Source organism: Phalaenopsis equestris, unplaced genomic scaffold, assembly GCF_001263595.1.
Source record: "Phalaenopsis equestris unplaced genomic scaffold, ASM126359v1 Scaffold000761, whole genome shotgun sequence".
NCBI lineage: Eukaryota > Viridiplantae > Streptophyta > Magnoliopsida > Asparagales > Orchidaceae > Phalaenopsis > Phalaenopsis equestris.
This window is the reverse complement of record NW_018165201.1, coordinates 5,369,182-5,434,593: the sequence shown is the minus strand read 5'-3', so window position 1 is coordinate 5,434,593 and position 65,412 is coordinate 5,369,182. Positions and strand designations below refer to the sequence as shown.

The 65,412-nt window shown below is 34.1% G+C and overlaps 2 protein-coding genes and 1 long non-coding RNA gene across 4 annotated transcripts; 2 read left to right on the top strand and 1 right to left on the bottom strand.

Annotated features, from left to right (window-relative positions):
- The first annotated feature begins 14,321 nt into the window (after window positions 1-14,321).
- Window positions 14,322-40,185, top strand: LOC110030920 (lysine--tRNA ligase). The gene is made up of 18 exons (XM_020733909.1): window positions 14,322-14,473; window positions 14,656-14,851; window positions 14,938-15,013; window positions 15,096-15,164; window positions 15,252-15,417; window positions 15,525-15,618; window positions 17,760-17,845; window positions 21,682-21,800; window positions 21,911-21,988; window positions 23,849-23,974; window positions 24,056-24,338; window positions 32,092-32,188; window positions 32,303-32,459; window positions 35,894-36,037; window positions 36,119-36,187; window positions 36,311-36,454; window positions 36,549-36,600; window positions 39,956-40,185. The coding sequence occupies exons 2-18, from the start codon at window positions 14,769-14,771 to the stop codon at window positions 39,958-39,960; spliced, it is 1,848 nt and encodes a 615-aa protein (XP_020589568.1). The 5' UTR covers window positions 14,322-14,473; window positions 14,656-14,768; the 3' UTR covers window positions 39,961-40,185.
- A 976-nt stretch (window positions 40,186-41,161) lies between these two features.
- Window positions 41,162-41,506, top strand: LOC110030837 (glycine-rich protein 23-like). The gene has a single exon (XM_020733767.1). The coding sequence runs from the start codon at window positions 41,162-41,164 to the stop codon at window positions 41,504-41,506; it is 345 nt and encodes a 114-aa protein (XP_020589426.1).
- A 5,118-nt stretch (window positions 41,507-46,624) lies between these two features.
- On the bottom strand, window positions 46,625-48,871 carry LOC110030970. 2 transcript variants are annotated; one of them, XR_002294699.1, is made up of 4 exons: window positions 48,763-48,871; window positions 48,166-48,645; window positions 47,249-47,800; window positions 46,625-46,874 (listed from the first exon to the last, which is right to left on the bottom strand). It is a non-coding gene; the product is annotated as an uncharacterized LOC110030970 (long non-coding RNA). The 2 variants fall into 2 exon arrangements; XR_002294698.1 differs by lacking the exon at window positions 48,763-48,871 and having other exon boundaries at window positions 48,166-48,751.
- Between the last annotated feature and the right edge of the window lie 16,541 nt (window positions 48,872-65,412).

The following is a 65,412-nucleotide window of genomic DNA, read 5'->3' as shown; positions in this document are numbered from 1 at the left end:
TTGGACTTCAATACATTGCATCATCATTCATAACCTTCATAAAAATTGTACTTTTATATCACAATGTTACAATCATTACACCCACGGGGCTGACCAAAATTATTTGAACTCAGTTTCCCCTAAAATACCACACTTGAATATTCTAATTTTTCAAGATTCCTCAAAACTGCAATTGAATCACAAAGTCTACTTCAAACCATTTGATATTATCATTTAGAACATTCAAAACCTAAAAATTGCAAAAATACCAAATTTTCCCAAAAAATTACCAAAATGCCATTGGACCGCAAAATATCAAATTTTTCGAAACCTCACAGAGTCACCGATAAGTTTTAAAAATTACACCAAATCATTCCTTGTGTCTTCCTGAGAATTTTGACTGTAATATTGTCATACTTTCAGACAACTTTTTGACGCATCGACACCAAAATAACGAATACTTAAAAATGCTTTGGGGATTATAAAACCTTCCACATTGATCGAAATTTACCCCAGACACTGTCGTTTGACTCCAAATTTCTTCTCGAACCACCTCAAGCCTTTAAATCAATATTTTGAACACTTTGACCAAAGTCGACCGAAATTACCAAAATGTCACTCGCGGACCAAAAATTCTCAAATCCTTCAAAATTATTTCAAACACCCCTAAAACTAATTCTTGACCATTCATTGGATCCAATTTGACCAAATTCGCTCATTTTGACCAAAATCACCAAATTGAGCTTAATGATCAATCAAATACCTCAATTTCAAATTCACATCAAATTCAACATGTCTAGATCCAATTTTAAATGAATCTAAATCCATTTAATTGTCCCATGATCAATTTCAAAAATGATTGATCGCGAACAAAAAATTTGACGAAAATTAAATTTGACGCATTTTTGACTCGATCGCAGAAAAAGTGGTCTGAACGACCCCGGATGACGAAATGAATCACGTGAGCGTGTCTAGAACGTTGATTTCATTTAGGGAGGAAGTTCATTTTACCACGATGACGCGTTCGACGAAAAATGCACGAAATAAATTTTCTTCTCCTATCCAATTTCAACTCACGAATGCTTTGGCCGGCTTATTCATCCTCTCTCCCCCACATCATAACTCACGCATGAGATATATATATATATATATAATTTCATCATAACAGCTGCCCCTCCCTCTCTCTCTCTCTCCCCCTCCCTCTCTCTTCCTATATAAACAACCAACAACACCTCAAATGAAAAAAAAAACGGTAAACTCCTCTCCTAAAACAAGATCTAAACCTCCCCCCACGCTTTTCTCCTTCACGTTACACAACAGCAGCCCCCCACCTCCTCCCTCGCTGGAAACCGCCAACGTCGCCAAATAATCTGAAGCCGAGCCAACTTTCCATAGAGCCTCCCAAACCTTCTGCATTCTTAACAAAATTTGTAGCACTTGATCTGAACAACCCAACCCACACCACCACCACCGCCGGAAAAGCCCTTTAAAGCTCACGACCACCTTTCAATTTTGCACAAAAAACTCTTCCAAAACTTGCCCAAATTATTATATTAGCATTCTTAGGTCCATAGGAAGCCAAATCAATTATTTTCCATCACTTTGGATGTTGCTAACGCCTCCTCGAAGCGAGGTCAAGTCGGGCATTTCCATCACTTTGTCGTTTTTCAATTTTGCAAGAACGGGCATTTGCAAACTCGGGAGGCGAGGTTGAGAGACTGATTCACGCCAGAAATTGGTAGTGATTCTGCTACTTCACTGCTGTAGCGATTGTCCATATGGTCCGGGAGTTTTATTCAAAGTTAAGATTCACCGCGGGAGATCACATTCTGGTGAGAGGTACGCAAGTTGAGTTTACCTCCGAAAGGATTAATGCATTTTATGGCTTAGAAATGTCTTCCATGATGAATATGTCGCTTTTGCTCTCACTGATTTTTGCTATCACTGATTCATCACTGGAAGAAGTTATTGCCTTTATGACTGATGGAAGAGGGGAATGGAAAATAAAGAATAACAAGATAGTTAACTTCCGTGCTTCCATGTTAACTATTCAGTAAAAAATATGACATCACTTCATCTCTGCCAGACTTTTACCTACAAATCATCTTGTTGATGTTACAAAGGATAAAGTTGTGTTGAACTATTACATGCAGAACATGAAGGCAATAGACGTTGGAGCACTTATAGTTCATCAAGCTCGGAGTATTGTTGGTAGTGCTACTGCTGGAGACTTTGGATATCCTGCCCTGCTTTTCACTCTATGTGAACAATTAGGAGTTGAATCCCATAGAAATAAAGAGAGATTAAAGACTCAGAATATGATTAGGAAGCACATGATTCAGAGAGTAGAATCATCTGTCGAGTCTATAAGTGGAAGAAGGGATAGACCCTCTACATCTGCTGCATGGGCATCTACTTCTAGTTCTGCTTCATTGGAAGGTATTATGGATCGGCTCATGATTCAACATTATGATATCATTAATATACAAACTCAGTTGGGAGATACAGAAGCAAGGAATGCATATAATGATGAATATCAGCAGAGGAGAGTTCAACATGATATAGATTTTCAAAATGCTATGGTTATACACTTCATCGGTGAACCTAACGTGAACTTTCCTGCTTGCCCCAACTTTTTTCCCTATGCTCCCATTCGTGATGAAGATGAGGAAGCAAGAGAAGAAGAAGAAGATGGTGATGATGATGGTGAGGAAGGAGATGAGGACTGATAGTTTGCATTTAATTTGATTTGATGTTATGTGTTATTTGTATTTTTTGTGATGTCTTGCACTTTTTGTTTGAGATTGTTATATTCAGACTTTTATATTATGTTGTGGACCAGTAATTTGTAAAAGTAATTGTAGACTGTTTACTTTTCAGCTTCAATTTTAGTATTTTCAGTTTGAGCTTATTGAATGTATAGTATTTTCAGTTTTAGTATTTTTGTTTTAATTCCAAGTAAGTTCTTTAGAATATATTATGTTTTATTTAATGCTTTAAAGCCTGTATGTAGTTTTACAGTTAGTACCTGCAATATACCAGAACCAATTTCATGTTCAAAAATCCTCTACATGTTAGTTTTTATTTTCATGCATTTACTGTTTTCTTTCACCAACTAAATTTTGTACTAATATATTTTTAAAATCATTTAAAAATTTAAGTTTGGGGAAAAGAAAAAATTATTTTGAAATGGAGAAAACTAAATTTTATTTGTCATTAAGCAACTATATTTTTCAAAATTTATTTAACATGACTTGGGATATTAAGATTTAACTTTGAGTGACTATACTTATGTTTATAAATATTATAGTAAATTTAGGGGGAAAAATTCTAATAATGAAGGTCAATTATAAAGTTAAAGATATTTGGAATGATACGATAAGACTATGTTTTTCTATTTTCTATTTTAAGTAAGGAAAAATTGTTTTTTTAAAGTGTTAAGAATTTTAGAGTTTCATATAAGAAGAAATGAATGAGGTTGTATGAAAAATCAAAAACTAGTATGACTTTATTTAGTAAGGAGAGGTGTGTAGTTTTGACTTTAAGAAAAGAATAGTGAAATTTAAAACTATTAAAGGCTATCCAGATATAGTAATCTTCACCTGAAAAAGGGAAAAAGAAAAAGAAAGAAATGATTTAAAAGTTTTTAAAAGAAAAAAAGAAAAAAAAAGAAAAGAAAGAAAAGAAAAGAAAAAAAATGGGTAAGGAGAAGCTTGAGGAGATGTCTAATCAAAAATTGGTTTCACTTGAATCAACTTAAGGAAGGAGCTTTATTACACTTTATAAACTTTTATTGAAGTATTAGTAGCATTTCTAGTAAAATTTTATGAAGTTCTTTTTCATATGAATGTTCTAAATGTCCTTAGCAAGACAAATTGCAATTCTTCTTGAAAAGAATAGAGATTTAGAAATCTTAAATTTGATTATTAGATATTCCTAGACTTGGAGTTTGAACCTAAGTTATTAATTTTTTTCTTAAATTTTGCTATTCTATTTATTGAACTAAAGTATAGAAGTGATAAGTTAATCTCTATTCTAAAGCATATGCTTTTATGTAATAAAAGTGTCACTTGAGGACAAACAACATTTAAATTTGGGGGATTTTGATACACAAAAATAATATATTGTTTTAAGTACCCTTTTTATGTCTATTTTTTGTGATAATGCACTTTAAAGAAGGGTATTTTTGTATTTTTGTTGCAGGTATACCATTTTTAGACATTTGGAGCAAAAATGATAAAAAGAGTGAAATTTGGAGAAAAAACAGTCAATTTTGGGGTTTGGCGCATAATGCGCCAAAATCCAAAGCGCTGACGCAAGATACGGCAGATTGGCGCATGATGCGTCAGGCGTGACTCTTTCAAATTAAGACAATTTGAGACAAAGTTTGCTCAAATTTTCAAAGGTACACTTGTTCTAAACACCCCATTGAGTGATTCAATGCATTTAGATACTTTGGAAGGTTCCAATTTGAAAGGATTAGACTCTTGGATCAAGGAGGTACATCTTTTGAAATTCAAAGTTTTGACTTTTGAATTTTGGAGGGAAATTGAAACTCTTTTCAGAGGAAGCAACCCAAAAGGCCCAAAAGGAAGGGATACTTCTAGAGTGTGACGAGAGGGAGAGAGAGAGAAAAAAATTTTTGGCATGAGAGAGAAGTTTTGTAGAAGAGAGCATTTTATTCTAGGGTTGTAAGAGGAGAGGAAATGTGAGAGATTTCTTATTCATTACACTTCCGAGAGAGAATTGAGAGTGCTTGTAAAGAAGGAAATTGCTTAAGGAGAACTTCCAGGGATTTACTTAGGAAGGATTGTGAGATAAGTTGTGTTTTTTTTATTTCTTTATTTTATAAACTTGTTTTTATATATGAAATCCATGTTTTGTTGTATCCTTCTCATGAATTCTTAGTAGTCTTCTTTATCCTTCTCCCTACTCTGTGATAGTGAAGATTGATTTTGTTTTCTACGGTTTTAAATGTCAATAATTTGTGATGATTTGACTCCAATCTTCATTTACTTTTTGATCTGACTAATTGAATTGTTAAAATGTGTTGAGAAATATATGTTCTGGAAAGGGAGTATGATTTCTACAACAAAAGGAGAATAACATTTATTGAGAGTAAATAAATAGGGAAATATACTTCGTTGGATGTAGAATTGAAATATTTTAAGGTGACAAATTAGAATCCCCAAATTGGTTCAGTTGATTGGAAACTAATGAGAGCATGTTAGCCCTTAAGTGAGGGAGTAGTGAGAGATTTGGAGTGACAGTCGATATCCTCCCAACCTAACCACGGAATTAGGGACCAAACTTTTGATTAGTCAATGTTTTTTATAGCACTCGGAAGAGGATAAAGAATAAGATTGCTCCTATTTGACACAAAACAGTTTTTAAATATATTTTTCAAATGATTTCAATTTCTTTACAAGCCATATTTTTATTGTAAAAGGGAATGATGTTTTCTCATATTTGAACTTTTCGTCAACAAAAACCTTTATTTTATTTCAGCAATTTACTTTTGAAAGTTTAGCATCTAGTTTAACTTACTTTTTATAGTCTTGCATTTGCATATTTAGTAGCATCTCACATAAGTAGTTTAACTTCAAACTTCGTACTTTATATTTTTATTTTTATTTTATAATAGAATATAAATAGCTAGCTTATATATATTTTCAACTTCCCTGTGGACTTCCCTGTTCCCTGTGGGATCGATATCTAGGACTCCATTAGAGCCCTGTATTACTTGAACGGTACGTATACTTGCGTTATTTGTAAAAGAGAATTGAGACTTTAAAAGAGGTTTTAAAGATAAATTATTTTCATTAAAGTTACATTATTATTTGGGTTACAATGCATCATTATAATTAATTTAATAACAAGTTCTCGATTTTGCGCATCAAATAGCCAAGTAACTCCAATTTTCTTTTGAATGCCCTTCTTGAATTGCATAGCAAATAGCATTTTGAGTTCTTGCCTATTAGTCCTTGCTATTGGTACCAAGCAAGTTTGATTCTATTCCAAGATGCACATGCTATTTGCGAAGGGTATTGGGAATGCACTTGCTTTATCCATGAAGTTCATTCCTAAAACAACTTTAAAATCATCCATATAAATGATCAAGAAGTCTAAGGTATCTGACCACGCCCTAATATTGATCTTTACTCCTCTGGCTATTTCATAGATTGGTCTTTCTACTGAATTGACCACCTTGATGGAGCATCCTCCTTTTGTCACCTGCAAACCCAATATCTTGCTTGCTCGACAAAGATGAGGTTATGGGAAGCATACGTGTTCACCATTGCTCTAATGGTCTTCTCGCCTATTACTGCCTCCACAAAATGTAACCCCTTCCCTTGGGATTTTGTTGAAGCTTGCATCCCATTTAGCAGTTGTATAGCCCTTACTCGTGTCGCAATATCACCATCTTCTTCCTCCTTATGACTTGCAAGGAGAGAGTTTAGAGCCTTCTTCTGAGGACAGTCCCTTGCTCAATTTGGTTCATCACAAAGAAATCACTGGTTGTGTGGTTTAGTTTTGTCATTTTTAGGCTTCCACTTGATTTTTGCTTTGGATGGAGTCGATTCGTGGTGTGTCTCTTTCTTATATTGATCCTTGTTTTTTCCCTCTTTGACATAGGTACTCTTCTTATCCTTTGACTTTGTGGACTCTCTTGAGAAATCTACTAGGCTTTCGACAACTGTGATGACAGTGGCAAGATTTTGCACTTCGTGCCTCCTAAGCTTAAACTTTGCTCGCTGTTGGAGTCAATCCATGAAGTTGAGAAGAACAACCTTATCTGACATGTCGGGAATTTCAATAACCAAGCTTGTGAACTCCCTAATGTATTTGTGAATTGATCCATCTTACTGGAGTTTTCGCAATTAGGCTCTAGCCTCATTCTCTGCGTTCTCAGAGTAGAATTGTCTCTTTATCTCCTTCATAAAGTCATAAAAAATGGATATAGTGTGCATAGCTTTCTTTGTATCTCATCGCATTCTTCTCCATGACAACATAGTGATGTATGAGAATTAAAGAGTTGCAAAATGAATTATTGTATCTTCATTTATAATCCCTGTCGCTCCAAAATATTACTCAAGTCCCCATAAGAAGTTATAAACTTCCTTCGCATTGCGAGCTCCTCCTAAACTCTTTAGTTTTGGAACTTCAATCTGCTTTGCTTCAAAGGTGTGATAGTTGGTTAGTGTCATTGGTGCCCTCTGACATAGTGAAATGTCTCAATGCATTTCCTCTAAGCACACCGCTCATCTCTTCTTCATGGATCTTCGTAACTCTCAGTGCTCTCCAATCAAATTCTCTCCCATCATAGTCATTTGGTTCCTTAAAGAATCCTCCAATTGGAGCATTATACATGTAATCGTCGGATGGATTGTGATGCCCTCCTCCTCGAGTACAACTTTTTTTGCCAAGATCATCTATTGGGCTTCCATGTCATTCATTGGCAAGGCGAGAATTAAAGTCGTGCATGACCTCCTTAAATCTCTCGTGTGGTTTGGAGCAATTGGATCTCATTGCTCCTGACGACCTCGTGCCTTGTTGAGATTATTACACATCAGTGGCTTTGGACTCCATTACATACTCTTTGACGCTCTTTGTCATACCTTCAAATCGATGCTCTAGTACCAAAATATATAGAGAAGAAAGCCGCACTAAATAGCAGCATTTCCTGAATGGTAAATTAATTGGTGCTTTACCATATTTTGTTCATGTCATTATACATTACCAAAAGAAAGGCTATGTCAAGTATAATATTCGCTGCAAAATTTTCTTCTTAAAATGCTGCTACTTAATACTGCTTTTACATTATTTTTTTAATTACGACGTTGTTAACCTATGTTATATTAATATGAATTTTATACAAAAGAATTAGTTTTCATGTCACAAGATACATGTTGAAAAAATTATCTTATATTTTTAATAATATAAGACTAGAGTTTATTATAGACTTTTTTCTATAAAATTTGTATCTTATATTTTCAGTTATTTTATTAAAAATATAGGTTACATATTTAAAGTTTAAGTGTTTTTTATTCTTTCCTCGTGATTTTCGGGACTGGAGAGAATGGTTTGGAGTTTTTAGTAGTTTTTAGTTTGAGAGAGATAAAGAGAGTCAAAATCACATTTTTTCTGCCCCCCCACCTCTTCTACATAAGGGGACATAAAATAATTATAAAAGGACATTCCCTGCATTACTGTTCTCGTTCCTGATATTTCGATAAAAATACCATGACTTAAACCACATTTTAAATAAGGACAGATGTATGTCCTTATATATAATGATAATGTTTTTTGGCAATTGGTTCATCCTGTGCAAAATCAACCACTTGGGCTAGTGGATTCAACTTATCAATTTTGCCTGGTAGGCTCAACTTGATCACTTCGGGTGGTGGGATCAACTCGATCACTTCGACAAGTGGGCTCAACTTGATCACATTGGCCGGCAGGTTCAGCTTTAAATACAGGCCTTCGAAGCCCATAAATATGTTGATTCTTATATAATGCCTATTAAAAAAGTTCCATTTTGTAACTTTACACCTAATTTAGATGACAAGTAATTTAGTTGGCTAATCGCGCCAGATTATTTATATCTAAGAAAAAACAAACATTCTCAGCTCTTTAATTTTAGGACATTAAAAAAAATACCAAATCCCATATATCATTTCACGAATATAACAAATTAAACACATCAAATGATTAAATGTTACAAATCTATAATTGAGCCATATTGTGATGAGATGCAAAAGCAAATAATGAGGTTTTATTATGGTAAAGACTGTTTGCAAGTGTGAAGAACTAAAAAAATATTAAGCAGCAAATTAACTAACATGCTTGTTAAAATGATAATGGTATATTGATGCATGAAAATAGTCAAAATTATTAAGCATAAATTTAATCATAAAAACAATTTAAAAATTTTGCATTAATAATTATAATGACACTTGGACTTGTCCAAACTCACAAAAGGGTAACTAAAAAGGCCCACAAAGCTGTGGAAACATAACGTACATTGTCGAATAACGAAATATTTTGCAAAGCAACGACCAACCTTGCGAATTAACAAAATATCATGTGGAGAAACTCACCATAAAGATGGTTTAACAACACCCTAATGTTAGTGCAATGTACATCCCACATACAATGCATCAACACACCTTGAAGATAGTGTAATGACATGCCCCGAAGACGATGTAGTAATGCACTGTGAAATACAATGCAACGACACACCACACATATAATGCAATGACACCTCTAGAAGACTTTATTACAATACACCCACAATACTGCTAGCAACTGTCGTATTTAAAATACAACTACTTTCTCCAAACCTCTGAATCTCTCTCTTTACAGTTTACCACAACGGCCCACGTGACTAACTATAACGTATGTGATCCATAACATATATTTCTCAAGTCTGAGCTCTACGACTTACCAACGTTATCACTGTTTGTGCAACTCACAATTCTAGCTTTGTGGCTTACATACGTCATCACAACTCGCCTAACTCCTAACTTTGATCTTTGTGACATATGAACATTATCACAAATCAACACTATTGTTTACGTAGTCTATAGCTCACACAACTCCCGACTCCAACCTCAGTGGCCTACAGGCGTTCTCGTAGTTCACCACTACAACACATGTGATCGACAACAACCTATCTGACTCAAAACTTCAGTAGCTTCCTGCTATAATCTCTGCGGACGAACAAAGTCTTGAAACAATCATCTACGACCCACATGACCAACTCTTACCACGAATTTCAATTAGAAGCTCTAAAATAAGTTGATGTTATGACCATAATCTACTACATTTACTTCCGACTACTATCTTCTCATCAATTGATTATGACCTTATCGACCCATCGAAGTTATTATTGCGAAAGTATTGATGTGCATCAACTTTGTAATTTCATATTTCCCAAGTCAAAGAAATAGTGAACATGTTTACTTATGATTATATAATGAATTATTTCAGCTGGGCTAGACTATGTGTTTTTTTTCTCATGTTTTACACGTAAAAAACTTATGATGTGTATACATATCAATTTAATTATCTGAGTGTGTACTAGGTTTTCAACAATGTTAAGACGATGCTAAATAACCACTATGACGTCGCAAATCTTCTAACACACTTAAAAATAATGATTTTTTTAAATCAAATACATATTTGAATTAATAGAGTTAAAGCACCAAAGAAGTGGGCATATAAATATGAAAATAAGTGTGGATATGAAAATGCATTAACATTTTGTGTTACACGTATAAAATTTCCTTTAAATTTTAGGGACAGCTACAACTTATTAAAAAACAGTTATGAAACTGCTGAAGAATAATCTGATGTTGCAAAAAGTTGTGGCGGCTATTATAACTTTATTTTTTGACCGCGCTTAGCCAGAATTGGTGGAAAAATGATGATTTCAGCGGTAATTTTTCGAAAAAAAATATAAAATACAGTTTATCTAAACTGGCAAAACTACGGTGTTCCATCGTTTTGTAAAAAAAAAACTAAAAAAAGGCTCCCACAATAAAATCATTTTATATTTCTCAATAATCTAAACTAATAACAGGCACAAAGCAAATTTCCGAAAGGTCCTTATGTTTCAGCGTTATATTCATAATAACTAAAAAATGCATTTTCCTTCCTGAAAGGCTAAAGCCTAAACTACATGGATGGATGAATGCAAATTTAGGGGCAATTAGGATTTAATTAAATATTTTAAATCCAAATTTATAAGATTATAAAGGTATTATTAAATCCTAAAAACTATTTAACATCCAAGTAAACCGTAATATATCTCGACAAACTATTTTACAATTTGATAAGGGTTTAATAAGATTTAGATAATTAAAAGTTTTAAAAGCATATTTATGCCAAAATTTAAATCCCCGTATTTCTTAACTAACATATGATTTTCAAATATCTTTAAGAGCAATAATATTAATATTGAATAATGTGATTACTACATTTTATTAAATTTACTTTAAAATTTCTATGCATAATTTTACTATTTAATAATTAAATGTTTACTGAACTAATCAATCATTAATGGTAATTATATTGAACTAATTTGATTAAATAATAAATTCAAATCTATTAATTTTTATTGAACTAATTAATAGTTATTAAAAACAATTAAAATGATTAAATTTAATGTAATATATTTTATTAATTAACACTGTCATTGTCGATCTCAAGTCTGGATATGAAAAGTGAAGGGATGCATTAGATGTCAACAACCAGCATAAAACATGTCGAAAAAATCATGACATTAATCCTTTTGATCATTGTGTAAGAGTTGCTACACCGGATGTAGTGTCAAATAAATAATGGTCCCTAAATTACGGATTCATGGGGAAAAGAAGTTAGTCCATGAAACTAATGAAACTAAAATTAATTAAGATAAGATCTTGGAATATAGATAAGATCTTGGAATATAGGTACTCTCGATGGTAAATTAATGAAATTAGTTCATATTATGATTCATAGAAAGATTAATATCTCATGCATTCAATAAACTCAATGGGTGGGAGAAAAGGCTAAGGAGATTGATAACTTAGCTTTTAAACTTTGGTATTCTAATAAGAGTTGCACTAAAAATGATGTAGGTATAATTATAGATAATAATTTGAAAGATAATATTGTAAAAAAATAATAGATTTGGTGATAGAATTATAGCCCTTAAAATTATTATTGATACTAAGATTTTTAATATTATATGTGCTTATGCTCCTCAAGTAGGTTTGGATGTAGAGTCTAAACATAAATTTTGGAATGACTTAGGAGATTTAATACAAATGATACCCCTTGAAGAAAGAATATTTATTGTAGGGGATTTAAATGTAATGTCGGTAGAGTGATAGAAGATTTCAGAAATATTCATGGTAGCTACAGTTTTGGAGGGTCTAATGAAGAAGGTAGGGTCATTTTAGATTTTGCTTTAGTGTATGATTTTTTTTATTAGTAATACTTTATTCAAGAAAAGAGGTGAGTATCTTATTACTTATAAGAATGGATATAATAAAACACAAATTAATTGTTTTCGTATGAGAAGAAGAGATCATCGAGATTGTAAGCTCATTCTAAGTGAGGATTTAAGTACCCAACATTGATTATTAGTTCTAGATTTTGAGATGAAGAGTTATAAATTAAAAAATGTTAGGACTCATCATCGTAGAAATAGATGAAGGAACCTAAAAGACACAAATAAAATTATTTTTAAGAGTTCAAAATTTGGGATGTTCATGAAGAAACAAATGTTATGTGAGATGCAGTAACAAACACTATTAAACAAGTAGCAAAAGATGTACTCGAAGAATTCAAAAAAATATTTCCATAAACAAAAATACTTGGTGGTGGAAAAATAACGTGCAAGAAAAGATAAAATATAAGAAGTTATGTATTTGGTTTAATTATAAAAGTTTAGAGAATTGAAAAAAATATCAAACAACTCGCAGAGAGTCTAAAAGAACAATCTGTGACGCTAAAAATTCTGCTTTTAGTGATTTTTATGATAAATAAAATACTAAAGTGGGTCAAAAATATATGTATAAACTAGCAAAATAAAGAGAAAAGAAATGTAAATATTTAACCCCAGTTAAGTGTATTAAATATGAAAATCAAAATGTGTTTTTCTTATAAATAGATATTCAACATAGGTGAGTGAGTTATTTTGATAAACTTTTTAATGAAGTTTTGAAAATACGATTGACCTTAATGATCATAATATCATTAATAATAATAAAATGTTTCATTTTTACTGTCACATTAGTAAAAAAGAAGTTGATGAGGCCTTTAAAGCAAACAAAGGGAGAAAATTCTGTAGTACCTGATGATATCCCAATTGAAGTGTGAAAATATTTAGGAGATTTGGGAGTTTCTTGGCTTACTAAACTCTTTAATATTATTTTAAAAACTAAGAAGATGCCTGAGGAGTGGAGGAAAAGCATTTTACTCCCCATTTTTAGGAATTAAAGAATGCACAATAGTGCACAAATTATGGAAAAATTAAGTTGATGTGTCATACTTTAAAATTATGGGAGAGGGTAATTGAATATAGGTTAAGACGTATTACAAAGATTTCTCATAATCAATTTGTATTAATGTCGGGCAGGTCTACCATGGAAGCTATACATTTATTGAGAGGTTTGATGGAGAAGTTCAGAGATAATAAGGAGGATCTATATTTAATTTTTATTGGATTTAGAAAAAACTATTGATTTAGAAAAAACTTACGACAATATTCTAAGAGATGTCCTTTGGAGCGTTCTCGAGAAGAAAGGTGTTGATATGACTTATATTCAAGTCATTAAAGATATTTACACTAGAGTTGTTACTTGTGTTCAAACTTAATGAGAATTGACAAAATATTTTCCAATCTTTGTTGGATTACATGAGAGATTGGCTTTAAGCCTATATCTGTTTGCTTTAGTTATGGATGGTCATACTGGACGTTTACAGAGGATGCACCTTGGTCTATGCTTTTTGCTGATGATATCTTTCTAGTGGATAAGACGAGAGAATAAGCTCATGAAATACTTGAATTATGGAGGTCAACATTGGAGTCTAAAGACCTTCATTTGAGTAGAACTAAAACTGAGTACATAGAATGTAATTTTAGTAGTAGTAGCATTAGTGATAGGAGTGTAACTTTGGGTTATCAAATTATTTAAAGGTGTAAACAATTTAGATATCTCGGGTATGTTGTTAATAGTAGAATTCAAGTTGGTTGGTTGAAGTGGAGGAATGCTTCGAGCCTTGCGTGTGATAGAAAAGTACCTCTTAGACTGGAAGGAAAATTTTATAAGATGGTGTTGAGGACTGCAATGCTCAATGACACTAAATGTTGGCATTTAAAAGAAAAACATAATACTGAGTTAAGTGTTGTCGGGATGGGAATGATTGGGTGGATGAGTGGCTTTACACTTAGAGAGAAAATGTGAAATGTGATAGGGTAAGTGCAGCTCCAGTGACAGACAAAATTAGAAAGAGTCATCTTTGATGGTTTTGTCACATTAAACGTCAACCATCTGATGATTATATTAGGAGAATGAATGTTTTAGATTCGACTTATGTTAAGAAAGTCAGAGGTATACCTAAGAAGACTCGGGCTTATTGTATAAAAAAATTTTTAATTTATTAGAAATAAATGAAAATATGACACTAAATATGATGCAATTGAGAAAAAAAAGATTCATGTAATTGACCCCATTTAGTAGGATTAAGGATTTATCGTTGTTGTTCTTGTTGCAGTGTGTTCTATTAATTAATATATAAATTGCTTTACTTATATATTAATTAATTATTAGTTATTCCTTTCTCTCTCCTTCCAGAAACCCTTGTCCCCCCACCCGCCGTTCCGCGTAAAACCTTTGTCTTCGTGACTGGAAAGGCAGCGACGGGATATCCACGTCCAAGACCTCCAAAACTCCCATCTTTCTCCTCCTTCCGGTCTCCAACCATCGAGGAAGTTAGACAGGTAAACTTTGTCTTTCTCCCCCTTCCTCTCTCTCACTTCCCCTGCGCGGTTAAGCTTCTCTAAATCACGTAAATCCGTCTTCCAACGGGATTTACTAAATCCTGGATTCAAGGCAAAACAGAGGAAAAACGGAATTAATTAACCTGCAGGATTTACGAATGCCTTTTTTTGTCGTTTGTCAGGATTTAGCATAAATCCTGCTTAGAACAAGCCACGATCGGTGCTAGAGCGTGGACACCAAGATTGCGGCGAGAAGCCACTGTTGTCCTGCTTTCCTATTCATTATCTGCTTCAAATGAACGACGTCATTGATGGGGCAGCCGAGAAGGTCTCCGAGCTGTCCGTCAATCCCATCGCGGCGGATGCGCCGAGCAAAAAGTATCATTCTTTATGCATTCATATTTTAATTGCGGTCAATTATTTTAAACTCTGCTTTTTACTATCTGCTATTCCATTGTTAACAGTGCTCTGAAGAGGGAGTTGAAGAAGAAACAGAAGGAAGATGAGAAGCGCCTCAAGGAAGAAGAAAAGAAGAAGAAAGTGAGACTTTTTTTGAGACTTCCATTTTTTTTCTTAAATCCTCTTTAGGTTTAGCTTGCCGTTTAACGCTTGATTCCCTCAGGCTGCCGACACGCCAAAGTCCCAATCTCATAAGGATTCTGCAGTAGAAGATGATGATATGGATCCAACGGTTCTCCCCCTCCCTCTCCCCCTCTCTATAAACCATATGTTTCCATGGATCTAAAAATGCTTATAGAATATCCTCTGTCTTTTGCAGCAATATTATGAGAATAGGGACAAGTACCTCGCATCCCAGAAGGCCACTGGGGTAAACCCATATCCCCATAAGTTTCAAGTTTCGATCTCTATTGAAGAATACATTCAGAAGTATAGTAGTCTCAACCAAGGGGAGCATCTCAAAGATGTAGAAGTTAACTTGGCAGGTTTTAGTTTAGTTTGATATATAGAACATATTTTTTTTTTTTTTTCTGTTTCTTCAAACTTTTCCAGGCGAAGATATGGCACTGAACGGAAAAATTATGCTTTCAAGGGAGAATTATGAATAAGAGGACTTCTTCATCTAAGCTTTACTTCTACGACTTATATGGCGTCGGTGCCAAAGTGCAAGTAATGGCTGATGCTAGGTATGGCTTCTTTTTATGATTTCTTATTCACCGTGCTTCAATAGTGTTGGGTTAAAAATTTTTTTATTTAAATATGTATAACCATTCTCTATTTAATGGACTTTGTAGAAATTGTCTGATATTTGAAAGTCTTGATTACCGCTAACGGCTTAGTGCAAAGTAATGATGTAAAACACAGCAAATTCTTAATTATTGTAAATACCTAATTATCATTAATCAGACGATAGATGACACATTGCATCAGCTCCTTCGATATGTGAAGGACTCTCCACCAAGGAGTAAGTGTGATGAAATTCGAAGACCAAAGGAGCAGCAATATGGTTTTTCATAGAAATTCTATAGCTTTAGAGGAAAGATGATATATATCCTTACTTTGTAATAATGTTTATGGTATTTGTCCTCAATGCAACCACTAGAACTACTAGCGACAAAAATAGGAAGACAACATCAGTGTATTGTGAATTGCTGTTGAATTCCAGCAGTGCAATGTTCCTAGGAATAAGTTTAGCAAAATTTTCATTATGAAAATTGAACTTATGACTTAAATTAGATTTGAAAATATTTAATATATGATTGAGAATTGTGTGGAGACGGTTGAATAAGTAGGGAATCGACATTTTGTTTTTTGAAAATTTTAATGGATTAAGGTCTTAAGGGTAGTTACCATTCATGTGAACAGGATTGATTATTGTTCACTGTGGACAATTAAGGAACTGCTGAATGCTTTTTGTGGTTTGAAATGGTGGTTAGTGGTGGGTTGTTAAGGGAAGGTGGCTGGGCTGTTTTAGAAACAATTGTGGTGCAGGAAAATGGTTAAGAATACGGCATTGAACTGTTGAATAAAATTTGGTCAAACAATAGAATTGTGAACATAAATTAGGAAAATTGTGGTCAGAGCAACTGAAGTAGTGGAAAAACTGCAGCGGAAGCTATGGAAATAAGCAAAATAATAAAGAAAACAAGCATCGAAGAGAACAATGCTTTAATTTTTGCACTGTATACCAAATTGGTGTAGGATTGGCACCTTAAATGTGGTAAGCATTGAGATTTACGAGAGAGAAGGCAAGGGAAAAGAAAGATGCACAATGAACTCTTCAGCTATTGATTTTGCATTTAAAAATGATTTCTGCTGATTATGCGAAGCTTAGAAGAAAATTAGGAAGCCAAAATACATTGTGATTTTTTACTTTTGAATAGTCTTCAATACTAGGTTTACGCAAAGAATAAGGGTCTATGAAATAGAGGCATACCGCCACTGTCTTGATGCATAAGACATGCAAAAAATAAATAATCTTTGAGCAATGCAAGGTTATAAAGAAAATTATATGCATTTAGATCATCAATTTGTCAGTAGATATTTAACTGCACTAGTGGGAAATTTTAAAGAATGAAAATACTAATGCTTTTTACTCATCTAATATATTTGGAACTTTTTGTTAGTATTTAGTGGCAGGGAAGCATTTATTCTAGATATAGCTTTGTTACATCCCATAACATGTAAATTCTTTAGATTTAATCTACTGAACTGCTATATTGGACAGTCTTATTAATGTTTTCTAAACGCTGGTTGCAACCTTGTTCTCAAATCTTTATTGACTAACAAATCGACTTTGCATTTATTTTGTATTCCAGACACCGTATCTTCTCAAATTCTTAAGATTCCGTCTCTTGTTTCTCTTTTGTTTTGCATTTAAACTTCTCATACAATCTTTGTTTATTAATTTGATGACTTAAAAGCGAGTAAAAATTTCTCCCATTATTGGTTAAGTTTATTTTTGAGTGCAACTTGCGCTATTTAGTGGAGACAGGATGTTTAAGATTAATTGCTTGTTGAAAGAAGCTAATGATGTTGTTTGATGAATTTATTTGTTTGCTCTATGTCCAAACTTGTGTTCATGTTGAAAGGCTATACTAAAATGGATAGCATGCTTAAGATTTCCCTTAAACAATATTTACGATTTAAACTTCTTTTGTTCTGGCACGATTACCTTTTAACAACTTCTTATGATATTTACCACTTTTACAAGGCTTTAACCATTATGGTACATGTACTAATTATTGCTTTGACCTTGAGGCAAGTCCATCTAACAAGTATCCTGTTTTTTGTGGATCATAACTCTTTTAATTTCAAATTTGTCCAGGGACTCAGACTTGGGTGAAGTTGAATTTTCTAGACTACATGCTGGTGTGAAACGTGGTGATATTGTTGGGATTTGTGGCTACCCAGGTTGTTTTCCTTAATGCATAAATCATGGGATGAATCTTCTGATTCCATATTATTGATAGTTATATAAAGCATTTTGTTTTATATCTGCTGTATTTTTGGTAGAATTTTGTTACTTATGGACGTTGCTAGATGTATTTCTTCTGTTCTTATCCATTGATTATTTTAGTAGATCAAATTTATAAAACCTTCAGAGTCTCTTTGATGAAACTGATTTATGTTATCCTTTATGTTTCAATGATTTATGACAAATTGATAACCCGATGAAACAGTGTTTGCTTACATATCTGTTACTATGTCTAATTATGGAAACCTCATTATTACTTTTTGTAAACATGCATTGTTACAGACTTATGGCTTTGTTGTTGCTACCATGTCTCTAAATTGAAAGCTTTATCTATTGCTTCTCAGTTTGAAGTAATTTTTTTTAGAAATTTAAGTGAATGATTTTTATTAATTCTCTTGATTGGAGTTTAAGAAAAAAAGATAAGATGTCCAAGTTTATTCTTGACTATAGAGGAATCAAACTTATGTGTCTTATAGTGAAGCCATGTGAGAGGATAATGAAACATATATGTCTGTGTGTGTGTAATTGAGCACACTAGTATTAGTAGTTGTAGAGAATGTTTAGTGAGATTTCAATTATAGCATGATTATACAAGGATCAACATTTAGTTTATATTTATATATTGTATTAGCTAAAGATGCTTAAAAAGAATATTCAAAGTGGGATGCTTTGTTTTTTTTTTTTAATATAAGAATTTAGTAAGATGTGTGTTGGAATAAGTGAGATTACTTCAAAATAGAAGAAGGAAGATCAAGTATATGCTATTCAATTTTGTGAGGGTGATTATAATAATTATTAATCATTTTAATTAGAAGACAAGGTAATACATTGATTTTATAAATTTAAGTATTTAGGAGGTTGTCATTATAGAAGAATAAGGGTGTCGGTGAGGATATAACTCAAAAAGTAAAGTTTAAGTGGTAAAAATGATGAATTGCCTCAAGAGTATTATTTAATCAAATGTTATCATATTGATTTGTGTTGCTGTATGGCTCTAAGCATTTGGTGGTAAAAAAGTCATGGATAACAAAGCTTAGCTTTGTGAATTAAAAAAAATATAATGGATGTGTGATAAAATTATGAAGGAAAATTATATGAATGGTTGGATTGACATTTATAGAAGATTTTGCAATTGAAATAAATTTTTGGTATTGAGGGTAGAAATGCTCACACTAAAAGATTAGATAAAATTGACTTTAGTTGATTAGGAAGGAAAGGGAATTTTTGGGAATTTCCAGCAATTAATTTTTGAAACTAAAATTCATGCCTCTTTTAAGACCCTTCCATGCAATTTTTGTTACTTTTCCATTTGATTTTTGTGATTTCCATGTGAAATCCATGGTTGGATTTGTTTTATCTGCAGTTAGCATTACTCAATTGTGACAATCTTCCTTAGTTAGTTTCTATTGAACTTTTGTTATGTTGTTGTTGTGACTTTCAAGTTTTCTAGATCTCCTTTGCGGGTATCAGAAGTTTTTTATTTTGAAGAAGTCACATTGTAATTTTGTTAGAGCTATCATACTTTAACAGATATAGTTCTCAAAAGTAGATACCTACTTCATAAATTTTTGAACCAGAACAAAAAAGTAATAACCAACATATATATGAAATGGGTTGAAAAGCAAAGTAGCGAGAAAACTGTCCTAAGAAGTCCTTCATTTCATGTTGTGTATTACATGGTGTTTTTTGTTGCATAAATTTCCGGCTTCTATGATATCAATACTGTTATTTTGCTTTGATGCTAGGATTTCTAGTTGTATTTCAGAAAATTAATGACTTTGACAGTCTACTCATTTGATGTTTTTTGGTTTCCGTCACAATTAGGGGATGGTGAATTTTTGTTTTTTATTTTTTGAAGGAGGGCCTTCGACATTTACAAAATACTATCAAGTTGAGTAAATCTAATTGCTGATGTCATTGACTTTCTACTCCTCTTTGCTAATTATTTGACTAAGCGAGTTTTCAGGATTTTTTGGAGATGTTATTTTTTTGCTTCTGAGCATTTTTTTTCCCAATTTTAATATATTACTTTTTCTTTTCTGATTTTTAATTTTTGCTTTAACTTTTGTTATTGTTTGATTTTATTGTATTCGGATGAAATATGGTTTTCAATGAATGGTTGATTGTCAACACCTTGCATGGTTTTCAATGAATGGTTGATTGTCAACACCTTGCATGGTTTTCTTGGTAATAAATTTCTATCTGTAATTTATAGTAGAAAGCTGTTGGATTTTCATACAAATTGATTTCTTTTTCTTTCTTATTTTAGCAATAAAGCAAATAATTGCTAAAATATTAAGAGTTAATTACTCTTGTGCGTGTGACATGGTTTTCTACATCTCATTATAGATCCCCACCATAAACTATACTATAAGACGTCTTACATCATACAGACCTTTGGCAGCATGAATTTAGTTTTTCAAAGTTTAATTTTTGGGAATATGTTTAATATCTCAGAAATACACTATATGATCATATGGAAAATGTGGATTTATAAAGCCGGCTTAAGTCATCATGATAAGGCTAATGATGGCGATGATAGATAATTCTGTTGAAGATGCTAATTTTTTAGGGTTTTATAGTATATTATACCATGTTATTTTTATTTGTTTGCTCTTAGATTGAATCACTGTACCGTGTCTCACTTACAAATGAAATATTGTCTATAAATATGAAAAATAAAAAATAAATTGTGCTGATATGAAGTATATTGTGCTGCTACCAAAATTATTGTTACTTTTTAATTTTTTTTAATTCCTTTTGAAATTTGTGATTGTCCTTAAATAATCCACTATTTTCTATTGAAATGAAAATGACGTTGACAAGCATTAACTTCTTTCTTTTTTTAAATTTCACAGAAGCATTTGTTTTTTATTGAATGCCAATGGTAAGTGCGGAGGATGATTTATAGTAGAGCTTCTACCAAATTTCTTTAGTTGTTTTGATAGTTACCTGAATTCCATTTAATTGTCGTTGAGCCATCTCGAACAATATGATAATGAATCTATTGTTATTACAAAATTGAAAATGCCCGCGTAATCTTGATGTTTTGAAGAGATAATTAGGGTCTGTTTAGGGTCGCTGTTGTTTTTCTTTAGTAAAGGTAGTTTTAAAGTTGTGATTGGGAAAACAACTTATTGGAAAAGTGTAGTGGGAATCATAAATATTTTTCTCCAAGAAAGTAAGAAAATCTTTCTTACAACCACCATAATTTAACATATCTGGTTCCAAAAGGAGTTTCCTATCATATAAATTTTTAGAAAATAGCAATAATCTGCGGTACTGTTGTAGCTATAGTACCTCAATAATCTTTTTGGGGTGAGCTCCCGTGTCAGGATGCGAGATGTTTTTTTTTTCTTGATTCTAATGATCAGTTAGCATTAGAAGGGTTTTATCTCCTCTCTCACTTTATCTTTTTGTTTGCGTGCCATTTTTTGATGTTTCATTTATGATGAAATGCCAATCATGTCATAAAACAATTCACTATTCTGTTATTTTTTTTTTAAGAATTATGGCTCACACAAGTTGTGTTTTATTTAAATGATTTTGGCTTCATATTAGAATGGATATTTTGTGTGTTTTTTTTTATAAGAGATAAAAGTAGGGAAAACTTATCCAAATGTATATTTTGTTAGGTTTTACAGTATGGCCTGGATGCATAACCCTGCTAAAAGCTAGCTTTTCAAAGCTTTATTATTGTTTGAAATAGTAAACTATATGCTTAATAGTAATAGACGTTGATATTATGTCAACATACTGTTTTCTTCTACAGGGAAGAGTAAAAGAGGGGAGCTTAGTGTATTTCCAAAAACAATTGCTGTTCTTTCTCATTGTCTTCACATGATGCCAAGGCAAAAAGCTGCTCCTGGGGCTGATAATCCTTCCATAAAGGTAGATCTGCTTTATATTGTAACTATTCTTCATGGGATGCCAAAAAAATGCTTGTTTCACCTTGTTTGATTTTCTTACAAACGATTTCCTTTAATTCTTTTTTGTTGTAGAAACATGAAGGAATAGTGGGATCTAAATGGGTTCCAGGTTTGCCCAGGAATTGTGAAACATATGTTCTGAAGGACCAGGTACATTGTTTTTTATGTATATGCTTGCAGAACATGAGATTGCATCTTCATGTCTTGTTTGTATTTGTTGGCAATAACCTGACTGTATCCCTGGATTTATTTCATGGGCATCATGTAGTAAATGTTGAACCTGTGATAAACTTCTCTGATGGCCTTATTTTTTAACCCCTTTTGCCAAATAAATGAAGTTACTTTTTGTTGCTCTTTGTATTTAGGCCCGGTCAGATCTTTCTTTTTTGGCAATTCATTCCCTTCAACTTCTTAATAGGCTTCTAGATCATAACCTTTGATAATTTTGGCCGGTTTTATGAAATAATTTGCTGTTGAAACTCACCACATTCCATTCCACTCCCCTCTCACACCCACCCTCTCTCTCTCTCTCTCTCTCTCTCTCTCTCTCTCTATCTATCTACACACACACACATACACACATCTTTTCCCTATGAACTATTTCTTGTATGTATCGATTGTGGTTAATTTGTATCTTATTTGGAGATTTTATCGTCATTGCATTGTTGGTCTTTATTGATTTTATTAACTCGTATTTCTTTTCAACTTTTTTGCAGCTTCTATTTATTTAATTATAAACCAAGATTTATAATTGATTTTTAATAGGTTTTATAGGTCTTATGAATCATTTTAATATTATTTTTAAAGGATTTTTAAATAATATCTGATGAAAATATATTCAGTGTTCACCACAAATTAAATTATCATGGAGGAAAAATTCAAGTAGTGCTATTATATAAGGTAAGAAACTGATATAAATTAGAGGGTAAATAAAATTTTTTTGTCCCTTTGTAACATTTATAGACGCTGATAATCTTCTATTAGCTGTTAAAAATATATGAGAATTAAATGCATAAATAATCAGAATGCTTGTTAATACAATGAGCTGATTAATTAATTGACACAATTAAATATCAATGTCTGATTTTTAGTTACTGAAAACTTTGATAAAAATGTTGTTGTTAAAACAATGAACAACTATAATATTTATGACTTTTTAAAGGATAAATCAATAAATAAAATTTAAATGAAATAAATGAAACATTTATTTTTCACTTAAATTATACCTATATGGTATAATTGTTTAGAATAAATAACTAGTATAATTTATTTTCATAAGTTTAAAGAAATGCACTTTATCATTTATCTTATAAGCAATTTCATATTAATTATAACAACAAGCCTTTATCCCACTAAGTGGGGTCGGCTAAATGAATTCGTTTTCTTCGTTGTGTCTTATCCAGTGTCGTAAACAATTTCATATTAATTATTTAAAAGTATATACAATCATTCAAAAATTAAGGAGAGGATGTAAAATGTTATAGATTAAAATAGAATGACAAAAGACTAGGATAAATATAATGGCCATAATATTCAACTATGAAAAAAGTTATTTTGGAGGTCTTTCTGCCTTAAATTGTTTGGTTTATCATTCCAAAATGACTTCATGCATGGATGTAAGCTCTACAGAGGGGTTTAGAAACAATGCAACTCTAAATAAAGAGATGTGACAAATTTATTTAAGAGCTTAAATCCATGATTTACTTATCATACATTTATTAAAATAATTTATGCTTTGAATTCTAACTATTAGAATTCAATGATAATTATTTAATATTGGTGGAAGCCAATGAATACTCGAGATTATTTTTTAAATTTGAAAGGCTAACATTAACTGCAGGACACTTTTTAAATAATAGTACAGATTTTCTGAAGAACTTCCAAATTTATTTGTTCTCATTCTGATGTCACTAGGAAGCATCCTGATATATTTTTTGAAATAATGTTTTTTTTTTCCTTATGTATTCTTAATTTTTCTTTTAAAGTTGTATATTCTTAATTTGGTGGTAGGAAACTCGCTATCGTCAACGCTATCTAGATTTAATGTTGAATCATGAAGTTAGAGAAATATTTAAGACGAGAGCCCGGATCATTTCATACATCCGGAGATTCCTCGAAAACTTGGACTTTTTGGAGGTTTTATCTGTCAATTCTTTCATAATTATTCTTCTTGGCTTTCTTTGCTCGTCTTCTAAGATATAGTATTTCATAATGCAGGTAGAGACCCCCATGATGAACATGATTGCCGGTGGAGCAGCTGCCAAGCCCTTTGTTACCCATCACAATGAGTTAAACATGAAATTGTACATGCGAATTGCCCCTGAATTGTACCTCAAGCAGCTTATTGTTGGCGGGCTTGATCGTGTCTATGAGATTGGAAAACAATTCAGGAATGAGGGAATTGATTTGACTCATAATCCAGAATTCACGACTTGTGAATTTTATATGGCTTATGCAGATTACAATGATTTGATGGTCCTGACTGAACAAATGTTATCTGGTGAGCGAAATGCACTTTCATGCCTTGACTTATTTAGAAATTATGTGTACTAAAACTTTTATACAATAAATTCTATTCGGTAAATCACATACAGAATATATATATTAATAATAAATTTAATTGCATCTGTTGCATCATAGGTAAAATGAAAATCACCCGTGAGCTGAATCTTTCATAGTTGAAAGCTTACTACTTCCAGTTGTTTACATATCTTGACCAAAGGAAGCAAAGAACATTTAGGTCAATAAAATAAGAATAAATTGTTGTAGATTTTTGGTAAACATCACTTGGCCGGAAAACGAAAGCGTAAAAATTTAAAGTTAATTATAAATTTGATGGAAGCACATTTCACAAAGTGACAAAAAAAGTTCTTGTTTACTTGAAGTCTGCATTTGAAGAACCGTAATCATAAGCTGCAAGAGAAAGAAAAAAGTCTTATAGAAGTTGATTATAAAATCCTCTATCTTTTTTTCCCAAAATGTTCCGGCCTAATATGCAATAGTTATCAATCGATAACTTGTACGGATAGGAATATTACTATCCTCTTGGAAGAATATTCTCCTGCCATTTTTTTTGTTTGTGAATGAGAATTTAATATATGTAAAAACTCCAAACTTCAAATGGAGGATCAGATGAATCACTAAAGGAAATGAATGTACCATTTTTTTTAATTGAGACATTTTAGCAGTTATTAATAACTTAATGCAAACAAAGTGGGTTTATAGAGAAAAATATTCTCTACTTATCTCAAGCACTAGATATGAAACAAGAATTTTAAATGATGATGATATATATTAAATATTTTGAGATCTACTTATGGCTTTTTATATAGAAACTATAATTTTTTAAACTTGATTAATTTCAATGACTTGATAAAATATATATCATGTAATGTATGAATTATTTGATGTGTCGCACTAAGTGGGTCAGCTGCATAAATCCTTTTTCTTGATTGTGTTCTATTGAGTGTCATATTCTCTTAATTCTAATGACACTCAAAAGGATACGATGGAAAAAAATGATTCATGTAGGGGATTAATAATGGGGTGAGAATGGATAGAGTTGAAGGTGCTAACACATACACACAATGCACACGCGCACACACATAACACAGGTCAAGGGTTCGATCCCACCGTGGCGCGGGCTCTCATCATGGGGCCAAAAAGCGCATGAGAAATCGATATTTGGGCTTCTGCTAAATATCAATTTTCTTTTGATATATATATATATATATATGTGTGTGTGTGTGTGTGTGATTTCATTGATAGGAAGAGGGGTATTTAAATCCAATTATAATAGACATTATAATGAAAATTAATAAAAATAGAATAAAGCAAAATGGGACTACATAATCAGGGAATAAAATTAAATAATAAGTAACAATGGCGTAGATATAGCCGTTATAATCTAATACTCTCTCTTAAGGTGAAGCATAGATGTCAGTCATGTTTAACTTGGACTTGAAGCCATTGAACTAAGAGCGAGAGAAATTTTTGGTGAGGATGTCCACTAGTTGATCACTGGAGTGCACATATGGAACACAAATCTCCTCGGATTTCTTAATGAAGTGCATCTCCACCTATTTGGTACAATCATGGGGGACTGGATTGCGAGCAATGTTTATTTCAGTCTTATTATCATATAATAGCTGCAACGGGACAAAGCTTGACATACAAAGTTTCTGAAGTATGATGCGTAGCCAGAGAACTTCACAGATTCCCAAGGACAAGGATCAGAATTTAGCTTCAACATTGTTTTGGGCAACCATAGAAAGTTTTTTGCTTTTTCACGTGACAAGATTGCCCCATAGAAACGAGTAATATCCCAAGGTTGAATGTTAATCATGAATCGATCCGACCCAATCAACATCTGTATAAACAACAATAACCTAGAGTTGTGGCGGGAAAATAACAAACCATAGTATGGTGTACCTTTAAGTAGTGGAGAATCCAGTGGATAGCTTGGAGGTGGTGCTCGTAGGAGTCATGCATGAATTGGCTCACTATTCCAATTGCGTGGCATATGTCGGAGCAAGTATGAGCCAGATAGATGGGTTTTTCCACAAGATGCTCATAATGAGTTTTGTTGGCAAACACAACATTGAAAATGTCAGTAATTTTTCATTAGGATACATAAGAACAACAATTTGCACAAAAAAAAGTTTTTCTCTATCAGGAGGTCAATCACATAGTTGCGTTGAGATAAGCAAATAGCTCGAGAGGACCGAGCCATTTTCATGCCTAAGAAGTACCAGAGAGATCTCAAATCCTTCATCTCGAAGGACGAAGCAAGAATGCCTTTTAAGGACTCTAAGACTTCAATGCAGACTCTAATGCTTGAAGATCGTTACCTGTAAGAACAATATCATGAACATGAACAATAATAATAGTTACCTGGCCATTGCAAGAGTGTTAGAAGAAGAGGGTGTTGGAGTAAAACCATGACCCACGACCATCTTTGTGAACTTGCCGAACCAGACCCGTGGGGACTGCCTTAGCCCATAAATGGACTTTCATAGCCTGTATATTTTTCCTCTGGAGCCAGTAGGATCACAACCCAAAGAGAGAGACATGTACACCTCTTCTGTCACCTCACCATTCAAGAATGCATTCTTGACATCTAGTTGACATAAAGGCCAATCCATATTCATTGCAATGACAACAAAGCCCAAATGGTGCTTAACTTAGCAACTGTAGCAAATGTATCCTCATAGTCAACTTCATAGGTTTGTGAGTATCATTTAGTGACCAATCTTGTTTTGTTGCGTTCAAAATACTCGTCAAAGTTGAACTTGGTGCTAAAAATCTATCAGCACTCTACAACTTTCTTACTCTGAAGAAGGTCCACAACGTCTCATTTTTGGTTTCACTGAAGGACATTCATCTCCTCCATTACTGTCGTTTTCCTGGCTAGATCAGTAAGAGCAACCTTAATAGAAGTAGGGATCTGATGGTCCGTTAGGGCCTTAACAAATGCTATGTTGGTCGACGATAAACTGTGGAAAGACACATTTTTTGATAGAATAGAGGGATTGCGTACCTTAATCGGTGAACTCACCTCCTCATTCGGAGGAGGGGTTGTGCTGAGGATGTCGCCCAGAGTGGAGTCGATGTTCTGTAAGGAGGCAGCAGGCTCCTCAGTTGGAGCATCGGGATGAGTGCGCCGAGTGTAGACACAGACATTGGGAGGAGATGCATTCAACGGGATATGGGACTTTCCACTGATGGGAACAATGGGGGGACCATCCATAGGAGTAGGATAAGGGGCATTGTTTGGGCATCAAGCTCCCCCTACTAGAGGCCGAACTAGAGAAATGGGGAACATTTTCAAAGAATGAGACATCAACGCTCACAGAGATTTTGTTTATAGTCGGATCAAGACATGAATACCTCTTTTGAGTTGTAGAGTAACCAAGGAAGTTATATTTTATGGATCTGGGATCAAGTTTACTCGAAGTAGGGGCAATATTTCGAACAAAGGCAATGCATCCAAATATGTTGTGATCTAAAGTAGATAAGACCTGATTGGCAGGGAAGCATGACATTTGAACAATAAAGGGATTTCAAAACTTGTGAATTTTGGAGGGAAATCAATTTATGAAATAGGTGGCGATTAGAAGACATCGTTCAAAAAACATTTTGAGACATTAGATTGAAACATAATAGAGTGAGCAACGTTGAGGACATGACAGTTTTTTCTCTCAGCTACCTCATTTTGTTGACTAGTGTTCAGGCAAAAACTATGGTGGAGGATGTCTTTACTTACTAGGAACTCACTCAAAATAGAATTAAAAAGTCACGATCATTGTCGGTTCTAAGGACTTGAATAGAAATTTTGAATTGAGTTAAGAGAAATGTGTAAAAGTTTTAGAAGGTCACGACTTCCGATTTCTTTTAAAATGTTGACTCACATCATTCGAGTGTGGTCATTAATTAAGGTCAAAAACCATAATTTATTGTGTAGCTGGGAATGTGAGATGGTCTCCACATGTCACTGTGAATGAGGGAGAAATGAGCGAAATGTGTGTAAGTGTGAAGTAAGCAATGAACTTGGTGATGTTTGACTAACATATATTACAATTGAAATTAAAAAGATTTTTATTAGAAAATGTCAGGGGATACAAATTTTTAAAATGTTGAAAATTAGGATGACCTAAACAACAATGTAATAACATAATGAGACAATCAATGACTCGAGATACACTACAACTTTTGAGTGTCGCGTCTTCACTCTCTGTGTTGTCTTCATGGAAGTAGTAGACTCCAACAACCCTCTTAGCAGTCCTAATCATCATCTTCGAACAATCCTGAAAAACACATCTATCATAAGAGAAATTAACAATACAATCAATCTCACTTGTCAACTTGCTAACTAATAATAAGTTACATTGCATTCATGAAATATGTAAATCAGACTACAGAGTTAGATTAGTCGTTAAAACAATCAACCCTTTATTAGCAATGAAACTACATGATCCATCAACAATTATGACAGTATTTTTTGCAAAGCACGAGTAGTAAGTAAAAAAAGCTTACGAGCTGCCAATCATATGATCCGTGACACTTGAATCAATAATTCATGGACTAGAGGATGAATAAACTGTGAGAGCCATAGGAAGAGTACCTTGTTGGACATGGGAGGTCGATGGACCCACATAGACTTGATTGGCTCCAAGAAACTTGATCAATTGCTTTATCTGGTTCTTTAGGGATTCAGAAGAATCTGAGTTGTTCCAGGTAGGAATTGGTTGAGTCGTGTTTTATTTGGTTGTCGTCGTGCATCTTTTGACAACAGAGGATATTGTCGAAGGTTTTTATGTTGTCTTATTATGCAGTTTCCAACACTTGTTCCGAGTGTAATTGGGTTTGTGATAGTAATCACAAGTGGATGACCGTTCCGAGATGACCTTTTACCAGGCATGGATGAGGGCTAAGCACTATTTGAGATCAAGGCGGACGACTCAGCTGAAGGAGTAGAAGTGTCAAGCATGACAATTTTTCTGCTTTCTTCTTGACGAATCTCGATAAAAGTAGCTTGAGTGGAAAGAAGAGGTCCCGACCAAGAATACGACTCCACATTTCATCAAGTTCTTTGCTAAAACCAGCAAAGAATTTGAGCATACAATTCTTTTCTACGATGTTATGGAAGAGGGATTAGTCGGCGGAGAATCCCAAGTGTAGTCATAGTAGAAGTCGCATTTCATCCATAATGCAACCAGCTCATTATAGTTATGGGTCACGGCCTTTGACCCTGTGTTGCCTCTCAGATCTTCTTAAATACCTCATAGAGTTGGTCGTAATTTTCTATATCTGAGTAGATATCACTAGCTAAAGAGAAACATGTACGAATGACCAATTGAAGTCTCAATGGAGTTGATCGGTCAAGACATGAACATGAAGTTCTCTACTTCCCATGCTCCATATGTCGGGTCAGTCTTTGGAGGATCACGAATCATATCTGTGAAATGACCGAATTTTCCACGTCCTTTCATGAACAAAGATACTGCTTGGGGCCTTTGGAGGAAGTTACTGTCGTTCAATTTATGAGTTGTGATCAAGAAATTTATATTGACTTTCGATCCTCTGGTCTGCAAGGGAGTGGAGGTTGGAATCGATCATCTGATAGAGTCAATAACGCCTTCAGATGGTGATTCATTGAAAGAATCAACCAAAATGTCGTCTGAGCCAAAGGATATGTTGTTGTGATTTTGAGTCATTAATGAATTTTGGTAGAATCATGACTACAAGAATTCTTTCTGTAGAATAGTGGAGGCATCTGGTGGACAAGAACCTGTTGGAAATTTTGGCGAACAGGAGCCTGCAGGAAGAGCGATTGAGGAAAAATCATGCGGTCGGGGACTTTCTGGACTGCTACAGGAATTCTGCTGCAGGTGGAAGACAACCGGCTGGGAAAGCTCCCTGGATCACAAAAGTTTTCTCATGGTTGACAAGAACAAAATTACTGGAATAGGATTCCCTGTAATGTAATGTCAGGATTCTCACAGTTGAAAAATTAATGAAAATGGCAAGGTACCAATTTCTCACGGTTGATTGGAATCTCATAAGAACAGGGACGCTATAGTTTCTCACAAGAGACAGGTAAAAAATACTGCTCTCACAGGGAAAACAACGACAGGAAAAACTGCAGGGAAGGAAATCAGGTGGAAGCAGTGGCCTCTAAAACCGGTAGAGGAGGTCTAGGGCTGGTGGATCTAGGTTTAGGCTCTGATACCATGTTGAGATTGGTAATAGACCAACTCAATTTCATTGATAGGAAGAGGGATATTTAAACCCAATTACAATAGACATAATAATGGAAAATAATTAAAACAAAATAAAATAACTAGGAAAGAAATAAAAACATAATAAAATAAAAGGGGAAATACATAATTAGGGAATAAAATTAAATAATAAGTAATAGCGACGTAGGGATAGCTGTTAGATTCAACTTATGTTAAGAAAGACAAAGGTAGACCTAGGCAAACTTGGGCTTCTTGTATAAAAAAAATGATCTTAATTTATTAGAACTAAATGAAAATATGACACTAAATAGGACACAATGAAGAAAAAGGATTCATATAGCTGAACCCCCGTAGTGGAATTAAGGCTTTGTTGTTGTTGTTGTTGCTGTGTATATGTGTGTGTGTACACCGATATTTATAAAAGAATTTTTAGAGTTTAATCTTCTGGGTAGAAAGGTCAATTGGTGATCATATGCTATTTTGCAAATAAGGACAACTTTGGCCTTATGCTACAATTTTTTTTAGCCCTTCAATACTACTAGGGTGCTCTTGAAACTATGATAGTATTACTAAGATGGAATTAGATCCCAAAATGGTCATTGACTATTTGGATGTGATCAATTTAGTCTCAAAGTTTTGCAGTGATTCAATTTAGTCCCCCAACTATTGAAAATTGATCCAAAATGTAGAAATAATCGCACAAAAATGATCATAACTTAATTCGTCGACAATGCCAGTTTGATATCAGTTTAGTCTTTATGTGAGTAATTGAGGTCAATTTTTAATAGTTGAGGGACTAAATTTGAGCACTGCAAAACTCTAGGACTAAATTGACAACATTCGGATAGTTGGGGGATCATTTTGAGATTTAATTAGTGTTTAATTTTTTTTTCAGGACCCCTCTGCAGCATTGTCTTCGTAGTAGCGTTTCAAGTTCCAAGATGGATTGGTGTGGTTCATTTATGCCTTGGTGTCCCTACATTCTCTATATTTAATTGCCCAAAACTAGCAAATTCCTTTTTGTCCTACTTTCATTTTGCTTCACTGGCTGCTTCTGTTTCTCGAGCAAGTCAAACTCGGTCTAGAAGCTCTTTCATTGAGAATCTGGGAGTTAATGCACTCTTGAAGTTCTTAGTAATCCTTATTAGTATTGTCAGGGTTTAAAGAAAGTCTGCTTGTTTGCTAAGAAGTTAGAATTGATCCTTGTTTGCAAAGTTTTGAAGCAATTGTCTTTTTAACCTTTTTCACAGGAGAACCAAATTTCAAGGAGTTTTATACAAATAACCCACACATATATAACGGTTATTGCACTTCTTTCGTTTTGATGTGGTGAAGGGATTGATTTAATGTTTGTTGATGAATATCCTTATTGATATCAAGTTTAAGTTTTAATATAAAACGAATAATATTAAGATGAAAAATATGGTTGCAATATTTATGGTCTTAATAAAATTCTGATACGAGTTGTTTTGTTTTAACAATGTTTTTAAAGCTTTTTTAGTATTTGAACAGGAATGGCGAAAGAACTGACCGGTGGTTATAAAATAAAATTTCATTCTAATGGAGTGGATGAGGAACCAATAGAGATTGATTTTACACCACCTTTTAGGTACTATTTTTCAGATGCATTTTTCTCTTATTGTGTTCAACTTCAATTAGGAAATACAATGATATCATTAGTATTTCTTTTTAACTAAGTTTATTTCAAATTTTTTTCTTATAGAAGGATCGACATGATTGAAGAATTGGAAAGATTGGCAAACCTGGATATACCCAAAGATCTTTCCAGTGAGGCAGCAAATAAGTACCTCTTAGATGCATGTGCAAAGTTCGATGTTGCATGTCCTCCACCTCAGACAACTTCAAGGCTGCTGGACAAGGTTAATGGCTTACTACTTTTCTCTTCGTTTAAACAGTGACAGAATCGTGCAAATGAAAGATGTCATCTCAATTTATTGCAGACTATCGGATTATTTTTTATTATATTAGGTTAAATATATATTTTATTTTAAATTTCTTCCTATTAAACTGATTACTAATGTTAAGGTTTTTTCGATGTATGTCACTATCCATGGAATGCATTTTTCTATTAGCATCAGTGGATTATCATTATTATTATTTTTTAATGTGGAACTTTTCACGTAGATAATTGAAGCTACACGATAATTGCATAGGTTTATGATTTTGTCAATCATGCTAATCTTACTTTGATATCTTTAAGGAATGTCCTACTTCTACATACAGGCTTTTTGAACCTTGTTTTTTGTTTTTATGTATAATTATCTTTGATGGAATAAGCCATATTTAGTACTTTTATTTGTTTAGGTATTTTTGTTTGTCTGTGTTAGGTATCTTCAATCGGGAATTAAATGTATTTTTAAATGTGCTGTGGGACCTGATTTTGGTAGGGGATGTAGGCCTGACATATTTTTTTCATATTCTTTGGCAAATTTGCATGCTAGATATACTTACTGCACTTATAAAATATCCTAAAAGTTAATTTTGTTTAATTACTAAAAATATGGAATAGTTCTTAGTCCTTAAACTTCAAAATTATGTACATATTTAATGCATTGTAAACCTTTTCTTTTTTTTTTATTTTATTTTATTATATGTTAATCAGGATATCAAAAATGTATTCTGGTTTAGATAAAATTTGTATTTCAAATTTTCATTTATAGTACTTAGCCAATTCAAGCTTCTAACTGATTATCAAACACCGTAAACCTCTTTATTTACACTTCTAGCTAGTTGGTTTTTATGGCTTAATTGTGAAAGGTGAGCGTATGCATTTAGTTTGTTTCTTCTGCCTGAAGTTCACTGAAGCCGAATACATTACTCCCATTTAGCTTATCAGGCATAAAATTGGAGGTTTTATCTGTATTTTTATGTGCAAAATTTATCCACTGCAGTCTCGTGATAGCATCATTGGCCACAGTAGAAATAAAGATGCTTGTGTTTAGTTCTAAGTTCTAATAACTGATTGATTAATGTGTCTTTTGTTAGTTCCAAATATGATGTTAATAACTTATGGTTGTATTCGGTATATTTGTTTCAATTTGTACCATTTGTTGATTGATTACTGGGCATGTCCTCCCAGAGTTTATTATTAACTCGATCCATTAATATTGTCTAAAAGATCATGTTGGTGGAATATTTTTTTGTTTTTTTTTATCTGTTTGCGTGCTAATTATATGAATTTTTTTTTTTGCTTTGGCGATTCTTAACATGCAATCATGATAATGATACATTCGTTTATTCAATCATGATATAGTTTTTTACATCTTTTTTAGCTTATGCTGGTTCGCCACACAATATTCATGCTTAAATGACCTTCTCTGTAGATGTTTACTTCCATTTGCATTTTTGTTACTACTGATTACTTAGCTTTTCCATTTTGTGTCTCAAGATATTTTCTCATCATAATGGTAAGATTCATATTCACCTCAACGAGTTTTAAATATCAGTTGTGATTACAGTAAGATTCATAGCTCTGGTTTTTCTAGTACCGTAATACTGGCAGTTATGGTTTAGGTTTCTTGGGGGTTGTTTGGTTTGTTGAAAAAGGAATAATTTTATATTTGAAATACTCTAGAGTTATTTGGCTCAGTGTAAAATAAATGCTCAACTTTATTTTTTTTGGTTTGACGAAAAACTAATTCAATGTAAAAGAACCCGTTAACGGTGGTGCTGATGGCGGCGGCCGCCTGCCAACGATAGTAGGCAAAGCTTTACACAAAACAGTGTCTTTGAAATTCGCCCAAATGAATAAATTTGAAATACATTGAAATTGAACTAGAGAATGAAGTGCATTTAAAATTCTTTTGACCGAACCTATTGATTTCCAAAACCCTAGCACAATGAGTACAGTGCAACCGTTTTGTTGCCGAATAAACAGGACCTTAAGTTTTTTTTTGCATATTTTAATATTTTCTTTATTACATTTGAAAATTGTATTATTATTATTATTATTTATACTTGCTTTAAGATGTTGTAATTTTAATGTAAAATGAAATATTGCTAGCAATACTCTGTCAATTATTTTTTTTAGATTAAAAATAAGGAAATTTATCATTAAAGCTAGGCAAGGAAGTTGCAGCAAGAATACAATGCTCTTCCTTTCACTTTTCAGTTTAAATAGAAAATCATTTCTTTCATTTATTTGCATGGATTGATATTTTTTCATTATGATATGGTGGTTTTGAACTATGTTTGATGACGCTTAATGCAATATCCATAGTACTACAAATTTCTTTTCACTGTCGTATAGATTATGGAGCTTGAGAAAGTGTGATGTAATACTTCACCCATAATCATGATACATTGCTGCATTATGCATTATAGCTGAACATATAGAAAGGCTCTAGGTCAAATTTTTGACATCTCAAAAATTAGACTTGAAACACCATTCAAAATGACCTAATTCCAAATCTTAAATCAGGGTCTAAAATCTTTGCTATGTGGTAGCTCAAAAGTAAAAACAATCATTCCGCTAACTGCAATTCCTGACATTACAGGAATCCGCATTGTTGCAATTGACAAATATTCATAATGATTGGTGCTTATTTTTTCATCTAGCACTGAGCATACAGTTTTTGGTTATTTTTATTTTTACTGCCACATGTTCAGGAGATCATTGGTCTGTAAATAAGTATTATTTTTAAGTATTTATTATTTTGCACTATGATATGTGCTCTTTTGTCCATTTGTTATATTCTGAGGTTAAGTATTTGTATTGCTTGTTGGGTTCCAAAAGAGAGAGAACTGTTATAAATCCTTTAAAAGCAAGCAACTTAAAAACAAATTATTCTGTTGCTTTTTTATGGTTGAGCATATTTGTAATTATATATGGTAGCCTGGAGCAATGTTATGAATCCTTTAAATACAAACAACTTGAAGCACGGAAATATTTATTCTATAATACAGGGTTAAACATAAGTTAGTAACCTTTTCTTGAACCTTTAATTAGCAGGAGCCTGATCTGTTTATACGCCCTCTAATAAAATATGTTGCAACATCTTAGAGTTGAATGGGGAGGAGGGTTTGTAAAGTTAATCTAAGTGAGATAATTTTAATGATCGTGCGGATGACTTGCTTCAATATGCATAAATGTATATTCATAATTTTTTTAGTAAGCAAGCTAAATCTTATTTTAGCATTTAATGTTAATGCCTTTTTAAATATGTCCTAATACGAAGTGAAATGATTTTTTCTGTAATATATTTAGTCTCGGTACTTCTTTTTACTTCAAAAAGTCAACATGTAAGACAAATTTTTACTATATTACTTATTCTTTTTTTTTTTTAATTGACAGTTGGTTGGTCATTTCCTTGAGGAAACTTGTGTGAATCCTTCATTCATCATTAACCATCCTGAGATCATGAGTCCATTAGCAAAATGGCATAGATCACGACCAGGTTTAACTGAGAGGTTTGAATTGTTCATCAATAAGCATGAGGTATGATATATTAAGTCAGATTTCATCGTTTCTTTTAACAAGTTCCTGTTTTAAATTACTTGTACCCTTTATCTATCTTAGGTTTGCAATGCGTACACAGAACTGAATGACCCCGTTGTGCAGCGTGAACGTTTTGCAGAACAACTGAAGGTGGATATATAAAACAATTAATTTGTTTGTAAAACCAATAGTCTTCATAGCTATTGTTGTATTTATCTTTTTGGTTTTGCAATGACAGTATATTCTGATTTGTTTCTTGTCCTCCTCATTCAGAGTCGTCAATCAGGTGATGATGAGGCAATGGCTTTTGATGAATCCTTTTGCACTGCCCTTGAATATGGTTTACCCCCAACTGGTGGTTGGGGAATGGGAGTAGATCGTCTGACCATGTTATTTACTGATTCACAGAACATTAAGGTTCTTTGTTTATGGTCCTATGGTACTTTTCTTTTTAATGTTTGTTTCTTTTGACTTAGCACTAATGCATTTTATTCTGATTTTCTTGTTTCAGGAAGTTCTTCTATTTCCAGCAATGAAGCCTCAAGATGAACCTTCATCTAAGGGTATTCTAAGCTTGCCTTTTGATTTTATAAGTTGTATAATAAACAAAACCTGTCTTGCATCATAGGTAATATTTATTTAGAAAGCTCATATTGTCTTATTGATACTGTAGAATCTAAAAGAGACTAATTGACACGGGCCTTTCTCCGCATGGGCGTGGCGGGAGCTGGGAGATCCCGCACTAGTATGAACCCAACTGGTCTATTGATGACCGATCTTGGGGAATCCTGGGCGAGCAGCCCGGGAGAGTCTTTTGAAGGGTCTATCAGCATTCCCTTCGTGTCTCCCGTCCCGTCACACTCCCGCTCGATCGAGCGGCATATTGGGAAGGGCGACATTGCCACCAATCCCTTTCCCCTCCTTTCTTTTCTGTGATTTCCTTATGCGAGCTTTCCTTTTTGGTTTTCCCCGTGAGAGTTTTTAAATTGTTATTTTCTGGATTTTGGGTTTTAGTTCTTGCTATGTATCGTGTAAAGTTTTTTTTTTCTCTTTGTCGGCTGTATCTGAGGAAGTGTTGGTGCTCTGGCTATATCCTACTCCGAGGTGGTGATTGTATCTTCTCTTTTATCTTCCCTAAGCCTTCCCTTCCCTTCCCTTCCCTTCCCTTCCCCCTTAGCCGTTAGCCGCCCCGATTCGTCCCCAATTGCCTCCAGCCCACTTTCTAACCACTAAAACTGCTGTGCAACCCCTCCAAACAGGTTGTCCAGCCGCGCAACCCACCCTTTTGTTGCCAAACATACTGCCCAACACTTCATCGTTGCTGCCGCCACCCTTGCTAGCCATCCCAATCCACCTAACCAACCTCAATCGCCCTTGGGATGCACTTTCGAAGAGTATTGTGTCTTCATTTTTTGTTTCGGTGATGTTATTTAGTTTGTGTGCGTTGTAACCCTATTTCCTTATTGCTTCTTTTTTTTTTTTTTGGTGGTTTAGGCTTTCTCCTCCGTTATCATTTGGTATTAGAGTCAGTTCAACCATAGTCCCATCCTATGGTTTCCTAGCATCCGCTCCTGCCCAAGTCACCTCCACTAATTTTTTTTTTCTTATTCCTAAACCTTAGCCATGCCACTAATGAGATACATGCTCGAGCCTATCCGGGAAGAGATACGATGAATGCTCTACCAACTTCAACGGCGGATTACGGACCAATTGGTCTTATATTGTGGTTCATGGACAAATGGGTTCATTTATTTAAGTTGGTTTGATTTTGGTTTTTGATGTAATGCATATTTTAGTGTGGATATTGAGATGATTCACGTTGACTCAGATAAAGTAGCTTCAGCAAGATAAAATCTAATTTATTGGCCTATTAGCTTGATCATCCTGGTTTATATATTGATTTTGAAACCAAGTTTGAAAAAGTTTATTTTCATTTGTGTTGCTAAGAGGTCTGCTGGAACCCTCAGTCTATGTTAAGATCATTTAAGGACGCCAAGTATGTTGGCACACTATTTAATGTTGTAGCATGATTATGAATGACAACTTAAAATTGGTATTTATGTATTATTTCTAGATTTTAAGTGGAGTTCATAGCGGTGTTTTGGTCTTTTATGATCTTGAGACCAATTTTATTATTCGACAACTTTCAAGTGCATATATATTTTGTATGATTGTGCGCAACTTGACACTGTAATTTGAGTTGATTTAAAGTTAACATTTTGTCCAAAATTCAAATGTGTTGAACATGAAGATGAATCTTATGGTCAATATGAATTTTAGTTTTATTTTTTATTTTTTATTTTGTATAACCACTTCTTCACATGTTTTCCTTCTTGCAATGGTTTTATAATCACCTTGCCTACCTTGGGTTAAGGTTTATGGATATGTTAACTATGCTGATATCATGTGGTAGTCATACCCAAATTTGCCACTACTAAACAACTAGTTTACTGTTAGATTTTGACCAAATATAACACCAATCAAATATCAACGATTCTTCAAATTAACTAGATTGAAGATAAACAGTTCTTCATGTTTTTAATCTTACATTTTGTGTGATAGTATTGCTGTGAAAGAATATTAAAATTATACCGTACTTGGAGTATAATAAATCATCAAACTCAAGGAAGTTGAGCTCAATGCGGCATTATAAGAGAAAGTTTAGACACTGGGCTTGAGTGAAAGAAGCCGCAATTGGGGAGTAAGTCACAATCAAGGACTGATTTTGCAAGGAGAGGACGACATGAGATGGGGGTTTGTCGGCTCATGCAAATTATGTTACGATAGATGAAAATGAGACGAGTCATTGGAGTGGGACTTTGGGTCTGTTTGGGGTAGTTGCAACGGTTTGTAGAAGCAATAGTGAAGCTGTTGCAGAACAAATTGTGTTAAAAAAATTGCACTGACTATTACAAAGTCTGACCGTATTTTTCTAACAGCCATCACACTTTAACATGTCATGTTGAAAAAAACAATTTTGTACAAGAAAGCACGCAAACAGAGTTGCGGTGGCAGTCTGAAAAACAAAACAGCTAGAAAACTGTCCCAAATGGACCTAGTAAAGAAGATTGTGCTTTTGAGATTGAGTTGAGGAAGATGGGAGCTGGACATAATAAAAAAAAAAGACTCAAGGGTGTCACTAAAGGTCCTAGCTTTATCGTAGCATAAAAAGTCCAACTTTGAGTTGGTCCAATTTTTATTCAAGTCGGGTTTTAGTCTACCTATTTTTCATTTGAGATAGGTTCTAATTAACCCAATCCACTCGAAATCAACGTGAAATTAATTTTGAGTTTGGTTTTTTCGGTTCAGATTAATAGCGTTAAACTCATCATATTTGAGCTAATTAGAGTAATCTAGAAAATTACATGATTTATATAATAAATGGGTAAGGTGGGTTGGTTTCATGTTAGGTTGATTTGGGACGGATATTTTGGCTTATATACTCAGCTGATTGATTGCGTTTAGGTTGAGTGTATTTGTGTCTGGTCAACTTCATATATGATATAAAGTTGAGTGGGCCGAGTTGATCGTTCTTATGTGAGTTAGTTTGCGTGAGTTTTCTATGTTCGTGATCAATGGACGTATAATCAAGGGCGAAATCATGTGATGGGCATGTAGATCCCAGCTGACAAGGCAGAGGGGACATGTCCTTGGTGAGGGATATGGTTTCCCGTGTCTAACAAAACCTTAGTGTAGCTAATTACTCATTAGTCACTAGTTTATATTAACTATTCCTTATTATTTGACATCAAACTATTTTATATTTAATTCGGATGAATCAAACTTGTTCGAATTGAAGTAGTATTTGTATGCATATTATTTCTCTGCAGTAGTCTGTTTAATGCATTATGAAGATTTACGGAATGCAACTATCCTAAGCTGTGGTTTTGTTAACCAGCATTGAACTCTCTTTTGCAGCTTAGGTTAATCAACCTGCTGCATAGGTTGTGCTCATTGGTTATGGGAAGCGCAGCAGAAACTCGAAAGCGAAAGATTTACCAATATATGAATTTTGTTCTTCAACTTATCTATTTTAAATTATTAACATTCATGTATAATTTATATGTATGGTTGGCACATTCGACTCCAAATCATGTTTGAACGTCTAACATTATATTTTTCTGATGATTAGTTGAAATGCTGATTCATATCTACATTTTTTAGGATGTGTTCTTCTGTCACTTTTGAGATATGTCTCTATAATCTTCTTGTTTACCTTGTTATTGATGAATATATACTACTTGCAATGAGAAGGAAATTAGCTCATAGGAAGCATGTCAAGTTCATTTTAGTCGGGATGAGTTTATTGTTATTGTTATTTTCCATGTTTTGCTTTCATTTTGGTTGCCCCTTATACCCTTCCGTAATTTTCACATCATTCATCAAAAGTTTCAATCATGAAATGCAAATGTAAGTGTAATTAAGAATGTCAAGAAAATTAAAATTAAATTAGCTAGAGCTCACTCAATTATTTGGTTTAAATTAATGATAATCTGTGTTTTGTTTCTTGTAATGAGACAGCATGTGAGAGGAAATGATGCGTGAATCATATATAATGATGATACTTTTTTTTTAAATTAGATTCTTCAAAGAAAATATGTTTTTGCTTAATTATTTTTTTGTAATCTGATTAATTACTAAAAGAAGTGTTTTTGGAAATATCTTAAAAAATACAGCTTTAGCTTAATAAACAAAATTATATTTATTTATCTCTTAAACATTACGCATTTTCATCATGAACTTCTTGTATGATCGATTTCTGCCCATTCTTGCCGATGTTAAACATTTCACCTATTTATTCAATATATAATTTATTTAACTGATGCTGAAGTTTTATTTACTTAAATATTAATTAAACAATTTTCCTTTATATCATAAATCGATACAAATATAGAGAATCAATCAATTTATATAATATAAAATAACTCAACATGGGTTTAAATATTTATTCATTTGCTGGTGTTTTGTTGAGTGCATTTACTTCCATAGCTTGCTGCCTATGTCCCTCCCTCCCCCCCCTTTCCCTTCCTATATAATAGGAGCCAAGCACCATTCAAAATTAAAACAAAAGCTTCTCTGAGACCAGACGCAGAGAGAGAGAGAGAGAGAGAGAGAGAGAGAGAGATGGGAAGGAGCTTCTTCGTCTTGCTTTCCTTAGCTCTAGTAATTGTTTCACTTACCCATGAAATTAATGCGAGAAAAATAATAGAAAGCCAAGTAAAAGTTTCTACTAGCCCAAAAGACGTTCATGAACATCTTACCGATGAGAAAAACATAGTCTTTGGAGGGGTTGGCGGCTACGCGGGAATTGGAGGAGTCTCCCTCGGCGGCCTGCCTCTTCTTGGCGGCGGCGCCGGCACCTTCGGAGGGGTTGGCAGCATCACCGGGAATGGGCTCGGCGGCGGTCTCGGTGGCCCTGGAGGTGTTGGTGGGCTCGGTGGCCCCGGCGGCGGCGGTCTACTTCCTTGATCAGCTTGTCCGTGCATGGCCATGCATGTTTACGTGCCCGTGTTATGACTAATAATGCTAATTTATTCTTATGTTTTTTTTTTCTAAGATGTAGGCTAAATGATGTATGCCATATCATTTGGTTTATCTTTTAGAAAGAAAAGTTAAGATAAATTAGCTTTATTATTCTTCCTTATTGTAAGAGTTAGTAGTATCTGCATGTCTGCCAGCATGTTGTGCTGTGGGTTAGTAGTTTCTTGGATTTAATCTGTTTTTGCTTTTTTTTTTGCACGTAGCCATGCTGTTAATGTATTGTTTTGTGTTCTAATGAAATGTTTTGTGCTGATTTATAATTTTATTTCTATTATGCAATCTTTACATAATAAAATATTAGAAAAAAAAAACAAATTGAATATTAATTAATAAATAAATGTGACTTGGAAAGTCAAACAGAGTACAAGAGCTGCACCCCACACCTGCAGGAAGCTGTAAAACAATAAATATGAAATTAAAGATAGCTGATGCTCAATTTGAGAAGAACTACAATTATGGCCTCGATGACATGCATTTATTGGAGAAGCATACTGCACGTCTTTTGAGGCTCTCTTAAAGCTTATTAATTGAGTGTAGTGTGATCCCTGCTAGGCTGCTATTGTTTTCAGAACTGCATATTTCGTATGCATTCTAAAGATGGTCTCTTAATTCTTCATTTTATTGCTCTCCTTCTTAAACTTTGCCTACTAATTAAGTATGTCAGATGTCCAACCACAACATTAATTTAATGCTATGTATCCTAACATTGATCTACTAATTAGAGCATGACTTAGTCATTAGTGCATGATTTATAAACAAAAATAGCACATTTTATTGAAATTGTACAGAATAGATCTCGATGTACCTAGTTTAGGCCAGTTTTCTCCTCCTCATGTGGGTCAATGATCATTCAATGAAGAAGGGTGGATGTACGTATCACAAAATTACATGCCATTATCTTTAGCATATAATGTAAATGCTTGCTATATGAAGGGAATGATATATTCATGCAAAATGGTGGAATGTTGTCATTAATTTTTTTGGTTCATCAAGGTTGGTGGGACATGCATTAGTGTATGAGTTGGTGGTAAGTATTGTTAATATGAATTTAAGTCTAATTAGTGAGAGCCAAGTTATAGAGAATTGGTTATATGATGAGTGTCGACAAACCGAGGCTAAGCAAATGAGTATCAATATGCTGAAATTATGTGATAGGTGTTGGTAACTTGGTGCTACCAAATTAGAATAAATTCATGGCAACAAGTGATGCTTAGTTGGAGAAGGCTAGGAGAAGAATCTTTCATGAACAATTGACATCTAGGATTGTGTACAAGAGTATAGTATGAAAATTTATGAATTATACTAATTAATAACTTAGTTAAGGGGACAACTTAAATCCAATAATGTTTGATATCATTCATGAATATTAGTTATGAATATTATTCCACATAAAATTTGAAGTGTATTATTTTAAACTTAAATTCGATTTGATATGATTTTTAAGTAAGAAATTTTAAGCAATTGATTTGGGTCAAATGAATGACATGTTTTGTTTGCATTATATCACCTATTTTGAAGGAATAATAATACAAATTATGTGTTAGCACACAAACTAATAAATAGAGTAAGTACTTCATTCTTATAAGCATTACTTAATGTCTCTAAACAAAGTTAATTATGGGAAAATAAAATTCATCAACTTTATAAAAGCAATGTTCATCTAATGGTATATTATTTTTAAATAAGTGAAAAAAATAGATTAATAAATTTATAGTTAACACTTGAAGATAATATATGGAAAATAATATGCAAAATATGATGCCACTAAGCAATTGATTTATTCAAATTTATCGATTAATTTCGGTTGAACTTTATTAGAATACAATAGGTTGCACAAAATCTCACATAATTGAGATTGGATATTTGAGTTTCTTAAGACAAATGGCTTGAATACATTGATCAAATCAATTGAGAAAGATATTGAATTTCTTGAATATAACACAAGAAAATCATATCTATATTAGACAATTGCAATTAGGCTTTGATGATTATTTATGAAAATTAATCAAGTTATAAGTTAGCATATGGTTGCGTGTCTATTTGCACAAGAAATTTCCATAAAGGCAAGTTGATAAGCATTGAGTTGAGTTGACTAACATTCTGAGTGACGTGTTTGGCATTGTATTTGGGTTCTAATGGCTTGATAATGTAACATGAGATCTTTGATTAGGCTTAGTTTCAATAATCAATAAAATCTTACAAGTTAGCCAATTTTGACTCGGATGAATTCAATGCAAGTTGACAACATGGCTCGGCTGGCCTATATATAATTAAGGGATGGAAAATAAAATATAAAATAAATAAAAAATTTCCTGGTAAATCAAAATGAATGTGCGACTCAAATGTGCATATACAAATATGTTATAGTATATTTAAATGCAAATCATTAAATACATCGTTTCTTTTTTCGCTTTGATAATTAAGGTACATATATCAATCTTCACATCTATTTTCATTAGGTATTCATATATTAAATCATAATTAAATTATAAATTTAAAGATAATATATGAAAAATAATAGAAAATGAAAGTATGATCTTTTATTCATATATCAAATTAATTTAGTCTATGAAATTAAAAACAAAAATGCTGTAATCAATGTTTACTTTCTTGAGTTTCAAAAAATAATTTTATTAGATGATATCTGGTTGATTGCTTAGTGTTAAGAAAAAAATAATGAGGTTAACTCCGTTGAGTTCCCATCATTCTTTCATCTACATTTCAATTAGCAATTAAAGGTCTTCGATTATCAATGAGCATATATGAAACAATATAGCTTTTAAGTTAAAGAACTTTAAATTATAATTAAACTAAATTAATTTTATTCTCTTTATTCTAAAGCGTAATTAATCCACTGAATTTTTATTTTAGCTACAATATGTGATCTTTACTCCAAGCCCCCTAGACTTGAGCTTATCATTCTTTGATAAAGTTCAAATAGTTTCATGAGATTGTAGATCACACTTATTTAGGTTGTATTTGACATATAATTCTTCAGTATGCTCATCTTGAGTATTATAGCTCATAGTTGACTTTTAGCATGGATTTCAGCCTATTTGTTTGCCAAAGGTCAACATTCGCTTAATGGCATGGTGATTTTTTTATTATTATACTATAAATTTTATATGAGACAATAATGAATTCCTAAAAAAATCACAATTTGAAATAAGACTTTTGGTTATACTAAATTGAAGAATAATAATAAATTAAACCAGGAGACTCAATATAAGAAGTGAGGTAGACTCATTACTCTAGAAGTTTGAGTTTCAATAATGAAAAAGGTTATATTATCTTTAGAATAAGAAAAATTCCTCATTCCACATAAATTCATTTTTGACCCCACCTTAGCCCAATTTAGATAAAAAAAAAAGACTTGAAAAACTGGATTTGATTTGGTCATTTGCTTTTAGGGTTTAGGGTTTAGAGTTCAGGGTTTAGATCAGAACAGTCCATTATTTTATAATATATCATGTACCGATAGACTAATACGTTGGTTACTATCGGAACAAGTTCTTACTAAAAACTAGTGATTTATTTTGTAGGTAAAATGTAAGTTAGTGCACACGCGTCCGAAATTGTAAGAAAATTTACTCATAAAATCTGATGCAAGAAAAGCTGTTGATTTTTGTGCCGGTTTTGAACACCTTTTTTGTAATGATTGTCATAAGAAAATATTAATATGTTTAGAAGATATCTTGTGAATTTTCAGGGCCATAGCATGAAAATTTTGTTGTCTGGAGTTGAGGGAATGCAAATTAAAATTTTTTTCTAATTGGTTTAACATGGGAAGAATGAGAGGAGTGGTGGTAGAACATAGAAATAAATGTACAAAAGTAAAAAATGGAAATAATATCACAAAAACGGTTAAATAAAAAATAATTAAATTAAAAAAAGGAGGCAATGAAATAAATATAAGAGGTACCGAGCTCCCCGAAGGGAATAAAAGAGTTCTCCAATTTGATTTTATTTCAACACAAGCTTCATTTTCTATATGAAATATGGCATTTAAAATCATCATGCCAAAGAAATACAAATCATCACAATTTTAAGACAGGTGGGACTATAGATTAGTTTTAATATCATGACTCTATGTTACAATTACAATTAGCTGCTTTTTATTTCCACCATTGAGTGATGAAACACTGACCTTAATTAGTCACTAGATGTGCTATCATGCCTACTTTAATTTTGACTTTGGGATGATATTGTGAGATGAGATTAGATGGCCATAAATAATGCTTTAAGATTTGAGTGGCTTAAATTTTAGTGCATAAATAACCTAAAATATTTATGAAAATTATCATGAAAATTAACTTTAAATAAGTTAAAATTAAAAGTTATAAAAACATTAAAATCATGATTCATATATAACTTTCTTTTGTCATAAAGATACTAATGTCCTTTTTTAAATGTATTTCACAAGTTATAAAAATGTTTTAAATTATTAGTATATATTTTTCTATTTTTCTATGATCAAATTAGTTCATGAAGACTCTTGACTTAGAGAAAATCATTTATTGTAACAAATAAGCTTATTATAGAAAATAGCTTAATTTTTTAGTTGTAATACTATCACCATATGTAGTTACTTTTTACATATTTTAAGGCTATGTCCTCAAAATTTTTATACATTATATAAATTTATTTATGTTCCAAACACTTCAAATTCCACATAACTTCCATCCCCACATTTTTCATAGCAAATTTTTAGATCTTTTTTGAGCATTAATGAATTTTAATGCTAAATTTGAATATAGAAAATGACCATTGAAACAGTTAAAACCTTAACTTATCTCTAAAACTTAAAGCCACAACCAAACCTTAAAAATTAGGTCAGAAATATAAGATAACTGTAATATAGGGAAATAAATTGATCTAATTTTAAAATCACGATTTACATGCATACATGCCACCCGAAACTTGCTATTTACAAATCAACCACCATGACTCGTTCATTTTTCAAATTGCCACTCAAATATCAAAATTCATGGTAAAGTCCAGATCCATATTTTTTTTATAAATATCAAGAGTTTAATCGTGACACACATAAATACATATTTAGATATTCGAAAATACATAAAAAATTGTATTGCATCTATGTAAATACTCATGGGAAATCAAATCGAGGCCATCCAGATCCTACGGCTATTATTCGCTGTGGACATAGAGGAGCTTAACAATGCCCCAAAATTTGAACTGCTCTTCAAATCTCGCTGTGAACAAACAAGTGTCTTTTATTACAGCCCTTGTAGACCAGCTGGGTCATATTCCATACAGGAGCTATTCAGATCCCGCTCTGAACAAAATCAATAATCAAACTTTTGAGTAAGAAAAGAAAGCTATTCAGTGTGGAAAGTGGCCAAGTAAAGCTAATGCAAAGTCTCAAAAGAACCTGTATAGATTCTTATTCATTCGCATGTCTCACAGCTAAAGTTTCATATTTACATTGTAGCACTCAAATCTTTAATATCACAGCAGCACATTTACCACTTTATGAAATTGAAATACACCTTTTCATGCATAGGTTTAAAGTGCCAAAGTACTGTGAATGTAAATATGAGATTTTAGGTGTGAGGTATGTAAATACATAAGAATTGTGTGCTACAGAACTTTACCAAATAAAAAATACAAGACAATTTAGATAATTTAGACAAATAGACCAAGAAATACCAAGCATGCCAAGTAGTAGTTATGATAGTCGGTCTTCCATCCGTAGCAACCCATCTAGATATATTTTCAGAGCCAGCAAGGTCATCAAACCTCTGCATCCTCCTACTCCATAAGGCATTACCCCGCTTGGCTTGGATCATTCTTTGGAAGATGAGTGCATTGGATGGAGGATTCTGGAGGATTCTCAACATGAGATCCTTCATCTCCTACGCGGGGAGTGACAACCGCAACCCAATGAAACTTAGTTACCACCACTTCAACACTCAACAGGAAAAGTCTAGCCTAGTTCTCCAAATTCGGGATCTATCTTGCCAGTAGGGACCGACAGGCCTTGTGAGCCCTGTTACCTTTACTTTTGAATTGAAATAGGGTTAAATTGATGCTTTCGTATAAGAATATTGCTTAGAACCCGGTATTGGACACTTTTGATTTGGCTTATTTTATTTGTAGACTTCTCTATTTTCGCTCTGAATATCAGAACTGTATTATAAAAAAAATCTTCTTTCTTGCTTTCCCGAAATGTATACTCCAATAAGAACAACCAATCCTTTGCTGTTTATAGAAAGATTTGTATAAGTATCACCGGATAGTCAAAAAATCTTAGTTCTCCAACGTTCTAAATATCCAACATCTCAATCTTAAAACTCATGGCAGTAAATCTAAAAAATGCACTCTAAAATCAATTTATTGCAATGGAAACCAAATAAAACAACATGAATGTGTGCGACGGATAGAAAATGATATGCCACAAAGTAACATACAAAAAAGAAAAAAAAAACAAAACCAAATTAGTTTCTAAATTTAACCAGTTGAACTTCAACAAGTCCTACATCCACAAAAAAGGTCGGGGGATTTAATCAACGAAAGAAAAAACATAGATTGCACGATCATAGAGTACAAATAGAAGGAAAACTCACAATCCTTCCCAAACCATAGTATGCTTACTGGCGAACAGCAAATAAGCTTCAAATATATTCTCACAACTAAGATTAAACTGACATGAATGAAGCCTTCTTCTCCCAGCACAAATGGAGTTCCAAAATTCTCCAAGATTCATAGCATCCAAAAAGGCACGTCAGGAACAAAGGAAATCTCTAATTAAGCTGCCAAATCACTTAAGCTTATTATGATATCAAAACAATAAATATGATATTAAATATAGCTGATGCTCGATTTCAGAAGAACTACAATAATGGCCTTTATGACATGCATTTATACTGCACCTCTTTTGAGGCTCTCTTAAAGCTTATTAATTGAATCTGGTGACGATCCCTGCTAGGCTGCTACTGTTCTCAGAACTCCCCTTTTCGTATGCATTCTAAACATGGTCTCTTAATTCTTCATTTTATTAAGTATGTCAGATGTCCAACCACAACATTAATTTAATGCTATGTATCCTAACATTGATCCACTAATTAGCGCATGACTTAGTCATTAGTGCATGATTTATGAACAATAATACCACTATCTTTAGCATAATTTATTGAAATTGTACAGAATAGATCTTGATGTACCTAGTTTAGGCCACTTTTCTCCTCCTCAAGAAGGTCAATGATCATTCAATGAAGAAGGGAGGATGTACGTATTTATTAATCCTTGGCACATGCTTGTTATAATTGTAAATATTCCTCTATTTTGCAAAATATTTACTATGAAATACATCTCTGGAAGGGAATGATATATTCATGCAAAATGGTGGAATGTTGTCATCAATTTTTTTGGTTCATCAAGGTTGGTTGGACATGCATTAGATGAGTGTCGATTAATAGAGAATTAAGTCTAATTAGTGAGAGTGAAGGTCGGTGGGACATGCATTAGATGAGTGTATGAGTAGGTGGTAAGGACTGTGAATATGAATTTAAGTCTAATTAGTGAGAGTCAAGTAATAGAGAATTGGCTATAAGATGAGTGTCGAGAAACCGAGGCTAAGCAAAGGAGTATCATTAAGCTGAAATTATGTGATAGGTGTTGGTAACTTGGTGCTACCAAATTAGAATAAAGTCAGGGCAACAAGTGATGTTTAGTTGGAGAAGGCTAGGAGAAGAATCTTTCACGAACAATTGACATCTAGGATTGTGTACAAGAGTTGAGTATGAAAATTTATGAATTATACTAATTAATAACTTAGTTAAGGGGACAACTTAAATCCAATAATGTTTGATATCATTCATGAATATTAGTTATGAATATTATTCCACATAAAATTTGAAGTGTATTATTTTAAACTTAAATTCGATTTGATATGATTTTTAAGTAAGAAATTTTAAGCAATTGATTTGGGTCAAATGAATGACATGTTTTGTTTGCATTATATCACCTATTTTGAAGGAATAATAATACAAATTATGTGTTAGCACACAAACTAATAAATAGAGTAAGTACTTCATTCTTATAAGCATTACTTAATGTCTCTAAACAAAGTTAATTATGGGAAAATAAAATTTATCAACTTTATAAAAGCAATATTCATTTAATGCTACATTATTTTTAAAAAAGTGAAAAAAATAAATTAATAAAGTTATAGTTAACACTTAAAAGATAATATATGGAAAACAATATGCAAAATATGATGCCACTAAGCCATTGATTGATTCAAATTTATTGATTAATTTCGGTTGAACTTTATTAGAATACAATAGGTTGCACAAAATCTCACATAATTGAGATTGGATATTTGAGTTTCTTAAGACAAATGGCTTGAATACATTGATCAAATCAATTGAGAAAGATATTGAATTTCTTGAATATAACACAAGAAAATCATATCTATATTAGACAATTGCAATTAGGCTTTGATGATTATTTATGAAAATTAATCAAGTTATAAGTTAGCATATGGTTGCGTGTCTACTTGCACAAGAAATTTCCATAAAGGTCAGTTGTTAAGCCTTGAGTTGAATCGACTAACATTCTGAGCGACCTGTTTGTCATTGTTTTCAAGTTCTAATAGCTTGATAATGTAACATGAGACCTTGGATTAGGTTTAGTTTCAATAATCAATAAAATCTTACGAGTTAGCCAATTTTGACTTGGATGAATTCAATGCAAGTTGACAACATGGCTCGGCTGGCCTTTATATAATTAAGGGATGGAAAATAACATATAAAATAAATAAAAAGGTTCTTGTTAAATTAAAATAAATGTGCGACTCAAATGTACATATACAAATATGTTATATTATATTTAAATGCAAATCATTAAATACATTGTTTCTTTTTTCGCTTTGATAATTAAGGTATATATATCAATCTTCACATATATTTTCATTAGGTATTCAAATATTAAATCATAATTAATTTATAAATTTAAAGATAATATATGAAAAATAATAGAAAATGAAAGTATGATCTTTTATTCATATATCAAATTAATTTAGTCTAAAAAAAATTTGTAATCAATCTTTACTTTCTTAAGTTTCAAAAAATAATTTTATTAGATGTTTTCAGGTAGATTGCTTAGTGTTAAGAAAAAATTAATGAACACCCCTTCACATGATAATAAATAGAATATTAATTTGCTTTGCATTATTCCCTTATCCACAAAATATGCTTGATTATATATGAAGTCTTATCAAATTTTCTTAAAGATCAATTAAATTTGTTTAATTTTATTTCATTGGATGTTGTCTATAGATTTATTTATATATGGGGTTAAAAATTACCTATGTACAAACCTTATAGTGCATTATTTATAATAGCGGTTTTGATTCAGAATATCATCAAATCAAAAATATAAAAATTCTTAGTATTTGCAAGACTTTATGAGAACATTAATGGGAGTGGTTGAGGTTAACTCAGTTGAGTTCCCCTCATTCCTTCATCTACATTTCAATTAGCAATTAAAGGTCTTCGATTATCAATGAGCATATATGAAACAATATAGCTTTTAAGTTAAAGAACTTTAAATTATAATTAAACTAAATTAATTTTATTCTAAATCATGATTAATCCACTGAATTTTTATTTTAACTACAATATGTGATCTTTACTCCAAGCCCCCTTTTACCAATAAGAACTAAATGAGAGACTTGAGCTTATCATTCTTTGATAAAGTTCAAATAGTTTCATGAGATTGTAGATCAAACTTATTTAGGTTGTATCTGACGAATAATTCTTCAGTAGGCTCATCTAAAGTATTATAGCTCATAGTTGACTTTAAGCATGGATTTCAGCCTATTTGTTTGCCTAAGGTCAACATTTGCTGTGAATTGAATATCACATCAAAAGTAGCACAATTATCACTTTTTAAAATTGAAATACACCTTTTCATGCACAGGTTTAAAGTGGCAAAGTACTGTGAATGTAAATATGAGATTTTAGGTGTGAGGTATGTACATACATATGAATTGTGAGCTGCGTACCTTTACCAAATAAAAAATATAAGACAATTTAGACAATTTAGACAAATAGACCAAGAAATACAAAGCATGCCAACAAGTAGTTATGATAGTCAGTCTTACATCCCTAGCACCCATCCAGAAATATTTTCAAAGCCAACAAGGTCATCAACCTCTGCATTCTCCTACTCCATAAGGCATAAACCCGCTTGGTTTGGATCATTCTTTGGAAGATCGAGTACGTAGATTGGAGGATTCTCAACACGAGATCCTTCATCTCCCACGCGGGGAGCGACAAACCCAACCCAATGAAACTTAGTTACCACCACTTCAACACTCAACAGGAAATACACCACTCACCGAGTTCTCTCCTACTGATGAAACAAGTCCCCTACCCAGAAGAGACACTGATATTCCTGACATTACAAGTTCCACTCTTCTATCTCATGCAGCTCACCTGGCATGACACTGCCTTAATGTCTCTTCCATTGATATCATCTGAGATAAGCTACGATGTTGGTTTGTGAAGAGCTCCCTCCGGATAAGAGAGATTGCTTCCCTACTCGCCGCAAATTCCAAGCATCCAATCCTTTGGCCGATATCTCAGTAGGCTTCAAATTCCCAAACATCGATGCCTATGAAGGGGAAACTAACTCCTACGAGCACGTCGACCACTATCAAACTATTATGCACGTGTGCTTCTAATGCACTTCTCTGTCAAGTGCTCCTGACAACTCTCAATGGTCAAGCTTGCACATGATTTTATCCCGGGGGGCACCATCAACATATTTAGTGAGCTTGTCAGATTATTCATAAAACAGTTCACAACAAATGAACAGATCATCCGCGATTCACCTCACCTATCCGAAGTTCACCAAAATAAGGGGGAATCCCTCAAGGAATACTTTTGCAGGATCTTCACTGAAGCCCGCCCGATTCCTGGAGTGGATTCGGAGTTACTGAGAGGAGTCTCTCTTAGAGGGCTCCGCCCAGGACCTTTCTATTCATCATTGATGCGAGAGATGGTGCGCACTTACTATGATCACGCCCATCGCATTGAAGCTCAAATCTCTGCAGACGATGTCAACAGTGCACACAAGAAACAATTTGAGTGATTGAGGGCAAGCGCAAGAATAATGTCGGGGATACCGATCAAATCTCACAGCGAAAAAAGTTCAAACCAAGAGGAAATCGTGAGTCACAATCACAAAAGAATGCATATCACTCAACATGTCACGTGTCAACATTCAAATGGTAATCAAGGATGAAAAGGCCATCAAGTGGCCAAGGCCGTTAAGAAATCTAGATGGTGGAGAGCAATCTCAATATTATCATTTCTACCGTGCAGAACGACATTCGAAAGAAAGATGTTTTCAACTAAATAAAAAATTTGAATGTATGATGCGACAAGGTCACATGAGTTGCTACTTCAAAAACAAGGTGAGGAGAATGTTGACCTCATTTTTAGTGGGGTATGTTTCCCTCCCCAGAGCCTAGAACCTACTGACTCCCCTAAAGGATTAGCATTTAGACCCACACCACAGAAATTCGAACCGTTTCTTGACCCCATATAGTTTCACATGTGAGTAGGGCTGTCAAAAAAGCTCGTTGTTCGCGAACAGCTCGTGGTCGGCTCGTTCGTTAAGTAAACGAGTCGAACACGAACAAGTTTTTAAAGCTTTGAATTATAAACGAGCCGAACACGAACAACTCTTTGTTCTCTCGTGTTCGGCTAATTTTAGCTCGAAATAAAAAAAAAATTATATAATTATTTATATAATAATATATTACACATATTATTTATATAATAATATATTATATATATTTATATCTATGTTTAAATCGTAACTGCTCTTGTGGTAATGTGGTTATGCGCCTTATTTTGCATATATTTGATCCAGGTTCGAATGCAGCACTATATCTATTTTTTCAGTTTAATTTTAATGAGTCAATTTCGAGCCGAACACGAACACGAATATATAAATCGAGTTGAACACGAACACACTGTTCATGAGTCTGTTTCGAACACGAGCAATTTCGAACACGAGCAATTTCGAACGAATCGAACACTAGCCAAGTCAAAGCTCGCTCAAGCTCGGCTCGTTTACAACCCTACATGTGTAGTGTCAAATCCTCAACATTTAGTTGAGTCAATTGAAACCAATATATAGAAACTCCAGTTGAGTTTCTGTAAGAACTGTAAATGCCTTAAAGAAGATCTTTTAGACTTAGGAGGTTTCATTCATTCTTTGAAACAGCACACAAGAACACCACATACTCATTCACACATACAAACAACACAATTCATACCACCTTCACTTACACATTGCCATCAATCAAAATTAAAATCAATTTTTCAAGATTCTTGCAAACCAAATCTCGGCCCGAATTCACTAACCAAAATCAAAGTCAAGTTTAAAATAAAATGAAAGCCCCCGTGACACGAACATGCGACCCTTCAGCGCGTGTCAATAGGCACGATGTTGGGATCGTTTTGTTAGACTTTGCATGTCGCTCATGCGAAGGTTGGTTGTCATTTTGTTTGTCGGACGGTTCCAATTGGACCGAGGGAACCAATTCGCTGCATCACGAGCGAATTAAACTTAAATTGGCTCGATCGTCGATGAGCTTGTCCAGACGATTCCGAATGATGAAAGAAACCGTCTGAGCGCATTCAGAACATCAATTTTATCGCAGAAAGAACACTCATTTTGCTATGGTTTCGTGCACGAACGAACTGCACCCAAATTAACACATTTAAAAGAAAAAATAATAATAAAACAATTTAAAAAAATAATCAAACTCCTTTATAAATACTCACACACCCTCACAGCCTCCCTCACACGTAAAAAGTCCTCCTTATGCGCCGCCCAAGAGTTCAGCTCCCTCTTAACCTCGCACCCCGTCCCTTCTCGATCGTGCCACCGGCCTCCTTGCCGCCTCCCGCCTGCTTGCAAGTATAACGAAAAAATCAATGATTTAATGGCTCGAGAGGAAATTCATAGTGGTGATTGTTTTTCTATTTTTCCTCCAAAGCAATTTTTCATAACTCCTCTGGAGCCAGTAAATCAAAAATTTCTTCATTATACATCTCCAGAAAAGTAACATTCACACTGTATTCGGTGTGTTGACACTCTAATGCATCAAAAATTTGTTTTACGGCTCTACGAATGACACTTTCGTCAAAAGATAACTAGTCTTTGGGTCCATTCTGCAACAAAAAAGTTTGCATTAATTAAACAAATAAGCATTTGAAAGGTCAATGTATGCAGGTTACCTTAGATTGAAGATTGAATCATCTTAGCTTTTCTGTATTCCCCTTCCATACTATGTCTTACGATTGCCTGTTTGACCATATGCAAAAGTTATAAAATTAAAACCCTCAAAGACTTCATTTACAATAGGAGTTATGGCGTGTTCATACAAGTCTTTTTGTTTAGTTGACCGACCAAAGACCTGTGTAGGGACACAAAAGAATGAGTAAATGAAAGATGGATGTAGAGAAAGTACACTATCATTTGCACTTTAAGGCCTCCATAAATGGAGAGATCATTGTTATCTATGGTGAACAATGCACCATAACACAAAGGTTTTAGTAGAGCCAATAATTAATCACACATGTCGCAAGGTGCACTATTTTAAATGTGGCACAAAGTGTTAAAAATGTATAAATAAAAAATGCATATAAATATAAAATAATATTAATTGAAAAATAAATCATAATAAGGATGAAAACAACACTAGTGGTTAAAATCAAGTGATTAACACCTCTAACATTTAAATTAAGAATATACCATTTTTTGCAAGTTTAATAAATTTTATAAGAAATCATCAACATCATTACCAGTCACAAAAATATCATTTAGTTCATTAACCATCAACATTATCTCCTAAATCATAATTTTCTTTGGCACTTGCATCACCTTCAAGTTCGGTTTTAACAATATTAAACCTTAATGAAGATTCCTCCTCTTGCCTTTAAATCACTCTAAAATATTTTAGCTTCTACCCTTGAGATTTGAGTTTCAATATGAGGGGCTAGGAAGTCAACAATAGTATTGCCTTTTTTTTCTTCTAATAATAACAATTATAGAACGAAGCTAAATCGATAAAATGATGATTTAGAATAATACTTTTACTACCAATAATAAAGGATGATTACAAATCAATAAGATCAGATGATTATTGAATGACGTGTAATGATTGTTATAAAATTCTAATAGTGAAGCACTCGAGTTAGACAATATTAGTTAATGCCATAAAAAATTAAAATATAAAGAACACCATACTTGACAACAATGATAAGAACATGAAGGTGAATGAAAATTGGCTTGCATGAGGTGATAATAACTCAAATGATAAATGATTGATTGAAGCTGGTAGAAAATCAAATTAATGAAAAATCAAACCAAAACTTCGGCATTTCATTAAAAGAATAAGGGATTCAGTTTTTTATTTGTCAACATACACGATAAAATAATAAAGGTGCATTTACATACATACCACACAATTCTTACATATTGACAGATCTAACACCTAACTTTATATTCAGATTCATATCACTCAAATCTATAACATCACAATAGAAACTTAACCATTAATAACTTTTTAGAAGTTAAATACACCATTTCAAGCATATGTTTATGACACCCAAAGTGTTGTAAATGTGTTGTAAATGTGAATACAAAACTTTTGGAGTTAGATGTGTAAGCACATAAGAATTGTGTGGCATGTATGTAAAATTCTCAAGAATAGAATTTTTTTTTTTCATTGCTAAATGGAGAACAAGAAGTTGAACCAAAAAAATTTCCTCCAAACAATACAAGAGTAAGGATGCGAGCATAAAAACCCTCACTGAACCCCAAATTGATCAAAAGCTCTCGTCATTGTGAACATAAAGAGTGAAAATGAGCTCACAACATAGCAACCTCAAGGGTTGACATTTATCTTAAAAGGCAGCAGACAGATGGGACTAGTTTTCCTACAGAATCCTACCGCCAGAAAAGTTGATTTTATACGATGCTTCTTTCCCGGCAATAACCTACACGTGATCTTTCTATAGAAACACCAAAAAAAAAAAAAAACAGTGCCAACCATTTCCAAACCCTGCCAAAAAGGCATTTCAAATTGAATCTCCATGGCTAAGAAGTTTGAAGCTTTCTCTGTTTTTTAAAAATAACAGGATCCAACATTCCTATAAACATTTAAAAGAACAAATTTCTTTCACACTTAACCAGCAACATCCAAATAAACACCTTAAAAATAAAACAGAAAACCCACCTTATCGAACGCAAACACCGTATCAAGCTGCTTCCCAGCGATAGTATGAGAAACAACCACCTCCTTTTGGAATTCATTGTAGGCTATAACTTGCGGCGCATTATTCCGGAGCTCATCCTCGCTAAAAGGCCTATAAGCAAAACAATCGAGCCATGATCTCACATCAAAATAACCAAAACCTCCCAATGAACCACAATCAAACAACACAACTCAAAACCCTAACCCTAACGATCAACTATTAAAACTACTTACCTGCAACGAAGGAGAACCTGCACATTCACAGCTTTCTCCTTCTCGGGGCGCGATGAAACGAGTATTTTGGTCGAATATCTCGGCGAGCCGCGGGAGAAGCTTCGGAGTTGCTCTAATAGCAGTGCAGGCCTGAGAGTCAAAGAAATCGTGAGGGCTCAATCCAAGTTTTTTTAACAGCAGCTTGCGAAATATTTATTTTTTTAAGAGCGGGATCTAAAGAGCAGTTCAAATTTTGGAGAATATATTACCGTTCGGACTCCGAACATAAAGCTGAATCATAAATAAAAATTTGTCACATGCAAGAGTCGGTCCCAACGAAAAAAAAAACAAAAAAACGCTAGTGAGCAAGTCTTGCACCAAGTAAACACACAAAACAACACAAATGATTATGTCTGACTATAACAATCAAACCAGCAGAAAACTATAGCCAGAACATCGAAAACAACCACCTAGCATCCTAGTTTTGACCTAACACGCTATGTAATGTATAGTGTCCTATCACAGCATCTAGGTGTGTGCAGTGTAGGTGTAGGTAAAGGCTAGTGTATGTTTTGATGGGGTCACTATCCTCTGCCCCATTATAAGGATCCAATGGTTTAAAGATGTGCTACTAGATGAAGGTATTGTAAAAGCTTTTGAACAATTAACCTCATAAATGGTCTAAACTAGAGATGCAATAGTTTCAAAATAGATTTTTGAAATATGAATGCATAAATTTTTTTTTCTTAAAACTTTTAAAATAGTTCTTAAGAAGAAAAAACTTAGTGGCACCTATTAGACCCCCATTGAAACCTTAATCGAGACATCCTCATGGGCAATACTCGCTAATTCATCGCGACCAGTGTAGGATCGGAGGCCGTTGGGCATGATCCGAAAGATGAGTTCAGGGGCCGTGAGGCGTGACCTGAAAGGTGTGTTCAAAGGCTATGGAACATGAACCAAAAGATGTGCATCGCGCCTTAAGTGGGTTTAGAGGCTAAAGAGCATGAGTCGGGTTTAAGTGGTGTGATGACAATCCTTTGGCCCTCCGAAGTAGTGCCAAGTGAAAGAGTGATGAGAGATAATCACACGTTGAGTAGGCTTGGTGTGCAAGCTATCCCCACGTAGGACACATGAGTGTCGAACTGAGCATGTAAGGACACTAGCTCAGGTGCAAACCACAAGCATACGAAATGCAAACATACAGTATGTTGGGCAATCAAACATGCAAGGGTACACAAATGTAAGTGAGAACATAGAGGATGTGTTGCACCGTGACAAAAAGATGTCCTGAAATAAACACGAAGTAATGTGCCAAAGCGGGAGCATATGGGGGCATATGCTCACAAGTGCACAACAGGGTGAGAGGTGCAAGTGTGGTCATGCAAGCAGTATGAAACGACCATGCAATAATGCAACGCTCAAGTAGAGTCGATCAACACGATCAAGTCGGTGGCGACCAATCGTTCGAAATAATGGAAAGTTATCGATCAGACCGGCGTAGGCGGTCAATCGACGAAGAACGATCGATTGACCCGAGGTGGAGGATCGACAAAAAATAGTCGGTCAAGCCGATCAGATTAGTGGAGATAGATCGGACGAGCCGGCAAGCAAGGTCGATCAAACCGATCGGGTCGTTGATTGCTGATCGGTCGAAGCAACGAAGAATTGTATATCAAACTAGCGTAGGCGGTCGACCGACGAAGGACGATCGATCGAGTCGGTGCGGCTAATCGACAAAGAATAATCAGTTGAGTTGAACGGACCGGTGGCGACCAATTAAACAAGACGACAAAAAGATCAAATTGAACATAATGCACGACTGGTTGACAACACACACCAAAAAGGGTTGATTTTGATGCAATTTTTTTTAAAAAAATCATTCAATGCATGCAATCATATAAATGCAAAAGCATGCATGAAAGGAGGGCAAATCTATTTAGATGAAGAAACTGAGCTCATTCTAGAGACCTCGCGGAATCCTAAGGGTAAGTGATTAAGAGATGTACCAACGCCTCATTGTGCGAGGCAACGAGACTGCCACCTCTGTTAGCAGGACACATGGCGAGGAATCTCTCGCGAAGAGGATTCCCTATGACCGGGAAGATGAAGACCGAAGGAAAATCTTCGTCTTCTTAGTCAGTAGATTTCAAACATTCATTTGAATGAAACCACAAAGGCAAATGATGTGATTAGTACAACCCCCACTTTCTAAGTGTAGGCTGGAAAGAAAAGGGATAACTGATTCGTAAGAAGAACTCAAAGCAATTAATACTATGAGGCTTCCTCTAAGCACCAAAAAATCCTAACCTAACTCCTCTTGCATTCAGACCTAGGTGATTCTAGAAATGAAGATCACCAGAGTTTAAGAGATCTCACCAACACGGTGGTTGATGACACACTCTCTTTGGTTGCTCCTTCCGGACCGCGCAGGGACTTACCTCACGAGGCATGCATGGAAAGAATGAGGGCACGAGGTATGCACGTATCTTAAAGAAATGATCATAGTGCACGGAAATATGACCGACACTTACCTTTGCGGAGGGGTAGCTCGGTCTTCTATATGTTGTGATGTCGTCGCCGCCCCGCCGGCGTCGAGGAGCTTCGGCAAGGCTTCGGGCCGAGAGAGATGGCCATGAGGAAGCTTTGGTAGCCCACAAATCCCGAAGGAAAGCAGGTGGGAAGTCTGCCGGAGGGAGGAAGCACCGTCTAGAGGAGACGAGGTTGTCAAACTCCCACAGTTGCTTGAAAGGTCGGCTCTAATCTTGGTAGCACCATGAGAGTAGCTCAGAAAGGCGATAGTTGCGGGTGAAGCATGGAGAAGTGGAGGGGATCAAATGGATGCCAGAGAAGTTGCCGGTGGGTGAGGGCCGACGAGGGTTTCGCCTCAAAAGGAGAGCTCGACCACGGGTTTCACTTGATAGAAAAGCTCAACCCCCTTAGGTCTTTCGGAGGACGTGAAGAAAGGTCGCCGACAGGGGCTTCACCGACTGCAGGCCGGAACCGGGAGAAAAGGGCGAGGGAGCTCGGGATCTGGTACTCGGGCTAAAGGTGAAGGCGAGGGAGAGGCTGCATTGCTCGTGTGAAAGCCCTCAAGTAGGAGCTCCGGCACCGAGGGCCACACCGGCGGGACTTCGCCGGCGAAAGGAACGCTGACAGCAACAACGTGCAGCAAGCGCGCGGAGATGTCGGTTTATAAATCTTCTTAATGTTAAAACCCTTGTTTTAAAATTTAATTCATATGCATCGATTTATGTACAATTTATTCAAAAAATACTCTGTTTTGTCATCTGAGAATATATGAACAAAGTCACTAACAAACGAGTCAATTTACTCATGTTTCACACGCGAAATAGTAAATGTGATTCGTCATCCATTCAAATTTATTTGACAGACAAATATTAATCGTACTTCGCTTAAGCGACGACTATAGTTTAACAAAATAATTCGATAACGTGTCACTCAACATGCACCAGAAAATTTTAAATAGATGTATGTACTAAGGGAATCAACACATGCTTAAGCAATGTTCTATAACCTTCGAGAAGACATAATACACCCGTGACATCAAAAAAATTGATGCCAACAATCATCAAATGTCAATCGACAAACTCAACTAAGCGAAGGTGAAGAGCAGTTCTTGGTGAACCAAAACAAACAAACTCCAACCGACCGAATCAAAAGGTGGTAGAATCGAATGCTTGTATTTGTAAAATACCTAAAATATCCTTTAATAAAACACATCTCCTTCAAAGCAATGACAAATATGTGACTTCATATATTGTACTCACTCTTCTATAAATAGGGGATCATTTCCTCATATAAGACGAATCAACAATTCAGATTACTTTTCACTAATATGCATCTCATTAATTGTCTCTCCCCCCTCTCTATTTTAGTTAGTGTTTTATTCGTTAGGCATGAGTCAAGATCAAATGAAGATTCAATATATATATATATATATATATATATATGAAACATTGAACCAATATATTCATAAACGCATTTGTAATTTATGCAGATACTTAATATTTGATTAAGGAATTATTTTCATGTTGTTTGTTCGCGTCGCTCAACAAATAACAAATATCTTCATCAAATGATTGCTCAAGCTTAGTTTTGATCTTCTTGTAATTAAGTTAGAGCATGATTGATATCTTTTGCTTAAGCGGGGTGTTGAAATTTCTGAAATATTTTATTTTTAGTATATTCTATTCTTACAAGTTTGTATTATTAGTGATGCGTGTTAGAAAATTCGCGGCAGTAGAATAATAAATTATCGTCTTAGCATTATACGAAAGTTCAGCATACACACAAATGAAATAGAAAAAAACAGTGATGACATCATAAGTTTTTACGTGAAAAATCCGTTAGGGAAAAACCACGGGGTCTGTCCTAGTTGCGAAAATCCACTATTGATTGATGATTACAGAAATCTCTTGTTCCACAGACGGGAAATGGTAACTATACTTCTCAGAATACAATGACGACTGATGGTGTCTGGTTGGTGGTGATTGATGACAGTATGTGGAGGTTGACGACAGTCGATGGTGGTCGAAGACGGTCAGCGGTAGTCGACGACGATAGGCGGTGGTTGTTTGAAGTCGGTGGTGAGCGTCGGCGATCGCGATGGTCAACGACGGAGGTCGGTTGTGGTCGACGGCGATCAGCGGTGGTGTTGAGCTGCATTTCTCCTCAAGACCTCAGATTCTCTTTACATTTTCTTATCCTTCAAGAGAGGGATGGAGCTTTATTTATAGTGTTATGAGTGCAATTAATGCAGGAATATGAACCATTTTGATCAGACGGTTCAGATAGCTTCCCTCAATCATACGACATTTAATGGATATTTGATTGTCTTAATGATGTTAGCATTGAATAATCTTAGACTCGTTGGATTCATCTTGTTGAGCCGCTCGATTTGAGCATAAAATTGTCATATTTGACAGTCGTTTGACTTTTCAAATGTGTCCGGAAATCTTTCAATGGTGGTTTAATGACTTGATATGAGCTTGATTTGACTAGTTTTTATATCATTAGGTCTGTCTCATCGTGTCGGTCAGTTTGACAATAAGTTTGTTGAAATCGGAGCTCTAGATGACTTTTTATAACGATTTGAACGTTTCTTGTTCAAAATATTGTATCGAGATTGATGTCATGCTTCGAGATTTGTGCAGGATGATGAAAATTTATTTTTGTCGTATCAGTTGCCCCTCTATTTTTGGGCGAGATCATTTTTATCGTCTGAAAATATCAAAATTAGAAGCATTTAAATTTTGCATATATATTATTTTATTAGTATCAATATATGAATATTTTTTTCTCCTTATAAATTAAGAAGTTGAAGATAGCTTAGTTGGTAAGGTTTTTTGCTTTATGAAAGGTTGGTAAGGTTTTTTGCTTTATGAAAGGTTGGCAAGGTTCAAATCATGTCTTAAATAAAATATAGAATTTTTATATTCAGTTTGGGAGTAGAAGAGTTGGGGAGCCCGAATGTCTCGTGGATTTCAAGAAAATTGATTTTTCTTTTTTCTTTTTTTTAATGAAATTTTTTTTTGGTCATTTAATGTTTTCACGTCTTTTTTAGCCTACTTAATAATAGCATTTAATTTTTTACTTCTTTTTGAAGTATATTTAATAATAAATATTTAAAATTTCACTTCTTTTTGAAGTCTATAAAAATGATCATTAATGGTTAAATCCCTTTTGGAGCCTATAAATAGTGGTCTGATGGAGTGGGTTGAGGTGGAGTCCCCAGTTGATCCGCGATTTCCCAGACGAAGAAAATTGTCACGAGTAGTGGTGAAGAGTTGCAGCATACAGTTGCTGGGCAGAGTTGCGGCACAAAGTTGTGGTGCAGAGTTGCAGCGAAGAGTTGCGGTGCGGAGTCAAGGCGAAGCGTTGCGGTGCAAAGTCAAGGCGAAGCGTTGAGGTGCAGTGTCTCGACGAAGCGTTGCGGTGCAGTGTTGCTGTGTACTGTCGCAGAAATGGCAACAACTGGAGAACCCCGTTCTACTGAGAACCATAGGAAAAGTCAAAAAATCAGACAGTGTTGTGTCAGTTTAGAGGGAGAGCGACTTGATCTTTTTTTTTTGAAAGAAGTATTACTTTACGAATGATATGGTGGTGAAATTGTCAAATTCAACTGATGAGTTTATTCTCCTCCTCCTAGATATGTTGTTATTCACGAGGCGGCCTTAAGAGCAGGTTTAAGATTTCCATCGGCACCCGAGTTTATTGATACTATGAAGGCATTCGGGGTTTGCATTGCCCAGTTTTCTTGTTGGGTGGTGACAGTCATTATTGGGTTAATTATTTTTTTCAGGAGTCGGGGTCGATGTTAACACCGGCAATTTTTGCATGGATGTGCGAGTTCTTTAGCGATACACATGATCGTGTGATGTTTAAGCATAAGATGTTGGATTTTAGCCTAAAGGAATCGATGAGACAATGGTCCGCGAATTTCTTTTTTGCACAAAATGATTGGGGGCTCCGCGAGAGGCGAGGAAGGTTTCAACAATTGTCTGTCTCTCTTCAGACTATCGAGGAGGGAATATTGCAGATGCTGGGATTTCGTGATTTGAAGGATATGTTGTTCGAGATACAATATATTTACGAATTTGTGAGCGAGGAATCATTATTTGAGGTTAAGCTTTCTTTCAACCCCGAACAGTTTACGACTGTAGTATTAAATAAATCTAAGAAGAGACCTTCCTAGTCAGCCCTCGCAGAATCATTAAAGCGGCTCCCAATGAGCAGTGACTGTGAAGTACTGCCTCAGAAACAAAAGAAGATCGAAACATCGTGGGAGCCCTTACCAAGCCCTTTAACTATTCACGTTCCTGATAATATATTGTTTCATGAATGTACTTGGCTCCTAGAAACCGAGAGTTTTGTAAGTTTCTTTCATCTTTTGCTACTATATAATTATTTCATCTTTCTGACTCAGATTTTTTTTTCTTCTAGGTGGATAGTATGGTAGAAACTCAGAAGGGGCTATGACTGGCATTGAGAAACTGAAATTTTGAGTTCGTTAAGATCCAATATTTTCAAGGCGAGTACAAGCGTTTGTATGAATCCGGGGTTGAAAAAATTACATCTTTGGGATCACCATTGACAGAGTGCAGAACAGAACTTTCAACAATGACAACTTCCATCTCGTTACAGCTTCAGGATCTGGAGAATGCTCGGGAGGGGTTGGTTGAAGCACAAGCCAGTTTTTTGTGAAAGTAATAAGAATGTGAAAGCCCTTAAGTCGACGGTGTTAGCCCAAGAAGAAGAGATCCGACTTTTGAAGTTTGCAAAAGAAGTAGATGTCTCAGAATTTAAGCGTAAAGTGATCGAGAACTTTAAGAACTTTCTTGAGTTTAAGACTATCATTCGAGAACGTGTTCAAGAGGCTCGTGATCGGGTGTTTGATATTGAGGTAAATGAGCAGCAAAAGTGGTTCATCGAGGAAGGATTCATCCGAGGTTTTCTGAAGGGGAGTCGAGCTGTGTAATGTCGAACTGGTATAATCGTGGAGAAGCTCACTGTTGACCTCACTTTTGGTTGAGGTCTAGAAACTTCTTTAGTAGCCTAGGTCTAGCCATAGGACTTTCCTACTGACTAGTCTTAGAAAACTAGAAAAGATACCCTCACCATTAGAAACTCAAAACTCTTCTCTTTACTCAACTTGAAGTTCCACATATTGATCTTAACCTCTAGCACTTAGTAGGTAAGATCATTATGAGGGAACTCAAGGAGAGTTCCTATAGGACTACTTGACCTTAGGATTGACCCTAGATGTTGGTTTGGAGTTAAGGTACACAATACCCCCACAATACCTTGGTTAAGACCAATACATAAGGACACAAAATGGGGATTTTATTGATCCATGGTTCATTTAGAATGGATATCTATCCAATTCTACTTGAAAGGTTCATCTTGGGTCTTTCGCCCCAAACACCCCCAAATTACCTAAATGCCCTTGGGACCCCTCTTGACCCAAAATCCCAACAAAATTCTAAAATTCGCAGAAAATGCCAATAAATCCCAAATATTCCCAATTTTATTTCTTTCAACTACCACATGACCCAATTTGGCTAATTTGACCATCTTTAACCAAAATCCCCAAATTGCCCTTTAAAGACCCAAAATTCCCCAAATCCATCCCAAATGTCTATCAATTTGATCTTAATTGACCCCAGTTACCATCCTAAACTCAAATTCACTTTTAATATGACTAAACTAAACCAAATACGGGCTCAATTGGTCTATGATTTGAGCTCAATTTTGATTTGGGTCAAAACCCCAATCTTGACCATACAACTTAATC

Bases quoted from the DNA above. Each gene is read 5' to 3' on its own strand.
- LOC110030920 (XM_020733909.1), top strand. From the start codon at position 14,769: ATGAACGACGTCATTGATGGGGCAGCCGAGAAGGTCTCCGAGCTGTCC. The intron at 32,189-32,302 runs GTACTATTTTTC...TTTTTCTTATAG, and splicing joins GATTTTACACCACCTTTTAG to AAGGATCGACATGATTGAAG. The intron at 36,188-36,310 runs GTGGATATATAA...CTCCTCATTCAG, and splicing joins GTTTTGCAGAACAACTGAAG to AGTCGTCAATCAGGTGATGA.
- LOC110030837 (XM_020733767.1), top strand. From the start codon at position 41,162: ATGGGAAGGAGCTTCTTCGTCTTGCTTTCCTTAGCTCTAGTAATTGTT.